This window comes from Muscardinus avellanarius (assembly GCF_963383645.1).
Source record: "Muscardinus avellanarius genome assembly, chromosome: 11".
NCBI classification, from domain to species: domain Eukaryota; kingdom Metazoa; phylum Chordata; class Mammalia; order Rodentia; family Gliridae; genus Muscardinus; species Muscardinus avellanarius.
The window spans coordinates 67,951,156-68,021,889 of record NC_137797.1 but is presented as its reverse complement, the minus strand read 5'-3'; the positions used below and the strand labels follow the sequence as shown (position 1 = coordinate 68,021,889).

Here is a 70,734-nt window from a genome sequence, read left to right as displayed (position 1 = left end):
TGAGGCCCTCTGCAATTTAGTGAGACCTGGTTTCAAAATAAATAATAAAAAATAAGACTGGGGGTATAGCTCGGAGGTAGAATGCCCTGGGTTCAACCCCCAATACAAAAAAAAAAAAAAAAAAGAATTAAGGGTTAAGATAGAGAGTCTGAAACACAGGTTCTCCGGGCAGGGACCAAAGTCAGCTGGTGTAGAGCCTTCCTGTTAGTGTGGCTAGAGGTCGGGGGTGAGAGAATACAGAGGGGCCTGGCGGGATTTCAGGCCCAGGGAGTGGAAGCATTGCTCCTCTGTCATTCTTGATTCTCACGGCCGCCCCCAGGAAATAGGAAGCTGGGGAAGCTGTGGACAGAAACCACACCAGGGCTTGTCACCTTTCTATCCCTAGCACTTAGCTCTGTGCTTAGCATAGGGAAAAGCTCAGTAAACGTTCAGCGAGTAAAAACACGGCCGACTGGCTGGAGGGACAGTGGGCTGTACCCTCGTTTTATCCTGTAGGCTGTCAAGACGCAATTGCTGGAGCAAGCAAAGGGCCAGCTGGCAGAGCTGCTGGACCAGGCCATGTGGGAGTCCATACACTCCTACCCGCTGCAAGACAGACCTCTGCCATCCACTCCCCCAGCGTCCTTGAGCAAGTGAGTCTGAGGATCCAGAAAACTGGAAATGGCAGGGTGCTCATCCACTGTAAAACTCATAAGCCACAGCCAGGCATGTTGACTCACACCTGTAATTCCAATACTTAGGAGGCTGAGATAGGAGGATTGCAGGTTCAAGGTCAGCCTCAGCACTTTAGCGAGAACTTGTTTCCAAATAAAAAACAAAAAAGGGCTGGGGGTGTAGCTCAGAGATACCCTGAGTTCAATCCCAGTACCAAGCCGGGCGTGGTGTTGCACGCTTGTAATCCCCACGCTTGGGAGACGGAGACAGGAGGATTGCTTAGGTTCGAAGCCAGCCGTCCTGGCTTAAGAGACCCTGTTTCCAAATTAAAAAAAAAATAAAATATAAAAAATAGGTCTGGGAGTGTAGCCCGGAGGTAGAAGGGTTTCCAGGAACCCCAGTACCACAAAAAAAAAAAAAAAAAAGAAAGAAAGAAAGAATCATGAGCCACAAACACATACGCTGACTTCAACCTCCCCTCTTAGCCCCTTATCGCCTTCTCCTGATGTTGACCTCTGTCTTCTGGGCTGCTCTGCCCTGGACCTGACCCTCCCCTGCTACTCCCCTGGGCTCCCAGGCGTTGACCCGTGTGCTCCTTCCCTCTGCATACTGCCTTCTTCCTTTGGGACTTGACCCTGCACACCTGTCTTAATTCAGGACCCGAGAGCCATCGCTCGGGAAACGGAAAGTTTTTATCATCCGCAAGTCCCTGCTTGAGTAAGTCAGGGGTGAGAACAGGAGACGGGGGTCCAGACACCTCATTTCTCACGGCTGGGCTTTGGGTGGTTTGTGGGTAAGGTCCAGAGAGGGTTTCTAAGCTTTTCCCCTGTTCGCCCTGGGCATGGCTGGGGGGAGGAGCGGTCTCGGCCACCTCCCAGCCTCAGTTGGAATTTCTGGGTCAGGAGACCCGGTGCCCTCACACGAGCAGTGTCTGGTCTAGGCTGCACCGGGACCCTCCCCTACTGACCTTCAGGCCCGTGTTCCTCCAGCGAGCTGATGGAGGTGCAGCATTTCCGCACCATCTACCACATGTTCATCGCCAGCTTGTGTGTCTTCATCATTAGCACCCTGGCCATCGACTTCATTGACAAGGGCAGGTAGGCCTCACTCCTGCCTGGGATACACATGCTGACCAGACCAGACGCCCCGGCTGCCACCTTCCCCTGGCTCCCAGAGGGCATACGGTTATTATACCAGGCCCTTTGGTTATTAGACACCCATCAGTATAGCTCCCAACAACCTTCTTCCTTAAAACACTCTTTTAGACTCCTTCCCTCTCTAGCCTTTGATGACCCTTGCTCTTTCCTCCCAGGGCCAGCCATTTTGGGGTCATCATGACCCTTCTCAAATACTTCTCAAAAGTAATCTTCCCTTGAGGCAGATGTAGGTATGTGCTCACACATGCACACCCAACATATTCCTTTCCAAGTTGAAAAAGCCACACCTTTGCCGGCCGGGTGTGGTGGCGCATGCTTGTAATCCCCGCGCTTGGGAGGCGGAGACAGGAGTAGCGCAGGTTCAAAGCCAGCTTTGCTGGCTTAAGAGACCCTGTTTCCAAAATAAAAATACAAAATAGGTCTGGGAGTGTAACCCAAAGAAGGGTTTCCAGGAACCCCAGTACCATCACACACACACACAAACAAGCCACACCTTCAGTTCCTAAACCATGCGATCTTTTTTTTTTTTTTTTTTTTTTGTGTGTGTGTGTGTATGTGTGTGTAGTACTGGGGTTTGAAGCCAGGGGCATTCACTCTGAGCTATACCCCCAGCCCTTTTTATTTTTATTTATTTATTTATTTATTTATTCTTTTTCTTTTCTTTTCTTTTCTTTCTTTTCTTTTTTTTTTTTTTTTTTTTGGTGGTACTGGGGATGGAACATTTCTACCTCCGGGCTACACTCCCAGACCTATTTTATACTTTTTTTTTTTTTAATTTGGAAACAGGATCTCTCAAGCCAGCGCGGCTGGCTTCGAACCTGCGTGATCCTCCTGTCTCCACCTCCCAAGCACTGGGATTACAAGCGCGCGCCACCACACCCAGCGCTATTTTTTGTTTTGAAACAGGATCTTGCTAAATTGCTGAGAATAAGCTGGGCGTGGTGGCACACGCCTGTAATCATGGCATTCTGGAGGCTGAGACGGGAGGATCACAGTTCTCCGACAGCCTCAGCTACTTACAGAGGCCCTCTGTCACTTAGTGAGACCCTCTTTCAAAATAAAGAGTAAAATACAGGGCAGGAGGTATAGCTCGGAGGTCGAATGCCCCTGAGTTCCATTCCCAGACCCACCAAAAAATAAATAAATAAATAAATTGCTGAGAATATTGATACTTGCTGAGACTGGCCTTGAACCTATGATCTTCCTGTCTTAGTTTTCCAAGTACTGGGATTATAGGCATGTGATGCCATCTCTGGCTCATCATACACTCTTTTTGTGGTGGGTACTGGGGATGAAACCCAGGGACATTCTACCTCTGAGCTACATCCCAAGCCTTATCTTTTATTCTTTGTTTGGAAACAGAATCTCACTGCGTTGCAAAGGGCTTTACTAAGCAGCTAAGGCTGTCCGCAAACCGTGATCCTCCAGTCTCAGCCTCCCAAATGCTGGGATTACAAGCTTGTGCCACCATATCTAATTAAATGCCCTGCACTTTAACACTTGTAGTATACTGAGTATTGAGCCCTTCTGGGACACAATAAAACTGAGAGGGCTCTAAACCCTTCCCATGGCTGGGTCTCCTCAGGTAATGAACTGGGCAACTGGATGTAGTGGTGCACGCTTGTAATCCCAGTACTTGGGAGGCTGAGACAGGAAGATAGAGGGTTCCTGCCAGCCTCAGCAACTTAGGTCATCTGCAACTTAGTGAGTCCCTGTTTCAAAATAAAAAATAGGAGAAGCCAGGAGTGGTGGCACACGCTTGTAATCCCAGCATTTGGGAGGCTGAGACCAGAGGATCATGGTTCGTGGCCAGCCTTGGATACTTAGTAAGGCCCTCTGCAACTCAGTGAGACCCTGTTTCGAAATAAAGAATAAAAAATAGGGCTGAAGCTGGGCATGGTGGTGCACACTTGTAATCCCAGTGTTTGGGAGGCTGAGACAGGAGGATTACACATGTTTAAAGCCAGCCTCAACTATTTAGTGAGGCTCTCAGCAACTTAGTGAGACCCTATTTCCAAATAAAGTATAAAATAGGTCTGGGAATATAGCCCGGAGGTAGAAAGCCCCTGGGTTCCACCCCCAGACCCCCCCCCCCCCGCCCACACACACACACAAAATAGGGCTGGGCTGGGAGTGTAGCTAGGAGGTAGAATGCCCCTGAGTTCCATCCCCAGTACCGCCAAAAAATAAAAAATAAAAATAAAAAATAGAAACTGGGCGTGGTGGTGCACGCTTATAATCCCAGCATTTGGGAGGCTGAGACTGGAAGATCATGGTTCATGGACAGCCTCAGCTACTTAGTGAGGCCCTTTGCAACTCAGTGAGACCCTGTTTCAAAATAAAGAATAAAAAATAGGGCAGGGGGTGTAGCTAGGAGGTCAAATGCCCCTGGGTTCCATCCCCAGACACTACCCCCCCCAAAAAAAAAGAATAAAAAATAGGGCTGGAGGTGTAGCTCAGAGGTAGAATGCCTCAGGGTTCCATCACCAGTACTGAAAAAAGTAATATATAAAATAATAAATGGGGATGTAATCCAATGGTAGACCCCCATTTAATCTCTAGTAAAAAAATAAATAAGTAAAAAGTATTAAAGGTGCCTTAGTTTATCTTCCGATAGCTCTGATGGAAGAGGAAGGGGCTGAGAGTGTTGCACTTTTGTCTGCTCTCTGTCTCCCCCACGCAAAGGCTGGTGCTGGAATTTGACCTACTAATCTTCAGCTTCGGACAGCTGCCCTTGGCGCTGGTGACCTGGGTCCCCATGTTCCTGTCCACTCTGCTGGCGCCCTACCAGGCCCTGCGGCTGTTGGCCAGGCCCCGCGCCCGGGGTGCCTGGTCACTGTGGGCGGCCCTGGGCTGCGCGCTGCTGGCAGCCCACGCGGCGGTGCTCGGTGTGCTCCCGGTCCACGTGGCCCTGGAGCATCAGCTCCAGCCAGCCTCCCGCTGCATCCTTGTCTTCGAGCAGGTGAGGGCAGGCACTGGGGCGGAGGCCACGAGAGGGAGGCTCTTGACATAGCATTGGGGGGTGGAGCTAATCACTAGGGGTGCAGGATTCCAGGGAACTCCAGGCCCAAAGAAGAGCAAAAGAAAGGGGGCGCTACTGAACAAGCAAGCTGAGCCTGCAGAGTCATAGGGGGTTGGTGGAGTGAAGGTCCTGGCCGGCCTCTTTTCTCTTCATTTCAGCAGCATGTCCGACAAAAAGAGAAAGTAAGGACTCCTACCAGACAGATCTTACATCTGCTGGCTTCTCTGTGGAGGGTGAGGGCGCAGAGAGTTAAGTGATTCGCTCTCAGCCACACAGCAACTTGGCCTCCCCTCCACCGCAGGTCAGGCTCCTGATGAAAAGCTACTCTTTCCTGAGGGAAGCTGTGCCTGCGACCCTACGTGCTGGAGGAGGAGGTGAGGCTGGCCCTGGCGTGGACTCAGCCAGCAGCTGCAGGTGCTCCTGAAAGCTCTGCCTTCCCAAGCCCACGTGCCCAGCAGGGAGGCTCTGGCCTCCCTCTGGGCTCTGCGGCCTTAGTCTTTAGGCTAAGAGGCCTCACCTCTGAGGTACCACACTCACACCCACAACTTCTGGTGCTTTCCTGTTCCCACACCCATCCTGGAAAAACCCAGAGGTGAGAACTTGACCTGAGGAGCCAGGATAGAAGGGGAAGGAGAATGTGTGGTGGAACTTGTGGTACCTGTCACATGAAGTTGTGGCCACAGCTGGTCCTGCAGGAGAAAATTAGCTGGGCGTGGTGGCACAGGCCTGTAATCCCAGCACTTGGGAGGCTGAGACAGGAGGACCTCGGGTTGGGGAACAACCTCAGCAGTGTGGCGAGATTCTCAGTAACTTAGTGAGACCCTGTTTCAAAAGAAGAAATGAAAATGGTGATGGAGGTGTAGCTCAGAAATAGAATGCTCCTGAGTTCAATCTTCAGAACAAAAACTAACAAAAACCCACAAAACAAGTTCAGTTTCTGCCCACCTGCCCATCCCCTCCCCACAGGAATCTAGACTGGTCCTATCTAAAGCTCCTCACCCATCCACCTCTGTCAGATCACCTCTCCATTCCCCAATCTCGCCCTCTCCCCCATTCACTCTGCTCTCTGCCCTCCCCCAGCTCACCCCCCTTTTTGTTCACCCCCAGGTGAGGGTGTGGCCCCCAGTTTCTCCAGTTACCTCTACTTCCTCTTCTGCCCCACACTCATCTACCGAGAGACTTACCCCAGGTAAGACCCAGCAACCAGCCCTCTGGGGGCCTTCCCTTTGACCCTTGTCTCCCCAGGGCCTTTATCACCCCAGGCACTGGCCACTTGCTCAAGAAGCATCCCATAATAAAGATGGGAAGTAAATGGAGGTAGGCTGCCACTCTACCTTGCGTAGCTATGGTAACACTTGGAGGATCAACTGTCCTAATTACCCAGCGTGGAACTGAAAATCCTACGAAGCCCAGGAAACTCCAGGTGGCTGGACACCTTAGTTAACAGCCAAGCTGCAGTCATTGTGGAAAGCCCCAAATATCCCAGACCCACCACCTCCCTAGACAGCCCACCCAGGCCAGGGCAGCTGAGGGAGCGGCGGGGAGGACCCAGGCCTGAGCAGGAATGGCATAAAGGAACGAGTCGCTTATTATCCTCATTGCTGCCACAGGACGTCCAACGTCAGGTGGAATTATGTGGCCAAGAACTTTGCCCAGGTAAGAAGACGGGGTAGAAGGGTGGCTAGCTGGGACTCGTGGCGGCTGGGGGGCATTCCTGGGAGCACAGTGGTGGGGGCCTGGGGAGGAGGGAGAGGGTAGAGGCCAGAGGTCCAGTTCTAGGTTGAGGAGTTCGCTGCCAGCACCCCCCCTCCAGGCCACGTGTCCCGCTCCTCGCAGGCCCTGGGCTGCGTGCTCTATGCCTGCTTCATCCTGGGCCGCCTCTGCATTCCTGCCTTTGCCAACATGAGCCGGGAGCCCTTCAGCACCCGGGCCCTGGTGCTCTCTGTTCTGCATGCCACATTGCCAGGTGAGTCCCGAGGAGGGCAGGAGAGGGCTGCGCCCTGAGGAAGGCTTTCCTCTGTACCTCTGTCACCTTCTCCCCCTAAATGTCCTCTCATCCTGCCTGTGCTCATTGCCACCGCCTTTGTTCAGCCTCCTAACCTCTCTCCCTGCCACTCAAACCCTTCCTTTCCCATCTGTGCCTGACACTGCTGCCCAGATGAACTTCCATCCTACAAAGTAATCATTCCCTACCCCGCCTCAGAACCCCAGTGGCTCCCCATTGCGGCATGCCCAGGTAAGACTAAGCCCTCCGTCTGGCATTCGAGGCCCCTTTCCATGTAACTCCAGTCCATCATCTCATCCCACCACACGCACAGCCGTTCCCTGAAAGACCTGCACCTCTGAGCCTCTGGGCCTTGCTCATTCTGGTCCCTCAGCTTGGAATGCCTTTTTCCCATGGAAACTAGTTCCTTCTAGGAGGCTGATGGCTGAGATGCTCCCTCTCAGGAAGGCCTTGCTTTTTTTTGGTGATGGGGGGGGCTTCTCTATGTTGTCCAGGCTGGCCTTGACCTGCTTGGCTCACGTGATGCTTCTGCCTCAGCCTCCTGGGTGGCTGGGACTAGAGGCGCCTTGCGCCGCTTGGCTGAGCCTTTCTTTTTTAGCCTTCAGTTAGTGACCCATCCCCTGCTCTGCACTCCCAGGCACATCGATGGCCACTATGCTTAGTGACTGTTGCATGTGACCTTGCTACTTGGTCAAACATGTCTCTGCCTCTCACTCTGTGTGTGTCCCAGAGGCCAGGGCTTGGCGGTTCATCCCTGGATTCCCACATCTGGCACAGAGTAAATGCTAAGAAAATATTCATGCCGGGCATGGTGGCGCATGCTTGTCATCCCAGTACTCGGGAAGCTGAGCCAGCCCCAGCTGCTTAGTGAGGCCCTTTGCAACTCAGTGAGACCCTGTTTCAAAATAAAGAATAAAAGAATGGGCTGGGGGTGTAGCTCAGAGATAGAGTACCCCTGGGTTCCATCCCCAGTACCCCCCCCACACACACAAAGAGTGCACGAGTATATAACTGACTAACGAATGCTCAGTAGGGTTGGGCCGACGCCCACCCTGGTCCCGCCTTACCGAGCGCTTGTCCCACTGCCAGGCATCTTCATGCTGCTGCTCATCTTCTTCGCCTTCCTGCACTGCTGGCTCAATGCCTTCGCGGAAATGCTCCGGTTTGGAGACAGGATGTTCTACCGGGTGGGACCTGGGCCTAAACCAGCTGGGAGCTGGGGCTGGGGGACTGGGAGGGGTCAGGGGAGATCATGTCAATGTAGGGTGTCCTCTTACGGTGAGCACTGTGGGCCTTTACGTGTAGGGGCAGTGCCACCCCTCCACTGCCCGGGCAGCCAGGGCTCAGTGCTTTGGTGTGGATGGTACTGTGGAATCTTCTTATCCTAGGGGAGCGTGTAGGAGAGAGAGCAAGGCCCGGTCATGAAGAGGGAGCTTGGAGAACAGGGCACAGGATGTGGGCAGGGGAGGAAGTGGGGAGAAGCCCGACCCTGTATGCTCACCTCCACCTGACTCCGCTCCCTCCCCAGGACTGGTGGAACTCGACATCCTTCTCCAACTACTACCGCACGTGGAACGTGGTGGTCCATGACTGGCTGTACAGCTACGTGTATCAGGATGGGCTGTGGGTATGGCTCTGCAGACCCTTTCAGCTCCTACTGTCCACAGAGGCTGTCCAGGGCACCCTCACCTTCCTTCCCTCTGTACCACCCACCTTGCCAGACCTAAGGGCCCTGGTTACGTAACCTGCCCCTACTCCCATTCTACCCAGTCCAGTGGACAAAAAGTCCTTCTTGTGAACTAATTTCCTTCTTTATTCCTAATTTCACCTCACATAGTATTTCTTGTATACCAGTCTATAAGGCATTTGTTTCTTTGCATCTTTGCTGTGTGTGTGTGTGTGTGTGTGTGTGTGTGTGTGTGTGTTTTATGGGGGATTGAACCCAGAGGCATTCTATTTCTAAGCTACACACCCAGCCTTGTTTTATTTATTATTTTTTTTTCTTCTTTTTTGCAGTTCTGGGGATGGAACCCAGGGGCATTCTACCTCTGAGTGACACCCCCAGCCCTATTTTTTATTCTTTATTTTGACACAGGGTCTCACTGAGTTGCGAAGGGCCTCACTAAGTCACTGAGGCTGTCGGCGAACCACAATCCTCTTGTTTCAGCCTTCCAAATGCTGGGATTACAAGTATGTGCCACCACATCTGGCTCTTATTTATTATTGTGAAACAGTGTTTAAGTTTCTGAGGTCTCTGCTAAATTGCTGAAGCTGGTTTCAATCCTACAATCCTTCCATCTCAACCTCCCAAGTACTGGGATTATGGGTGTGCACCACCACCAATGGCTGCCTCTGACTCTTTTTTTTTTTTTTTTTTTTGCTGGTCTGGGGATGGAACCCAGGGGCATTCAACCTCCGAACTACACCCCCTGCCCTATTTTTTTTTTATTCTTAAATTTTATTTTATTTTATTTGTGGTGATGCTAGAGATTGAACCCAGGGGCATTTTACCACCAATCTATACCTCTAGCCTTTTATATTTTTTTGTTTTGAAACAGGGTCTTGGTAGGTTGCTGAGAGTCTCTGTGTTGCTGAGGCTGTCCTCGATCCTGTGATCCTCCTGTCTCAGGCTTCCAATTACTGGCTTTAAAGGCATGCACCACTGTGCCTGGCTATAATGTTTTTAAGTAAAATTGATGTCAGCTCTTCTCACCCCAGATCCCATATTCATTTTGATAATGGAGATTGAACCCAGAAGAATTCTACCACCAAGCTGTACTCTCAGCCCATTTTTGCTTTATTTTTTTGTTTTGAAGCAGAGTCTCTCTAAATTGCAGAGGCTGGTCTCAAATCTGCTATCTTTCTGTCTCAGCCTCCCAAGTACTGGGATTCCAGGCCTGTGCCACCACACCAGAACAGAGGCTGTATTTTTTCATTATGCCACACTCTTTCCTGGCTTCCTTTAAAGGGCTCTTCGTGGAGGGTTTCGGGGACTCACTCGTCACTCCCCCTCTCCCCTTGCCAGCTCCTTGGTGGCCGGGCTCGAGGGGCGGCTATGCTGGGCGTGTTCCTGGTCTCTGCAGTGGTGCATGAGTACATCTTCTGCTTTGTTCTGGGTTTTTTCTACCCTGTCATGCTGATGCTCTTCCTTGTTATTGGAGGTGAGTTTGGCCTCTGTTTCACTGTAGAGGAGACCTGGGTCCTGCTCCTAGGGATCCCAGACAGATGGGAAGGCTGCTGGGCCTGATGGTGGGGGAAGGAGGGACTTGGGAGCAGGGGCATCCTGGGGAATGTAGGAGGTTTCTGGTTGGCAAGGAGCTCTGGAGCAGGGGACACAAGGATAGACAAAGGGAAGAAAGGGGAGCAGGGCATGGTGATGCACACTTGTAATCCCAGAGTTTGGGAGGCTGATACAAGAGGATCTCAGGTTCGTGGCCAGCCTCAGCTACTTGTGAGGCCCTCTGCAACTTAGTGAGACCCTGTTTCAAAATAAAGAATAAAAAATAGTACTGGGGTATATCTTGGAGGTAGAATGCCCCTGGCTTCAATCCTTAATACCGCAAAAAAAAAAAAAAAAAAAAAAAAAGGAAGAAAGGGCCATGTGGTTGTGAGATTCAGTGTGAGATGCAAGGTCCTGAGGTCTGAGCTGAGTGATCCTGATTTTTACATGAGCCCTGAGGCCTCCACAAGTTCCTGCAGCTGGCTTTAAGATCTTCCCTGGTGGGCCTTCCTGTTTCATCCCTCTCCAATACCCAGCCAGGGCCGAGGCTCAGCTGGGGCCGCCTTTCTCCCTGCCCCAGGGCTGCTGAACTTCGCCATGAGCGACCGGCACACAGGCCCAGCGTGGAATGTGCTAATGTGGACCCTGCTTTTCCTGGGCCAGGGCATCCAAGTCAGCCTGTATTGTCAGGAGTGGTACGCACGGAGGCACTGTCCCCTACCCCAGGTAAGAGAACACACCCTCACCCAGTGCCCTTCCAGGAGGACACACCAGCAGCCACCCCCGCCCAGCTCCCGTTCTGCAGTTCAGCATCCGTGGTCAGGGGCCTGGCCGTGTCTTTGATATACCAGGTGGGTCACAGGTCACCAGACTGACCTCATTCACAATCCACCCTTGTCTGGCCCAGGCAACCTTCTGGGGGCTGGTGACTCCTCGGTCCTGGTCCTGCTATACCTAGAGGTCAGGACACTTGTGCTGCCCAGATGATACCACCGTGCTCTTCTCTGCCTGCAAAACCTGAGACTGGAGCTCTTCTCTTCACTCCCAAGCCTGGCTTCCAGTAAGGGGGCCTGTATGGAGGTCCCCATCAGGGAAGTGAGGGACTTGGGCAGGCCTGTGGGCAGCTGAGCACAGACTCAGCATGGGGGGGCTCTTGAGCACCTCCTTCCATGGATTAGGCAGATCATCCTTCTACCCAATGGCTGTCCAGACCTGGGGAGACCCGAGGGGTCTTGCCGATTTGGTGAATGTGGGGGGATCCAGAGGAATGGAGACCACCACGGTTTGAGAAGGGTTTGGTTCTTGACCTTATACTCTTCCCAATATAACAATAAACTTTCTGTCTCCCTTTTTATTTATTCATGTGATCATTCGCTCATTATCATTTGTTGAAGGTCCATTTTGTGACAGGCACTACTGAGGAGTTGTGTCTGCAGTGGTAATACTCTGTGGCAGGAAGAGCCGAGAGTCTGAGGGGACACCCTGCCTTACCTCCCTCTGCCAGCCCCTCTCCCCAACCCTGACTCAAGCCCTCTGCAGCTCCACTCCTCCAGCTCACCTGTCCAAACACATTAACCTCTGCTCCTGGCCACCTCTGGCACCCTCTGAGAGGGCACATGGCAGGCCTCCTTTCCTTTGGCAGACCCGGGAGGGGACCCTGCTGTACAGACCTTTCATCTGGTGAACCTCAATTTCCACACCTATAAACTGAACTTTGAAATTGGGAGTGTCCTGATTGCATGAGCACAGAAAGTCAAAATATCTGCATACAAAACTGCTCCAGAAATCAGACCCACATCTGTCTTCCTTACATGGGTCCCTCACCTAACCTGGTTCTGGGGAGACATCTGACAAGGGGATGTTGACCTCAGGAAAATCAAGAGCCAAAAAGCAGGGTCCCTGAGAGAGAAATGGGTTACTTTTTTGTTTTGGTAGTACTAGGGATTGAACCCAGGGCATTATACCTCTGCACTACATCCCTAGCCGTATTTTATTGTTTGTTTGTTTGTTTGTTTGTTTGTTTATTGCAGTACTGGGTATGGAACCCAGGGGCATTCTACCTCTGAGCTACACCCCACCCAATTTTTAAAATTCTTTATTTTGAAACAGGTTCTCACTGAATTGCAAAGGATCTCAATAAGTAGCTGAGGCTGGCAGCGAACCACAATCCTCCTGTCTCAGTCTCCTGAATGCTGAGATTACGAGCATGTGCCACCATGCCCGGCTCTATTTATTTGTTTGCTTGTTTATTTTTGCGGTACTAGAGATGGAACCCAGGGGCGTTCTGCCTCCAAGCTACACCCTCAGTCTTATTTTTCATTCTTTATTTTGAAACAGGGTCTCACTAAGTTGGAGAAGGCCTCACTAAGTAGCTGAGGCTGGCCTTGAAACAGATTCTCCTGTCTTAGCCTCCCAAATGCTAGGATTACAAGTGTGTGTCATCACGCCCAGCTCTATTTTTTTTTTTTTAATTTTGAAACAGGGTCTTGCTAAGTCCCTGAGGCTGGCCTTGAACCTGTAATAATGCTGTCTCAGCCTCACAAATACAGGAATTATAATCCTGTGTCACCATGCTCAACTCCCATTGGTATGTATGTATGTATGTATGTATGTGTGTATGTATGTATGTATGTATTGGTGCTGGAAATGCAACTCAAAGGCATTTTACCTCTAAACTACCCTCCTAGCCCTATTTTATTTTTTATTTGAAAACAGGATCTTGCTGGTTGCTGAGAGCTTCACCAAGCTGCGATTTTAAGCCTGTAAATCCCCTGTCTCAACCTAACAAGTACTGAGATTACAGGCTTGTGCCACCACCCCAGGCTTGTTTTTGTTTTTTTGTAGTACTGGGGATGGAACTCAGGAGCATTCTACCTTTGAGCTCCACCCCAGCCCTGTTTTTTATTCTTTATTTTGAAACAGAGTCTCACTGAGTTGCAGAGGGCCTCACTAAGCTGAGGCTGTCCCCGAACCATGATCCTCCTGTCTCAGTCTCCCAAATGCTGGGATTACAAGCATGCGCCACCACACCCAGCTTGTTTTATTTATTTATTTATTTATTTATTTATTTATTTATTTATTTATTTATTTATTTATTTTGTGGTACCAGGGATGGAACCCAGGGGCATTGTACCTCTGAACTATACCCCCAGCCCTATTTTTTTTTTCAGGTCTGGGGATGGAACCCAGGGGCATTTGACCTCCAAGCTACATCTCTTGCCCTATTTTTTTTATTCTTTATTTTGAAACAGGGTCTCACTAAGTTGCGGAGGGCCTCACTAAGTAGCTGAGGCTGTCCGCAAATCGCCATCCTCCGGTCTCAGCCTCCCAAATGCTGGGATTACAAGGGTGCGCCACCACGCCCGGCTCCCAGCCCTATTTTTTAGTTAAGTTTTGTTTTGAAACAGGTTCTCATTGGGTTATGCAGAGCCTCACTAAGTAGCTGAGGCTGTCTGAGAACCGGGATCCTCCCATTTCAGCCTCCCGAATGCTGGGATTACAAGGGTGCATCACCAAGCCTGGCCTGTTTGTTTGTTTGTTTGTTTGTTTGTTTGTTTGCAGGTCTGGGGATGGAACCCAGGGGCATTTGACTTCTGTGCTACACCCCTGCCCTATTTTTTATTCTTTACTTTCTTTTTTGTGTGTATGAGGTGCACACAAGCCCAGGGGCTTGCCGAGCATGGTGGCCCACGCTTGTAATCCCCGTGCTTGGGAGGCAGAGACAGGAGGATCACGCAGGTTCGAAGCCAGCCATACTGGCTTACGAGACCCTGTTTCAAAATATGAAATAGGTCTGGGAGTGTAGCCTGGAGGTAGAAGGGCTTCCAGGAACCCCAGTACCACCACCAAAAAAAAGAAAAGAAACCCAGGGGCTTTCTACCTTTGAGCTATACCCCCAGCCCTATTTTATAATTTATTTGGAAACAGGGTCTCATTAAGTTGCTGGGAGCCTCACTAAGTAACTGAGGCTGGCTTCAAACCTGTGTGATCTTCCTGTCTCAGCCTCCCAAGCGTGGGGATTACAAGCATGTGCCACCACACCTGGCTTTTATTCTTTATTTTGAAACAGGGTTTCACTAAGTTACAGAGGGCCTCACTAAGTAGCTGAGTGCCACAGACTGCTCAATCGAAATTGCCGTGAGTCCACTCACAATCGAATAATCTCAGAAAAGATGGGCGAAGGATTAGGGTGTCGTTCTGCAGCCGCTTGTCTGCAGCGATTCTTTCCCCTCTAGGAAATAAATTTCTTTAAGTTCCTATTTACGGCGCTTCTGGAAAGAATCTGACATTGACAAAAGCTTTTTGAGCTACTGACACTTTATTACAAGAACCCAGAAAATTTATATCCTTCACCAGTGGGATTAATAGTAAAAAAAAGGAAAGGAGTGTAATCACCATAAATCAATAATCAAGGTAAAAAAACAAGTTAGTCCGGCATTCAAGAGATTAGCTCAGAATCTTCTCCGGATCTCACAGCAGATCCAGCTGTCCTTGCGAAGGGCAAATTCCAGAGGAAACGGCACGCCCAGGGCTTGGAGGCCTCTCATGGAATCTTCTTTAACTTTTTTGGAACTTTCCATCTTTAGGGCTTAGTCCATATGTCAGGCATGGGGAGATGTGGCAATCCAGGTGGATGTGATGGAATTCTCCCAGGTGTCGTCCTGCCTTGTCTTCTAAATTCTGAAAGCTTAAGCAAACTTACAACACAGTTTGGCAGATAAATACCAAAAACTACCATGAAGTTTTTAGATTTAGTTGTCAGATGTATTTCCTTAGCTGCTGAACACTTTTCCTCAAACGATAGGCTTATTAGAAACCTATTCCTCTTTTAATAATCCATTTCCACATCACAATCCTTCTGCAACCTGTTTTTAATCTTTCTAATTCCTTTCTTTCCCATTTGGGACAATCTTATGATAAGCTCTTCTTCATACAAGAATCCTTTCTTATTCTCACCATATTTCCTTTCTTTTACACATTTATTATATCTATCCTTTGTTCTGACATACTCGTTTCTTAGCCACGTGGAGCCTCCTTGTCTCGGGCAGCGCTCATACTGGGTGTAAAGGTTAAGAATCTTCCTAGCCTTCAGCTCTATTATATTGGGCAGTATTAGCTGCTCATAAAGTTTATCTTCTCCGTATCTAGGCAGGATCGCAAGGATAAACAGTTACTGGTTGCCTCCCATTTAGGGCTAATGGTTTCAGCTAACTTAATGTTTTTACTGTGTGTTAATGATTTAGAATGAAAGTCAGAGATAGAGGGGAAATCTGCGTTTGTAATTGCTGTTACGGGAATGCTGCCACTGCATCTGAATTCTAACTAGATTTTATTACCATTTGAACAAAGGCGAGGACATTTAGAGGCTTAGACAAATTACCAGAAAGTTTGTTTTCCACGGACTCAGTTTCTCTCACAGTCCTGATTTTACACCACCAGAGCAATTTGTGTGGAGAGTTAAAAGAATCATTACCAAAAGAATAATAGTTATGAAAGAATATCTAAAAGTGGGGGGAGTACTTTGGCCAGAGACGACACCCTCTCTCGGGGCTTTTTTTTTTTTTTTTTGCCAATTAGCTACGTGGGAGGTCATCGCTCACGCAGATGCCGAGAGGAAGCAGGTGGTCTCGGCAGCTGAGGCTGTCCTTGAACTGGGATCCTCCTGTCTCAGCCTCCCGAATGCTGGAATTACAAGGGTGTGCCACCATGCCAGCTTTTTTTTTTTTTTTTTTGGTGGTGGTACTGGGGGTGAAACCCAGGGGCTTTTCTACCTCCAGGCTATACTCCCAGACCTATTTTATATTTTATTTTGATACAGGGTCTCATTTAGTTGCTGAGAGCCTCACTAAGTAGCTGAGGCTGGCTTCAAACCTGTGTGATCCTCCTGTCTCAGCCTCCCAAGCGCTGGGATTACAAGTGTGTGCCACCATGCCCGGTTTATTTTTAAATCGCGTCTTTAGCCGGGCATGGTGGCACATGCCTGTAATCCCTGTGCTTGGGAGGTGGAGACAGGAGGATCACGCAGGTTCGGAGCCAGCCTTGCTGGCTTAAGAGACCCTGTTTCCAAATAAAAAAATATAAAATAGGGTAGCACGTCAGACCCCTGGAGAAGGTGGGCACAGTAAGACGCTGGGTTCTGGGCAGGGGGGGGGTGTGCGCGGGGCACGCCAACCGGGGCCTGGGTCGCGGGACTCTGGGCCCCGGGCCGGACTGCGTGTAGCATGCCAGACCCCTGGAGAAACTGGGCCCAGTAAGACCCTGAGTCCCGGGCAGGGGTCGGGTGGGGCACGCTGGACCCTGGAACAGCTGGGGCCCAGGTCACAGGACTCTGGGCCCCAGGCAAAGTAGTGCGGAGCACGCTGGACCCATGGGGAAACCGACCGGGTCACAGTGCTACTGAGTGCCTGATCCCACTACCTCCTCAAACCACATATACTGTCTTCTCTTATTAAAAAAAGAAAGAAAGAAAGAAAGAAAGAAAGAAAGAAAGAAAGAAAAAGAAAAAGGAAAAATATCGGAGAGGGGTTAAGAAGGCCGTGGCAGATGCCAGGACACTGGAGATGCAGATAAAACTTATCCAAATGCACTGGAACTTATAGAAAAATTCCCCGTGAAGGAGGACTGCTGTTTCTCTATATTGTTAAGAATCTTGGACATCACCTGTAAGGAGAGAGTTTAGCAGAGACCAAGGAGAAAGTCGGTGTTGAAAGCGGTCTCCGCGATGGCGGTGGAGACTTGTATTCAGGAGAAGCAGAAATCGTATCCTACCAACCTTATTTTTTTGGAGAAATTACACCAAATGTCGAATGCTACCGTTGCACATGCTTAGGAACACTGGACAACATTCAGAGTGGAAAAAGAGCTTGGGAAGGATTTGAAATGGTGGAGGCAGTGGCAATGGCAGTGGCCAGTACTCAGGGGAGGCAGAGATCTGATGCATTATACCTGGAACCTTTGAAATAATAACCCCAGAGGCAGAATGCTACCACCATGCACCCTCGAGAACGTGAGACAATTGGTTGGGCAAAGAGGGTGCTCGGATTGGAGCCTGCCGAGGGTTGAGGCCAGCGACGGACACAGCAAAGCTGCGATAGGAGCCTGCCGTGAGGCAAGGCCGGTGCTGGAGCCTCCAAGGCCGGGATTGGAGCCTGCCGAGGGGTTAGGCCGGTGCCGGGGCCAATGGCTGACATTGGAGCCTGCCGTGAGGCAAGGCTACTACTGGGGCCTCCGAGGCCGAGATCGGAGCCTGCCGAGGGGTTAGGCCAATGCTGGGGCCAGTGAGGCCGGGATCGGAGCCTGCCATGAGGCAAGGCCAGTGCTGGGGCCTTCGAGGCCAGGATTGGAGCCTGCCGAGGGGTTAGGCTGGTGTCAGGGCCAGCAAGGCCAGGAACAGAGCTCACCATGAGGAAAGGCCGGTGCTGGGGCCTCCAAGGCCTGGATTGGAGCCTGCTGAGGGGTTAGGCCAGTGCTGGGGCCAGCGGCCAGTATCAGAGCCTTCTGTGAGGCAAGGCCACTACTGAGGCCTCCGAGGCCAGGATTGGCGCCTGCCAAGGGGTTAGGCCAGTGCTGGAGCCAGCGAGGCTGGCATCGGAGTCTGCTATGAGGCAAGGCCGGTGCTGGGGTCTCCGAGGCCAGGATAAGAGCCTGCCAAGGGGTTAGGCCAGTGCTGGGGCCAATGGCCAGCAATGGAGCCTGCCATGAGGCAAGGCCGCTACTGGGGCCTCCGAGGCTGGGATTGGAGCCTGCCAAGGGGTTAGGTCGCTGCCAGGGCCAGCGGCCAGCATCGGAGCCTGCCGTGAGGCAAGGCTGGTGCTGGGGCCTCCGAGACCGGGATCGGAGCTTGCTGAGGGGTTAGGCCGGTGCCGGGACCGGCAGCCGGCATCAGAGCCTTCCATGAGGCAAGGCCTCTACTGAGGCCTCCGAGGTCGGATCAGAGCCTGCTGAGGGGTTAAACCGGGGCTGGAGCCAGCAAGGCCGTCATCGGAGCCTGCCGTGAGGCAAGGCCGGTGCTGGGGCCTCCAAGGATGGGATTGGAGGCTGCCGAGGAGTTAGGCCAGTGCCGGGGCCAGCAAGGCCGGGATTGGAGCTCACCATGAGGCAAGGCTGGTGCTGGGGCCTCTGGGGCCGGGATTGGAGCCTGCCGAGAGGTTAGGCCGATGCCAGGGCCAACGGCCGGCATCGGAGCCTGACAGGAGGCAAGGACACTACTGGGGCCTCCGAGGCTGGGATCGGGGCCTGCCGAGGGGTTAGACCAATGCTGGGGCCAGAGAGGCTGGGATCGGAGCCTGCCAAGGGGTTAGGCCGGTGCCAGGGCCAATGGCTGGAATCGGAGCCTCCTGTGAGGCAAGGCCACTACTGGGGCCTCCGAGGCTGGGATCGGAGCCAGCTGAGGGGTTAGGCTGGTGTCGGGGCCAGCGAGACCAGAATCGGGGCCTCCCATGAGACAAGGCTACTGCTTGAGCCAGCGAGGTCTGGATCAGTCCACCGGGTAGCCAGGCCACTACTGGGGCCGTCAAGAGTGGGATCAGTACTTGCAACGCGGCATGCACAGAGAAATATCTCAGAAAATAAAAATCAGATGCTTCCCCTAATCAGCAAAAACAGGAGGAAAGGGGCAACAGGAAGAGGTCGAGCTATAGAAAGGGCCCTATAGTGAAGCAACTAAGGTGACCAATCAGAGGGTATGGAATAGGGGAGGATGGAGCCTCTTTAAAACGCAGGAGGTACATAAACAAATGTATCAAAGTTAATCACCAAACAAGCATGGGATCAAGGGAGGGGGAGGGAATGGGATGGGGGCTGGATGAGGGCTAATTGGATGATGTGTGCTTGTATATCCTCTCAAGTCTTGTATTCCAATGTGATATATGATTACAATGCACCAATTAAAAAATAAATAAAAATATAAAATAGGTCTGGGAGTGTAGCCCGGAGGTAGAAGGGCTTCCAGGAACCCCAGTACCACCAAAAATAAAAAAATTAAAAAAAAATAAATCACGTCTTTATAGCCAGGCATGGTGATACATGCCTATAATCCCAGTACTTGGGAGGCTGAGACAGGAGGATCTTAGGTTCAAAAACAGCCTCAGCAAGTAGTGAAACTCTCATCAACCTAGGGAGACCTTGTTTCCAAATAAAAATAAAATAGGGCTAAGGGTGTAGTTTGGAGGTAGAATGCCCCTGGGTCAATCCCCAGTACCACAAATATTTTTGGTACCACCCAGTACCAAAAATAACAAACAAACAAACAAAGTGTGTCTTTATTTTTAAAGGCTTTTGTAGAATGAAGTGGTGCATGCTGTAATCCTAGTACTTATGAGGCTGAGATAGAAACATCACAGGTTCCTGAACAGCCTCAGCAAGTAGTGAGACTCTCATCAACCTAGCAAGACTCTGCTTCAAAAATAAAAATAAAGCAGGCGTGAGCCGGGCGTGGTGGTGCACGCTTGTAATCCCCGCACTTGGGGGGCTGAGACAGGAGGATCGCAGAGGTTCGAAGCAGTCTCAGCTACTTAGTGAAGCTCTCAGCAACTTAGTGAGACCCTGTTTCCAAATAAAATATTAAAAAAAAAAATAGGTCTTGAAGTATAGCCCGGAGGTAGAAAAGCCTCTGGGTTCTACCCCTCACCGTACCACAAAAACAAACAAACAAACAAACAAACAAACAACAACAACAAAAAAAACAGGCATGGTGGCTTATGGTTGTAAACCCAGCATTTGGGAGGCTGAGACAGGAGGATCTGGGTTCACAGCTACTTAGTGAGGCTCTTGGAAATTCAATGAGACCCCGTTTCAAAATAAAGAATAAAAAATAGGGCTAGGGGGTGTAGCTTGGAGGTAGAATGGCCCTGGGTTCCATCCCCAGTACTGCAAAAAAAAAAAAATAATAATAATGTTGGGTGTGGTGGGGCATGCTTATAATCCCAGCATTTGGGAAGTTGAAACAAGAGAATCTGAGTTCATGGTCAGCCTCAGCTACTTAGTGAGGCCCTCAGCAATTTAGTGAGGACCTGTTTCCACATAAAGGATTTAAAGCCAGGCTGGTGGTACACGCTTATAATCTCAGCATTCGGGAGACTGAGACAGGCGTATCGTGGTTCACGGACAGCCTCAGCTATTTACTGAGGCCATCCGCAACTTAGTGAGACCTTGTTTCAAAAAAAGAATAAAAAATAGGGTGGGGTGTAATTTGGAGGTCCAATGCCCCTGGGTTCCATCCTCAGATCCACAAAAAAAAAAATAAATAAATAAATAAAAAAGAAAGAAAGAAAGAAAGAATTAGTTGGGCGTGGTGGTGCATGCTTCTAATCCCAGCATTTGGGAGGCTGAGACAGGAGGATAGCAGTTCATGGACAGCCTCAGCTACTTAGTGAGGTCCTTTGCAACTCAGTGAGACCCTGTTTCAAATAAAGAATAAAAAATAGGGCTGGGGGTGTAGCTTTAAGGTAGAATACCCTTGGATTCCATCCCCAGTACTGCAAAACAAAAACAAAAACTCGGTCTGGAGGTGTAGCTCGGAGGTAGAATGTCCCTGGGTTCTATCCCCAGCACCACAAAAAAAAAAAAAAAAAAAATAGGGCTGTGACCCTTGGGAGGCTGAGACAGGAGGATCACAGGTTCACAGCCAGCCTCAGCTACTTAGTGAGGCCCTCTGCAACTCAGAGAAACTCTGTTCCAAAATAAAGAATAAAAAATAGGGCTGGGGCCGGGCATGGTGGCACGGACTTGTAATCCCAACATTCAGGAGGCAGAGACAGGAGGATCACACACAGTTTACTGACAGCCTCAGCTACTACTTAGTGAGGCCCTTTGCAAATCAGTGAAACCCTGTTTCAAACATAAAAAGGACTAAAAAATAGGGCTGTGGGTGTAGCTTGGAAGTAGAATGTCCTTAGGTTCCACCACCAGTACCGCAAAATAAAATAAAATAAAATAAATTAAAAAATAATAAAATTAAAGGGGCCGGACATGGTGACACACGCGTGGTGTAATCCGAGCATTCGGGAGGTAGAAAGCAGAGGATAGCGGTTCACAGATGGCCTCAGCTACTTAGTGAGGCCCTTCCCAAATCAGTGAGACCTTGTTTCAAAAATAAAAAAGACTAGCTGGGCGAGGTGGCTCATGCTTGTAATCCCAGAATTTGGGAGGCTGAAACAGGAGGAACCCGGTTCGCGGACAGTCTCAGATACTTAGAGAGGCTCTTTGCAACTCAATGATACCCTATTTCTAAATAAGGAATAAAAAATAGGGCTGGGGGTGCCTCTTGGAGGTAGAATACCCCTGGGTTCCATCCCCAGTACAAAAAAAAATCTTTCAAAAATAAAAAAGACTAAAAAATAGGACTGTGGATATAGCTTGGAGATAGAAACCCTCTGGGTTCCATCCTGAAAATAAATAAATACATAAATACATAAATAAAAGGGCTCTGCCAAGTGTGGTGGTGCAGGTTTGTAATCCCAGCATTTGGGAGGCTGAGATAGGTGAATCATGTTTCGCAGACAGCCTCAGCTACTTAGTGAGGTCCTTTGCAACTCAGTGAGACCCTGTTTCAAAAAATAAAAAAATAAAAAATAGGGCTGGAGGTGTACCTCAGAGGTAGAATGCCCCTGGGTTCCATTCCCAGTACCAAAAAAAAAAAGACTGGGGTGTAGTTCAGAAGTAGAATGCTCCTAGGTTGAAGCCCCAGTACCATAAACAAAGGAAAATAAGAACTAGGGTTGTATTTCCCTTTCTTACCCACTGGGAACTTCTCTGGATCCTTCAGGGAATCAATCTATCTCCTATAACAATACTGCAGATAAAAAATTCTATGCTTAGCCAGGCATGGTGGCACATGCTTGTAATCCCAGCATTTGGGAGGCTGAGACAGTCAGATTGCAGTTCTTTGCAACTCAGTGAAACCCTGTTTCAAAATAAATAATAAAAAATAGGGGTGTCGCTTGGAGGTAGAATGCCCTTGGGTTCCATCCCCAATACTGAAGAAAAAAAATTTCTATGCGTGACTGGGTATGGTGGTGCATGCTTGTATCCCAGTACTTGGGAGTAGAGACAGGAGGATGACAGGTTTGAGGACAGCTTCATCAAGTAATGAGACTTTTATCAATCTAGTGAGACCCTGTTTCAAATTAAAAAAAAAAAATCGAGCTGGGGGTGTAGCTCTGAGGTAGAATGCCCCTGGGTTCAATCTTCAATACTACAAAAAACAAAAACACAATAAAATAGGACTAGGGATGTAGCCCAGAAGTAGAATACCCAGTAATGCACCCCTCCACACACACAAGAATTTTATGCTAATCTGATCCATTTCCCTTCGTAGATAACTTGTTCTTTCTAGAAACTTGAAAGTGTTTTCTTTCATGCTGTCTGTGATTCAGACCTGCACGTTTGTCTTTTCCTGTGTCTTCCTTGTGCCCTTTCATGATGCAGCTCAGCTCTTTCTTGGTCAGCAAGACATTCTCCTGTTCTCTAATTGCTGTTTTTCCTGTATCTATTCCTTTCCCCCCTTTGGAACTCATGTAACCAAATGTTAGGACTACTGGGTCTATTCTCCAAGTCTCATGTCTGTCTTATTTCTTCCAACTCTTCATATTATTTACTTTGTGCTTTGAAATATTTTTCCACTTGTTCTTCCAAACCACTGAGTCTCAGCATCAACTATTCTTTATACATACTTTTTTGTTGTTGAAAATAATATTTTTAGTTCCAGAAAGTTGTGGGGTTTGGGGGGCTTGTTTTATACACTACTTGAATCTCTTTAAGTGCTTCTAATAGTTTCTTAAGTTTCTTAATACCACTTTCAGTGGTCCCTGTGCTTTCTGGTGGCCAGAAAACCAGCTCTTATAACCTCAGCTCTGCAGGGTCGAGACGTTGAGTCACACTCTCCCAGTATTCGCGTGGTCCTGACCTCTGCTCAGGGGCTCTCTGAAGCTGGTCTCCAAGCAGAGTGACAAAGCTCCTTGCCAGTCCTCTGCACCAAGCCTTCCCGCCATTGGCCCTAAGGTTGAACCTGCACTTGTGTACCCTCCCCGCTGGTCCCAGGAGCAACCAGGCTAAGGAGAGGCAGGTGCTTAGAGACAGAAGAGGAAAAGAGTAGAAAATTCCTTAAACCGGTAGTTTCCCCAGGTAGGGTGGCTCACACCTGTCATCTCAGTGACTCAGGAGCCCAAGGCAGGAGGGTAGCAAATCTGAAGGCAGCGTGGACAATTTAGCAAGAATCTGAGCCAGATATGGTGGTGTATGCCTTTAATCCCTGTACTTAGGAGGTTAAAATTGGAGGATCACAGGTTCCAGGCCAGCCTCAGCAACTTAGTGAGGCCATCAGCATTTTAGTGAAATCTTGTTTCAAAATAAAAAATAAAATAAGCCAGTGTGGTGGTGCATGCTTGTAATCCCAGTCTTGGGAGGCTAAGACAGGAGGATCACAGGTTTACAGACAGCCTTAGCTATTTAGTGAGGCTCTTCCCAACTTAGTGAGACCTTGTCTCAAAATAAGAACAAAAGCCAGGCATGGTGGCCCACACTCGTAATACTAGTATTTGGGAGGCTGAGACAGAAGGATCGCAGGTTAGTGACCATCCTCAACTACTTAGTGAGGCCCTCTGCAACTTAGTGAGATTCTGTTTCAAAGTAAAGGATAAACAAATAGGGCTTAGAGTGTAGCTCAGAGGTAGAATGTCCCTGGGTTCAATCCCCAGTACCGCAAAAAGAGAGAGAGGGAAAGAAAAAAAGAATAAAAGATAGGGTTGGGGGTGTAGCTTGGAGGGAGAATGCTCCTGGGTTCCATCCCCAGTACTGCAATAAATAAATAAAATAGAAGCTGGGAGTGGCAGCACATGTTTGCAATCCCAGTACTTGGGAGGTTGAGATAGGATGATCTTAGGTTCGCAGTTAGCCTTACTTATACCCTCTGAAATTTAGTGAGACCCTGTTTCAAAATAAAGAATAAAAAAATAGGAGCTGGGCATGGTGGCGCACGCTTGTAATCCCTGCGCATATAATGTCTGGGAGTGTAGCCCAGAGGTAGAAGGGCTTCCAGGAACCCCAGTACCACCAAAAAAATAAAAAAAGGAGCCAGGCGTGGTGATGCACGCTTGTAATCCCAGCATTTGGGAGGCTGAGACCAGGCTGGGGATCCAGCTCCGAGGTAGACTGCTCCTGGGTTCAATCCTTAGTACTACAAAAAATAAAATAAAATAGGGCAGGGGATATAGCCTAGAGGTAGAATGCCTATACGTTCAATCCCCAATACAACAACAGCAACAATAAAGAAACAAGGATTTGTCTAAAGAGTGAGGGTTTGGGAGCCAGGCATGGTGGTGCATGTTTGTAATCCCAGTACTTGGGAGGCTAAGATAGGAGGATTGTAGATTTGCAGCCAACCTCAGCTACTTACGAGGTCCTCTGCAATTTAGTGAGATCCTGTTTCAAAATAAAGAATAAAAAATAGGGCTGAGGGTGTAGCTCAGAAGTAGAATGCTTTTGGGTTCAATCCCTAGTACCACAAAAAAAGTAGGGTTGGGGGCATATTTAAATGGTAGAGAATTCCTGAGTTCAATCTATAGTAACTAACACACACACACACACACACACACACACACACACACACACACACAGTTATTGCCCAGTGTGGTGGCGCACGCTTGTAATCCCAGTGCTTGGGAGGCTGAGACAGGAGGATTGCAGTTTGCGGACAGCCTCAGCTACTTAGTGAGGCCCTTTGCAACTCAGTGAGACCCTGTTACAAAATAAAGAATAAAAAATAGGGCTGGAGGTGTAGCTTGAAGGTAGAATGGCCCTGGGTTCCATCCCCAGTACCACACACACACACACACACACACACACCCCTACCTCCCAGGATTTGTTCATCTAGATTGCTGAGCGCCACTCCATCCCACCCACCCCAGTGTTTCTGCTTCAGTAAGTCTGGAGAAGGGCCTGGACTCTGCATTTCTTTCCCTTTTTATCTCCCGTTTTTTTGTTATTTGGTCCTTCAAGTTGGTCACAGTGTGGAGGCCCCTCTTTAGGAGGCTCCGTGCAGCCGTTTCCTCAACAAAGTCTTTTTCGTTCTTAGGGCTGCCCAGGCAAGCTGCCCCTTAGTCTGACACGGGCACTGGCCGAGGGCCAGAGCACTCCGGGCAGGACTGAGTAGGCCCTGAGGACAATGAGTTGAGGTGGGAAGACCAGAAAGCGCCACCTTTGCACAACCTCAGGATCTCTTCCACCGCTTTGCACCTGTGAAGAATCACTCTGGGCGCAGAGAGCCATAGATCTGCTGCCCCCACCGCCCTCCCTTCAGGACAAGCAGGGGCAGGCGGGCTTGATGACCCACACCCCAACCCCAGGCTCTCCTGGAGGGATGTGGAGCTGGAGTGCAGTACCAGGCCGGGAGGGCTCTGGGGTCACCTCCCACCCAGCGGGAAAGCACCTCACCTTCCTGAACGGGGTCTGCAGGTATTGCGCTCTCTCCTTGCCCAGCCCATCAGTGTCCCCCAAACTGCTCTCTGCACCGTTATGGCCAGTCTTTTCTCCAGACCTCCCTGCCTGTGCTGGGCCCCATACCCCCTCCACTGCTGGGTGGCCCTGTCTGGATCCGGCCACGGTGGCCTGCGACTGCCCTAGCAGGTCCACACTCCATTTGGCGCCCTTCCTTTGCTCGACTGTTGGCAGTGTCCCCTCCATAACACACTCGGTTCAAGGACCCCACCCACCGGAGGGCTTCCTTCCCACTCTCCAGAACAACTTGTTCTTTTCTCCCCTCTTCTCCCAGCCTCCCTCTGGAGATTCACAGATCACCCAGCCAGGTCTCTACTCTGCTTCCTTCCTGTTAGCTGAAGGAATCAGCTCCCCCCTTTCCTCTGGCCATCTCCTGCAGGCCAATGGCAGCTCCAGCTACTGGCACCCCTTCCCTTTTTTTTTTTTTTTTTTTTTGGTGTGTGTGTGTGTCTCGCACGGTGTGATACTGGGGACTGAACCCGGAGGCATTCTATCTCGGAGCTACACTCCCAGATGGGTTTTATTTTTTATTTGGAAACAGGATCTCACTAGGTTGCTGAGAGCCTCACTAATTGCTGAGTCTGGTCTTGAACCTCGGGCGATCCTCCCGTCTCAGTCTCCTAAGCACAGGATTACAGGAGTGCGCCCCTGCCGGCTTCCCCTCTGCTTTCTACCAATGGGCTCCCAACAGCACCCTGCTCCTGTCCTAGCGCTCATCTCTAACTTGCCCTCGCCTCTCCTCTCCTCACCACCATCATGGTCAGACTGCTGTTCACTCCTCAGTTCCTATCATAGCCAAACCAGGGGAAGTCTACCTCCAAACTACACCCCCAGCCCCATTTTTTAGTCCTTTTAATGTTTGAAACAGGGTCTCACTGAGTTGCGAAAGGCCTCACTAAGTAGTAGTAGAAACCTCACTGAGGTTTCTACAAACCATGATTCTCCCGTCTCTGCCTCCTGAATGCTGGGATTACAAGCATGTGCCACCATGGCGAGACCCTATTTTTCTTTTTCTTTTCTTTCATTCTCTCTCTCTTTCTTTCTTTCTTTTCTTCCTTTCTTCTTCTTTTTTTTTTTTTTTTTTTTTTTTGGCAGATCTGGAGATGGAACCCAGGGGCATTCAACCTCTGAGCTACATCCCCCGCCCTATTTTTATTTTTTTATTTTGGTGGTACTGGGGTTCCTGGAAACCCTTCTACCCTCCGGGTTTCACTCCCAGACCTATTTTATATTTTTATTTGGAAACAGGGTCTCTTAAACCAGCTGGCTTCAAACCAGCGCGATCCTCCTGTCTCCGCCTTCCAAGCACAGGATTACAAGCGTATGCCACCACGCCCCGCTTATTCTTTATTTTGAAACAGTCTCTCTAGTTGTGAAGGACTTCACTAAGTAGCTGAGGTTGTCCGTGAACCATGATCTCCTGTCTCAGCCTCCCAAATGCTGGGATTACAAGTATGCACCACCAATGCGCCATGGTACACCCCTGGCCCTATTTCTTATTCTTTATTTTGAAACAAGTTCTCACTGAGTTGCAGAGGGTCTAAGTAGCTGAGGCTGTCCGCGAACCTGGATCCTCCTGTCTCAGTCTCCTAAATGCTGGGATTACAAGTATGCGCCACCATGCCCAGCTTAGACTGACTTTTTTATTATTTGGAAACAGGATCTCACTAAATTGCTGAGGCTGGCTATGAATCTGTGATCTTCCTACCTCAGTTTCCCAAGTATTAGCACTGGGATTACAGGTGTTCCCTGACACACCTGGTATGTATGTATGTATTTTTGTATGTATGTATGATTTATTTATTGTGGTACTGGGGATTGAACCCAGGGGCCTTCTACCTTCAAGCTACACCCCCAGCCCTATTTTTTATTCTTTATTTTGAAACAGGGTCTCACTAAATTTCAGAGAGGGCCTCAGTAAAAAGCTGAGGGTGCCTATGAGCTTGTGATCCTCCTGCCTTAGCCTCCCAAGTACTGGGATTATAAGCATGTGATATCAAACCTGGTTTATTTTATTTATTTATTTATTTATTGGTGATGAGGATTGAACCCAAAGGCATTTATTTATTGGTGATGAGGATTGAACTCCAAGCTACATTCCCAGCCCTATATATTTATTTATTTATTTATTTATTTATTTATTTATTTATTTATTTATTTATTGCGGTACTGGAGATAGAACTCAGGGGCATTCTACCTCTCTGCTACACCCCCAGCCCGATTTTTTTATTTTGAAACAGGGTCTCACTGAGTTGCAAAGGGCCTCACTAAGTAGCTGAGGCTGTTCCCAAACTGCGAACCTCCCATCTCAGCCTCCCAAATGCTGGGATGATGAGCATGCGCCAACCCAGCTCCCCCAGCCCTATTTTATTTTTTTATTTTGAAACAGGGTCTCATTAGGTTGATGAGAGTCTCACTACTTGCTGAGAATTATCCTTGAAACTGTGATCCTCCTTTCTCAGCTCCCCAAGTACTGGGATTTTAGAAATGCAACAGCATGCCGGGCGCGGTGGCGCACGCTTGTCATCCCCGCGCTTGGGAGGCAGAGACAGGAGGATCGTGCAGGTTCCAAGTCAGCTGCGCTGGCTTAAGAGACCCTGTTTCTGGCTTAAGAGACCCTGTTTCCAAATAAAAATATAAAAATAGGTCTGGGAGTGTAACCCTGTTTCTGGCTTAAGAGACCCTGTTTCCAAATAAAAATATAAAAATAGGTCTGGGAGTGTAACCCAGAAGTAGAAGGGCTTCCAGGAACCCCAGTACCACCAAAAAAAAAAAAAAAAAAAAAAAGCAACAGCATGGCCAGCTCCGATTTTACTTATTATTATTTGTCTTTTGTGGTACTGGGGATGGAAACCAAGGGTATTATAACTCTGAGCTATACCTCCAGTCCTATTTTCTTAAATTTTTTTATTTGGAAACAGGGTCTCTTGAGCCAGCAAGGCTGGCTTCGAACCTGCGCAATCCTCCTGTCTCTGTCTCCCAAGTGCGGGGATTACAAGCGTGCACCACCACGCCTGGCCTTATTCTTTTTATTTTTGAAAAAGGGTCTCACTGAGTTGCAAAGGGCCACCAAGGGTGTGCCACCTCACCCAGTTTGTTTGTTTGTTTGTTTGTTTTTGTGGTACTGGGGATGGAACCCAGGGACCTTCTACCTCCAGGCTACACTCCCGAACCTATTTTATATTTTATTTGGAAACAGGGTCTCCCTAAGTTACTGAGAGTCTCACCTGAGCATCTGAGGCTTGCTTCTTTTTTTTTTTTTTTTTTTTTTTTTTTTGGTGGTATTGGGGGTGGAACCCAGGGGCTTTCTACCTCCAGGCTATACTCCCAGACCTATTTTTTGGAAACAGGGTCTCACTAAGTTGCTGAGAGCCTCGCTAAGTAGCTGAGGCTGGCTTCGAACCTGCACAATCCTGCCAAGTACTGGGATTACATGGTGTGTCATTAGGCCCAGATTCTTATTTTTATTTATTTTTATTTTTTATTTTTTTGTGATACTGGGAATGGAGCCCAGGGGCATTCTACCTCTGAGCTACACCCCCAGCCCTATTTTTTAATTCTTTTTATTTTAAAACAGGATCTTACTGAATTGCAAAGAGCCTAAGTAGTAGCTAAGGCTGTCCTCGAACCACCCTCCTCCTGTCTCAGCCTCCCAAATGCTGGGATTACAAGCATGAGCCACTACACCGGCTTATTTTTATTTTTGAAACAGGGTCTCACTAGGTTGATGAGTCTCACTACTTGCCAAGGCTATCTTAGAGCCTGTGAGCCTCCTGTCTCAGCCTCCCAAATACTGGGATTACAGGTGAGTGCCATTATGCTGGGCTTTACAATATTTTTCTATTGGTTTCTCTCTTTGGCAGGAGGATTGTGGTTCGAGGACAGCCTTGAACTACTACTACTTAGGCTACTTCTTAGGCTCTTTGCAATTCAGTGAGATCCTGTTTTAAAATAAAAAGAATAAAAAATAGGGCTGGGGGTGTAGCTCAGATAAATGAAATCATACTATATGTTTCTTCTTAGATGAACTTATACTTTTGTGTGTGTGGTCCTGGGGGTGGAACCCAGGGGCATTTCTACCTCCAGGCTATACTCCCAGACCTATTTTTTAAATACTTTATTTGGAAACAGGGTCTCACTAAGTTGCTGAGAGCCTCACTAAGTAGCTGAGGCTGGTTTCGAACCTGTACAATCCTCCTGTCTCAGCCCCCCAAGTGCTGGGATTACAAGTGTCCGCCACCATGCCTGTTGAGCTTATTATTTTTGTGTGTATATTTGGTACTAGGGATTGAACCTCCAGACCTTTTTATTTTGAAACTAGGTTTCAACTGGGCATGGTGGCAAATACCTGTAATCTTAGTACTTGAGAGGCTGAGACAGGAGGATCACGGGTTCAAGGACAGCCTCAGCAAGTAGTGAGACTCATCAATGTAGTAAGCCTCTGTTTCAAAATAAAAATAAAATAGGGCTGGGGGTGTAGCTCCAAGGTAGAATCTCCTGGATTCAGTCCCCAGTGATGGGAATTGGACCTATATTTATTGCTAGTAGGTATTAAGTGCTAATAATAGGAATAAATTCTCACACTTAGGCAGCACAATAAAATCTTTTTTCTCTGTCTCTAAGCTGTCAGCCAAGAGCTGCAGCCAAGGTTGACCTTGGTCAGCTAAAAGTTGGCTGTTAGCCCAGCTGAACACTGAATGTTAAAAACACAGATATCTACACTTAGAAAAAGAATTATATAGACTTTCACTTTAGTTTAGACTAAAGTTAAAAGCTGACAAAGCAAGCTATATTAACCCAATATTATTAATAACAAAATAGTTATAGCCCTCAAACCTCTACACTTTAAAATACTATATTCTAGCTGGGTGTTTGCAATCCTAGTACTTGGGAGGCTGAGACAGGAGGCTCCCAGGTTCTTGGACAGCCTCAGCTGCTTAGTGAGGCTCTCAGCAACTTAGTGAGACTGTTTCAAAATAAAGAATAAAAAATAGAACTGGGGGTGTAGCTTGGAGGTAGAATGCCCCTGGGTTAAATCCTTAGCAACACACACACACACACACACACACACACACACACACACACACTATATTTGTGTGTCTTTCTTTTCTTTATTATTAAACAAGTTTTCAACATAATAAATAACTTCTAGCAAACAGAGATAAGGAAAAGCTGAGAATTCACCAAGGACACAGGTAAACAATATGTGCTTTAAATTTTAAAAATAAAAGTAAAAAAACAAAGTGGGTTTCTTTTTTTGTGTATGTGTGGTACTGGGGATGGAAGCCAGGGGCCTTCTACCTCCAAGCTTCACTCCCAGACCTATTTTATATTTTATTTGGAAACAGGGTCTCACTAAATTTCTGAGGCTGGCTTTGAACCTGAGCGATCCTCCTATCTCTGGCCTCCCAAGTACTGGGATTACAAGTGTGCATCGCCACACCTGGCTACAAACTGGGTTCCTACCATGCAGGTCCTTGACCTTGGTAACCAAGTAACACATTTTGATCAGTGATGTCAGACCTGTCTGTCCCTGTGAGGATGAACAAAGAAAGCTAACAGAAAAGGCTTATCCGCAGAGATAACGGATGGGCCTGCATCTGCTTTTGGTGGCAAAAGAAGACTATTAGCTAGACAGTATGGGGAAAAGGACACAGTATTTTTGTGTGTGTGGTTCTGGGGGTGGAGCCCAGGGGCACTCTACCTCCGAGCTGCATCCCCTGCCCTGTTTTCTTATTCTTTATTTGGAAACGGGGTCTCTCTGAGTTGTAAAGGGTCTAAGTAGCTGAGGCTGTCTTCAAACTGTGATCCTCCATTCTCAGCCTTCCGAATGCTGGGATTACAAGTGTGTGCCACCATGCCTGGCAACAATAATTTTTTATTTATTACAAATGTATGTATTGGCCAGGCGTGATGGTGCACGCTTGTAATCCCTGCGTTTGGGAGGCGAAGACAGGAAGATCGCACAGGTTTGAAGCCAGCCTTGCTGGCTTAAGAGACCCTGTTTCCAAATTTAAAAAAAAAAAATATATATATATATATATATATAATAATTTAAAATAATATATATTTATTTTAAATAATATATATTATTTAAAAATATTATATATATATATATATGTAAGGTCTGGGAGTGTAGCCCTGAGGTAGAAGGGTTTCCAGGAACCCTAGTACCACCAAATGTATGTATTGAAGCCGGGCATAGTGGTGCATATTTGTAATCCCAGCATTTGGGAGGCTGAGATAGGAGGATCACAGTTCGAGGACAGCCTCAGCTACTTAGTAAGGCCCTTTGCAACTCAGTGAAACCCTGTTAAAAACAAAGAGTAAGCCAGGCGTGGAGGCACATCCTTGTAATTCCTGCACTTGGGAGGCTGAGACAGGAGGATCACACAGGTTTTTGAAGCCTCAGCTACTTAGTGAGAATCTCAGCAATTTAGTGAGACCCTGTTTCCAAATAAAGTATAAAAATAGGTGTGGGAAGCTGGGCGTGGTGGCGCACACTTGTAATCCCTGCTCTTGGGAGGCTGAGACAGGAGGATTGTTCAAAGCCAGCTTCAGCTACTTAGTGAGGCTCTCAGCAACTCAGTGAGACCCTGTTTCCAAATAAAATATAAAATAGGTCTGGGAGGATACCACTGAGGTAGAAAGCCTCTGGGTTTCACACCCAGTACCACCAAAAAAAAATTAAAAAATTGGTGTGGGAGTATAGCCCGGAGGTAGAAAAGCCCTGGGTTCCACCCTCAGTACCACCAAAACAAACAAACAAACAAATAAATAAATAGTAAAAAAAATAATAATAAAGCGGGAGTGTAGCTCAGGAGTGGAATACCCTTGGGTTCCATCCCCAGTACCGCATATTTGAGCCAGGTATGGTGACGCACGCTTGTAATCCCAGTGCTTGGGAGGCTGAGACAGAAGGATTGCAGATTCAAAATCAAACACAGCAACTTAGTGAGATCCTGTTTCCAAATAAAAAGTAAAATAGGGCCGGGGGTATAACTCTGAGGTAGAGTGCCCCAGCTTCAATTCCCGGTAACATAACACACACACACACACACACACACACACACACACACACACACACACACACCAGTAAATATAATAATGGGCTGAGGTGTAGCCTGGAGACAGAATACCCCTGGGTTTTTTCCCTGGTAACAAAACAAAATATAAACCTCAAAAAAGAAAACATTCCAACATTGTGACCCACCCAGGTGTTCTCAATGTCTTTGTTTTCCTGTGTGGTGGAAATTCAACTTCCCTTGGCCAAGGCCGGGATGGGTAATTCAACCTTAGAATGGCTCACTCCTTCTGTAAGGAGTAGATCCACAGCATATGGTTAATAAAACAGTCCTGGCCGGGCGTGGTGGTGCACGCTTGTAATTCCAGCCAGCATTTGGGAGCCTGAGACAGAGGATCGCAGTTCGCGGACAGCCTCAGCTACTTAGTGAGACCCTTTGCAACTCAGTGAGACCCTGTTTCAAAATAAAGAATAAAAAATAGGGCTGGGGATGTAGCTCGGATGTAGAATGCCCCCAGATTCCATCCCCAATACTGCAAAATAAATAAACAAATAAACAAACAAATAAATAATATATAACCTGCCAGATGTGGTGGCACACGCCTGTAATCCCAGTACTTGGGAGGCTGAGACAGGAGGATTGCAGGTTCCAGGACAGACTCAGTAAATAGTGAGACTCTTTATCAACCTAGCAAGATCCTGTTTCCAAATAAGAAATAAAGTCGGAGCCGGGCGTGGTGGCGCACGCTTGTAATCCCAGCATTTGGGAGGCTGAAACCGGAGGATCGCAGTTTGAGGACAGCTTCAGCTACTACTTAGTGAGGACCTATGCAACTCAGTGAGTCCCTGTTTCAAAATAAAGAATAAAAAATAGGGCTGGGGGTGTGGGGGTATAGCTGGGAAGTAGAATGTCCCTGGGTTCCATCCCCATTACTGAAAAAAAAAAAATTTCAGGGAAGAGCCAAGAGTGAAGGCATGATGGCGCACACTTGTAATCCCAGCATTTGGGAGGCTGAGACAGGAGGATTGCGGTTCACAGACAGCCTTAGCTACTTGAAACTCAGTGAGACCCTGTTTCAAAAATAAAGAATAAGGAGCCGGGATGTAGCTCAGTGGCAAAGCACCTGCTTTGCAGGTGCGGCGCTCTGGGTTCTATCCCTGGTTCCAAAAAGAAAATAGAAGGAAAAAAAACCCTTTAAAAAAATAAAGAATAAGGCTGGGCGTGGTGGCACACACTTGTAATCCCAGCATTTGGGAGGCTAAGTCAAGAGACTTGTGGTTCGAGGACAACCTCAGCTACTATTTAGTGAGGACCTCTGCAACTCAGTGAGACCCTGTTTCAAATAAGGAATAAAAATAGGGCTGGGGGTGTAGGTCGGAGGTAGAATGCCCCTGGGTTCCACCACTAGTACCACACCAAAAAAATAAATAAATAAAATAAAGAATAAAAAATAGGGCTGGGGGCATAGTTCCATCCCCAGTAGTCCCCCCCAAAAACCAGAAGTACCAGTACCATAAAGTTAAAAAAATAGGTGATTAACTGAATTTATGTCCTGTTCTTCTGGTCTTCTCTTAAAAATATTTCTCAAATGGACATGATTCAAGGAATTTGAAGATTTCGTTTTTGTTTTTGCATTCTGGCTTCACTTTGAATAGAAAAATAGAATTTTTGAGGCTGAGACAAGGAGAATCACAGGTTTGAAAAAGAGATTTTTTTTTTTTTACTGCATCTGAAGTACTTTGCAGATATTCAGAATCCTTAATTATTAGGGTTTATTAGAGACATGTGTTGGTGTGCACACTTGTAATTCCAATACTTGAGAGGCTGAAACAGGAGGATCACAGGTTCAAGTACAGCCCTGGCAACTTAGCAAGACCCTTACAACTTAGTGAGACCCTGTTCCAAAATAAAAAATAAACTGAATGTGGTGGCTCACGCCTGTAATCCTAGTACTTGGGAGGATGAGACAGGAAAATTTCAGGTTCAAGGACAGCCTCAGCAAGTAGCTAGCCTCTATTCAACCTAGTGAGACTCTGTTTCAAGATAAAAGCAAAATAGAGGTGGGGGTGTAGCTCAGGGGTAGAATGCCTTGGGGTTCATTCCTCAATACCACACACACCCCGAAAAGAATGCTAAAAAATTTTTAAAAATAGGCCTGGGGGTATAGATCAGAGGTAGAATACCAGAACACCCCTGGGTTCAGTACTTGGTATTATATATGCACCTGCACATGTGTGCGCACGCACACACACACACACACACACACACACACACACACACACACAGAGGTGTGGAGGTGCATGCTTGTAATTCCAGTACTTGGTAGGCTGAGACAGGATGATCACAGGTTCAAGGCCAGTCTCAGCAAATAATGAGACTCTCATCAACCTAGTGAGACTTTCTTTCTTTTTTTTTTCGGGGCTGGGGATGGAACCCAGGGCATTTGACCTCCAAGGTACACCCCCTGCCCTATTTTTTATTCTTCTTCTTTTTTTTTTTTTGGTGGTAATGTGGTTCCTGGAAACCCTTCTATCTCCAGACTACACTCCCAGACACCAACAGGGTCTCCTAAGCCAGCGAGGCTGGCTTCGAACCTGTGAGATCCTCCTGTCTCCACTTCCCAAGTGTGGGGATTACAAGAGTGCGTCACCACGCCCAGCTTTTTATTTTTTATTTTGAAACAGGGTTTCACTAAGTTGATGAGGGCCTCACTAAGTAGCTGAGGCTGTTTGCGAACTGTGATCCTCTGGTCTTAGCCTCCCATATGCTGGGATTACAAGCGTGCGCCACCACGACCAGTTTGCCTGCCTGCCTGCTTGCCTGCCTTCTTTCCTTCCTTCCTGTTTTGCAGTACTAGAGATGAAACCCAGGGGCATTTTACCTCCGAGCTATAACCCCAGCCCTATTTTTTATTCCTTATTTTGAAACAGGGTCTCACTGAGTTGCAGAGGGCCTAAGTAGCTGAGGCTGTCTGCAAACCGCGATCCTCCTGTCTCAGCCTCCCGAATGTTGGGATTACAAGCGTGAGCCACCATGCCCGGCTTTATTTCTTTATTTAGTTTTTGGTACTAGGGAGTGGAATGCAGGGGCCTCCTATTTTTGAGCTATACTCCAGCCCTATTTTATTTTTTACTTGAAAACAGGGATTTGCTAAATTGCTGAGGCTGACTTCAAACCTGCAATCATTCTGTCTCAGCCTCCCAAGTACTGGGATTACAAGCAGGAGCCACCATGCCCAGCAAAAATCACAGTTTCAAGGCCAGTCTCAGCAATTTAGTGAGGCCCTCAGCAACTGGAGACCCTGTTTATTTATTTATTTATTTATTTATTTATTTATTTATTTGGTGGTACTGGGGTTCCTGGAAACCCTTCTACTTCCGGGCTATACTCCCAGACCTATTTTTATACTTTTTATTTGGAAACAGGGTCTCTTAAACCAGCGCGGTGCAATCCTCCTGTCTTGCCTCCCAAGCGCGGGGATTACAAACATGTGCCACTGCGCCTGGCTCCCTGTTTAAATTTTTTTTTTTTTTTTTTTTTTTTTTTTGTGGTACTGGGGTTCCTGGAAGCCCTTCTACCTCCGGGCTACACTCCCAGACCTATTTTTTATTTTTGGAAACAGGGTCTCTTAAGCCAGCGCGGCTGACTTCGAACCTGCGCGATCCTCCTGTCTCCGCCTCCCAAGCGCGGGGATTACAAGCGTGCGCCACCACGCCCGGCTCCCTGTTTAAATTTTAAATTTAAATTTTATTTTATTTGTGTTGGGGATTGAACACATGGGCATTCTACCTCTGAGCTACACTTCCAGCCCTATTTTTATTTTATTTATTTATTTATTTATTTTATTTATTTATTTATTTTGCGGGCTTGGGGATGAAACCCAGAGACATTTGACCTCCGAGCTACATCCCCTGCCCAATTTTTTTTATTCTTTATTTTGAAATAGGGCCTGAGTTGCAGAGGGCCTCACTAAGTAGCTAAGGATGTCCGCGAACCGCGATCCTCCAGTCTCAGCCTCCCAATTGCTGGGATTACAAGTGTGAGCCACCACGTCTGGCTTATTTTTTATTTATTTGTATTTTTTATTTTATTTAATTTAATTTATTTATTTATTTATTTTTTTTTTTTTTTTGTGTGTGTGTGTGGGTCTGAGGATGGAACCCAGAGGCATTTGACCTCAGAGATACACCCCCTGTCCTATTTTTTATTCTTTATTTTGAAACCAGGTCTCACTAAGTTGCAGAGGGCCTCACTAAGTAGCTGGGGCTGTCCGTGAACCACGATCCTCCAGTCTCAGCCTCCCTAATGCTGGGATTAAAATCATGTGCGCCACCACGCCCGGCTTATTTTTTATTTTTGAAGAGTCTCACTAAATTGCAGAGGGCCTAAATTGCTGAGGTTAGCCCTGAACCTGCATCCTCTTGTCTCAGCCTACCAAGTACTGGGATTGCAAGTGTGTGCCACCATGCCTGACTCTAAAAAAAAAAAAGCCAGGCTTGTAATCTGAGACTGGAAGATTTCAGTTTGTGGACAGCCTCAGCTACTTAGTGAGGCTCTTTGCAACGCAGTGAGATCTTGTTTCAAAATAAAGAATAATAATTAAAAAAAAAAAAAAAAGCTGGGCATGGTGGCACAGGCTTGTAATCCCCGGGCTTGGGAGGCTGAGTCAGGAGGACTGCACAGTTGTGAAGCCAGCCTCAGCTACTTAGTGAGGCTCTCAGCAACTTAGTGAGATGCTGTTTCCAAATAAATTATAAAATAGGGTTGAGGGTATAGCCCGGAGGTAGAAAGCACCTGGGTTCCACCCCCCAGTACCACAAAAATAAAAAAATTAAAAAAAAAATAGGGCTGAGGGTGTAGCTTGGAGGTAGAATGCCCCTGGGTTCCAAACCCAGTACCGAAAAAGAAAAAAAAAAAAAAAAGGTTAGGGTTTGGAGTTCACATCAATAGTCTCAAAACAATTTTATTATTTGGAAGAAAGCAAAATACCACTTATATCAAGAATGACAAGTTGATAGGGGAATTACTAGTAATATATTAATAGAAAGGCTTTTTTCTCCAAATGGTCCAGAGAATTGGATCTCAGATTTGGAGGCTTTCGCTATGGTTTGTTCAGTCTGTATTTGCCTCTTCAAGTAACTCTGGATGACTTTGCCATGAACATATTATTGTTTTCATAAATTATATTTTTAGGAATTGGAAATAACAAAAAGTTCTGGTAGACATGCCATTTGTTCTTAATAATTTGTGTAATTAAATTCCTCTTTCCCCAAAAGTGGGAAAGTAACACCGGCCAGGATTTAAGTGCAAACTGCAGGGATGCTCCTCTCCTCTTTCCCATCCTCTCCTCCCCCTCCCCTCTACTCCCATCAAACCTCGGGCACCATGCATGCCAGGCTTTACCCGCTACATCCCCTGCCCTTAGCTAGATCTATTTATGCAAATAGTAGCAACCCCAGAGGACAGAACAGCAGTTTGGTTTCTGGCTTATAGTTACTGTTATTGTTGTTCTTGTATTTGCTTCCTAGCTGGGTGTAGTGACGCAGGCTGGGTGTGGTGACGCATGCCTATAATCCCAGTACTTGGGAGGCTGAGACAGGAGGATCACACAGGTTCAAAGCCAGCCTCAGCTACTTAGTGAGACCCTGTTTCCAAAAATAGATCTGAGAGGATAGCCCGGAGGCAGAAAGCCTCTGGGTTCCACCCCCAGTATCACACATACACACAAAAATTAATTCTCAGCCGGGCATGGTGGCACAGGCTTGGGAGGCGGAGACAGGAGGATCACGCTGGTTCGGAGCCAGCCTCACTGGCTTAAGAGACCCTGTTTCCAAATTTTAAAAAAATATAAAATAGGTCTGGGAGTGTAGCCCGGAGGTAGAAGGGCTTCCAGGAATCCCAGTACCACCAAAAAAAAAAAAAAATTAATTCTCTACTTATCCTTTCTTAACTGTCCTTTGTTTAGCTAAAGTTCTTCGTTATTTGGTTAGAATAACTTCAAAACATACCAAAATGATACTCTTGAAATTTTAAATTTATTATTTTTGATTACATAAGTAATTCATATTCATGACATAATAAGAGAGAGCACAAAAGGTATAAAGGAGTCAACTTAGAAATTCCCTGTTATCCCATCCCAGAAAAAACTGATACCATCTTGTAACAGTTCATTCATCTGTATTTTCCTATGTATTTTGAACATATCACTAAATATAATCTTTTTTTTTTCTTCAGTACTGAGGATGGAACCCAGGAGCATTCTACCTTTGAGCTACACCACTGGTCCTTTTTTTTTTTTTTTTTTTGGTAGTACTAGGAGTAGAACCCAGAGGCTTTCTGCCTCCAGGCTATACTCCCAGACCTATTTTATATTTTACTTGGAAACAGGGTCTCACCAAGTTGCTGAGAGCCTCACTAAATAGCTGAGGCTGGCTTCGAACCTGTGCGATCCTCCAGTCTCAGCCTCCCAAGCGCCACCACGCCCAGCTTTATTCTTTATTTTAAAACAGGGTCTCACTAAAGTAGTAAGAGTCTCACTTTTACTACTCTTTTGCAAAGAGTCTCACTAAGTAGCTGAGGCTATCTGTGAACCATAATTCTCCTGTCTCAGCCTCCCAAGAATTGGGATTACAAGCATGTGCCACCATGCCCGGCACATCACTATATATAATCTTATATCCATCTTTTTTTTTTTTTTTTTTTGGTACTGAGGATTAAACCCAGAGGCATTTTACCACCCACCAAGTTATATGCCCAGTCTGATCTTTCTTTCTTTCTTTCTTTCTTTCTTTCTTTCTTTCTTTCTTTCTTCCCTTCTTCCTTCTTTCTTTCATGGTACTGGGGGTGGAACCCAGGGGCTTTCTACCTCCAGGCTACACTCCCAGACCTATTTAATATTTTATTTGGAAACAGAGTCTCACTAAGTTGCTGGGAACCTAAGTAGCTGAGGCTGGCTTCAAACCCACATGATTCTCCTGTCTCAGCCTCCCAAGTACTGGGATTACAAGTGTGCGCTACCATGCCCAGCCTGATTTTATTTCTTATTTGGAAACAGGGTCTAAGTTGCTGAAAGCCTCACTAAGTAGTTGAAGCTGGCTTGGAACCTACGATTTTCCTGTCTCAGCCACCCAAATACTGAGATTACAAGTGTGTACCACCTCGCCTGGCTTTCCAGCTTTTTTCAATATAACATGTTTTTCATATCAATAAAAACTACCTTTGTAAACATAATTTTAATGAAAGACTAACATATCATATGGATATATAATAGCTTACTTAAATTTTATCCTAATGGCAAACTTTTAGCTGGGACAGTTAGCAGATCAAAGCAGACACAAAATTAAGGCCACTTTGCTTCCTAGAAAGGCCGTTTCTGAGAATACATGAGGTGATGCAGAGATACTCAGAGGATAAAGAGGTTGCATCCAGGCATCGGTGAGAGGCAAAAGGCTCACAGGTCCTGGCCGAGCCGCTCCAGCTCGTTGAGGAGGAAGTCTATATCGGCACAGCTCAGAGTGGGGTTAGCTACCACCATGCGGAAGAAGTTGCCCCGGGTCCCATGGGGCTGGTAGCCAATCATCATGGAACCTTCCTTCACCATGCGCTCCTTGAGTACAGGGGCCACCTGTGGGAGCAGTGGAGAGAGAGCTGCAGCCTGGGCTCAGGAGGAGGTGGGCTGGCTGCCTGGCCCGGGCTCCCACCCAGCATCATCTGGGAGCACGCCTCACTGCTCAGACCCCGACCTTGGCCCGTGGCTTTCTCCCACATCCCGCTTACTTGGTTTCTCTGCCTTCTGCTCACTTCCTCATTTCTCCTCTCTCCAAGAAAGCTGTAGCCAGGGCCATCTTCTGCCAAATCCCAACTTTTCTTTTATTCCCAGCATTGCTACAGTCTAACATCAAGCCTTAGTTATCCTGAACACCTTCTTTCCTAATTCCTGTAATATTTTTTTATCCCTGCCATGTAATCCAGCACATAATTTACAAAATTGCCTTGAACACACTGGTTTCAAACAGGTAAGTCTAATTTTTTTGTGTGGTCCCTGGGATGGAACCCAGGGGCCTTTTACCTCTCTTCAGTATTTTTTTTTTTAGACAATGTCTTGATACGTAGCTAAGGCTGGCCTTGAACCTGAAATCTTCCTGTCTCTGCCTCCTAAGTACTGGGATCACCACAACTGAGTCAGTAACATGTTTCCTACAGTAACACCTCTGTGAGTGAGGGTTTTGCCCTTCTGATCATCTCTATTCCAAGGACCAGGACACAACACAGCTGCCCTAGGAGGCAGGCCTGGCTGGCCTCTCCAGGTTCCTGTTCCCAGCATCAGTGACAAGTCTCTTCCATATCTTTTTCTCACATCTCTGTCCTGAGCTGCAGTTTCCAGCACAACTCCCCACACAGGATCTGTTTGCTACACAGTGACTTCTGAGTTCTTCTGGAACATACTCTTCTGTCTTCTTTTTAAACATTTATTTTTCCTCTTACTTCCCAAAAACATACCTTGCATTTCATCCCCACCCCCACAAAAAGGAGGAGCACAAGCTGGAGCAAGAGACCGGCAGAGGGACCTGCCACACCAGGCACAGCCGGCAGGGGGCAGAAGCGTGCCAACGCACCAGGAGAACCTTACCAGGGACAGCCTTTGGCCGTAATCCAGACTCTCCCGCTTCCCCCGGAGGCTGGGGGGCACGAACCAGAAGCACACGTTGAGAAACTCAGGCTGAGGAGACAAGGAAGGGGAAGGTGTGCACTGAGGAAGGGCCCGCGTTCCCTCTCACTGCCCCTTCCTCCATCAGGGCTTGGAGTGTGAGGACAGGGGAGGCAGAAGATTCTGGGGTCATACCTCCATAACCAACTCAAACCCTTCACGCTTCTTTATTTCCTCCACCAGATACCTGGGAAGGGAGGATGAGAAATCAAGCTGGAGGAAAAAGGCAGGGGCCCAGAAACAGACCTACAGAAACACTGAGAGGAGGTAAACCCACGATCAGGAAAGGAATGAGGGCGCACCCCAGGCAGGGGACTGGGCCCAGGGCCTACCGCGCCAGGGCGAAGGCCTGGTTGATGCGCTGCTCCAGCCCCTGCCCGCCCTGAGCCTTCCACATGAGCCACAGCTTCAGACAGTCCACTCGGCGGCCACACTGCACCACCTTGTCTCCCGTGTCCAGAGTCACATCGTAGAATTTGTCCTGCTGGAAAAGGTAGCTGGCCTGGGACCCATGGCAGCGCTTGAGCAGGTTCTGTGTGGAGAGTGGACCGTCAGCCCCTGGCTCTCTGCGGAGGCTCCTCTAGGGCTGCCCTGCAGCGTGCTCAGCCCTCCCGTCCCTTCCCGGGAACCAGGCAGTGGTGCAGGGATGGCTGCCAGCTGACTCCGGCCCTTTTCTCTAGTTTCCTCTGGGCACCCAGAGTTCTTCCCAAACTTCCCAGGATCACTGTGACGACAACTTCAAGCTGGAAACCTTTTCCTTTGCCTGAAAATGTCCATTAGGGGAGTGAGGGAGCCCAGTGCCAGGGTCAGAGTGGTCACAGTCTCCTGGCTTCAGATGGGATGGTAAAGGGAGCATGGTAAGCTTTGGACCCCCTCTAAGGTGGGGCAGAGAAGACAAGGCTCCAGAAAAGAGGAGGGCTGGGGCCAGGCCAGGGCTGGGGCAGACCCACCGAGGTGTCCCGGAGAAGGAGAGCGGAGCACTGCAGGCCTGCGGCAAGAAGCTTATGGGGGTTCCAGGCCACGGAGTCAGCCCTGGGTGAGGCAGAGCAAGACTAGGTCAGCAGCTCCTCCCCAAACTGCCCAGTAGAGCCCTCCCCCTTTTTCACATCCCCAGTAGTGGGGTCTCCCACTTGCTCCCACAGTCAGGAAGAAATCCCATGTCTGATTTCCCAGCCCCAGTCACCCTCCTTCCAGCCCGTATCCCAGGAACTCCTTCCTCTACCCGTAGCCTAAGCCCCCTGGTCCATGACTATTCTCAGGATCAAGGATTTAAAGGGTGGGATTCAGGAAGAAAGGAGCTGTATGCACCTCTGGATCCCATTCAGGAGATGCCTGTGTGTCTGTGACAGCAGGACGCTCCCACCCCAGGCAGCCTATGAAGAGGAGGAAGAATGTGGCCGTGGCCTCGGTGCAGCTCACCCCACCCCTGAGACCCAAGTCTCACTCACATCCACGTGTAACCACAGTCCGTGCCGCTGGCACACATCTGCAATTGCTTCCAGGGGATCAAAGGCCCCCAGCACGGTGGTCCCAGAGGTGGCATTGACCAGGAATGGAACAGCGCCCTGTGGAAGAAGGAGGCTGCAGAGTCACCTTAAAAGCTACCCACAACGTGATGCAGAAACCCAGCACTAAACTTTCTGACTCTGTACACCTGACCTGACCCATGTCAGCTTTACAACAGCTTATTACTGTCCTTTTTTTTCCCCCAGTACTGGGGATGGAACCCAGGGGCATTCTACCTCCAAGTGACACCCCAACCCTGTTTTTGATTCTTTATTTTGAAACAGGGTCTCACTGAGTTGCAAAGGACCTAACTAAGTAGCTGAGGCTGACCGTGAACAGTGATCCTCCTGTCTCAGCCTCCCAAATGCTGGGATTAAAAGCATGTGTCACCACACTTGACTTACTGTCCTCTTTAATTTGCAGGCAGGCAAGAATGCCTTTCTCATCTTATGCCCCCAAATTAATGCATAACACTAGAAAACTATTATTATTATTATTATTATTATTATTATTATTACTACTACTACTACTACTACTACTACTACTACTACTATTACTATTATTACTATTATTGCAGTACTGGAAATGAAACCCAGGGGCATTCTACCTCCAAGTGACATTCCCAGCCCTGTTTTTGTTTTGGGGTTTTTTTTGTTTTTGTTTTTTTGTTTTTTTGCAGGTCTGGGTATGGAACCCAGAGGCAGTCTACCTCCGAGCTACACCCCCTGCCCTATTTTTTTATTCTTTATTTTGAAACAGGGTCTCACTGAATTGCAAAGAGCCTCACTAAGTAGCTGAGGCTGTCCACGGATTTCCGCGAACCATGATCCTCTGGTCTCAGCCTCCTAAATGCTGGGATTACAAGCGTGCGCCACCATGCCCGGCTCCCAGCCCTGTTTTTTATTCTTTATTCTGGAACAGGGTCTCGCTGAGTTGCAAAGGGACTAAGTAGTAGCTGAGGCTGACCGCGAACCCAGATCCTCCTGTCTCAGCCTCCCAAATGTTGGGATTACAAGTGTACATCACCACGCCCAGTTTATTTATTTTTTTACAGTACTGAGTTTGAACCCAGAGGTATTCCATCTCCAAGAGACACTCTCAGCCCTATTTTTTATTCTTTATTTTGAAACAAGGTCTCACTGAGTTGTAAAGGACCTCACTAAGTATCTGAGGCTGGCCGCAAATCATGATCCTCCTGTTTTTTGTTTTTTATTTTTTTCCTTTTTTATTTTTTTATTTATTTTTTTGGCAGGTCTGAGGATGGAACCCAGGAGCATTCGACCTCCGAGCTACACCCCTGCCCTATTTTTTTATTCTTTATTTTGAAACAGGGTCTCACTAAGTTACGGAGGGCCTCACTAAGTAGCTGAGGCTGTCCGCGAACCACAATCCTCCAGTCTCAGCCTTGTAATGCTGGGATTACAAGCGTGTGCCACCACGCCTGGCTGATCCTCCTGTTTTAGCCTCCCAAATGTTGGGATTACAAGTGTGTGTCACCACTCCTGGCTTGAAAAACTTTTAGAAGAAAATATAGGAGTGATCTTTGTGAGCATGAATTAGGTTAACTATGACACCAACAGTACATATAACCAATGCCAGACATGGTGGAAGCTGCCTGTAATCCCAGTACTTGGGAGGCTGAGACAGGAAGATCGCAGGTTTGCAGCCAACCTCAGCAAATTAGTGAAGCCTTCCACAACTTAGTGAGACCCTGTTTCAAAATTAAAAATAAATCTGGGAGTGTAGAGGTAGAATGCCCTGGGTTCTATCCCCAGTACCAACAACAACAGAAAAGTACAAGCAAGCAAAGATAAAAATTAGACAATCTAGCGGGGCGTGGTGGTGCACACTCGAAATCCCAGCATTTGGGAGGCTAAGACAGGAGGACCACGGTTCTTGGATGACTTCAGCTACTTAGTGAGGCCCTTTGAAACTCAGTGTTTCAAAATAAAGAATAAAAAATAGGGCTGGGGGTATAGCTTGGAGGTAAAATCCCCCTGGGTTCCATTCCCAAAACCAATAAAATAAAAAAATTAAAAATTAAAAAACAGATAATCTAGATTTCACCAAAATTTAAAGCTTTTGAGCTGGGCATGGTGGTGCACACTTGTAATCACAGGAGGGTCAGGGTTCAAGGATAGCCCAGCTACTTGATGAGGCCCTTTGCAACTCATTGGGACCCTGTTTCAAAATAAAGAAGAAAGGCCGGGCGTGGTGGCGCACGCTTGTAATCCCCCGCGCTTGGGAGGCGGAGACAGGAGGATCGGGCAGGTTCGAAGCCAGTTGCGCCTGGCTTAAGAGACCCTGTTTCAAGAATATAAAATAGGTCTGGGAGTGTAGCCCAGAGGTAGAAGGGCTTCCAGGAACCCCAGTACCACCAAAAAGAAAAAAAAAAAACAAAAAAAATAAAATAAAGAATAAAAAAAAAATTAGGCTGAGACAGGAAGATCGCACAGTTTCAAAGCCAGCCTCAGCTTAGTGAGGCTCTCAGCAATTTAGTGAGACCTTAAATAAAGTGTAAAATAGGTCTGGGAATATAGCCTGGAGGTAGAAAAGCCCCTGGGTTCCACCCCCAGTACCACGCACATACACACACAAATTAGGGCTGAGGGTGTAGCTCAGAGGTAGAATGCCCCTGGGTTCTAACCCCAGTAATAAACAAGCAAACAAATAAGTAAATAAATAAATACAAATAAAACTTTTGGCCTGGGCTTGGTGGCACATGCCTGCAATCCCAGTAATTTAGGAGGCTGAAGCAAGAGGATCACAAGTTCAAAGCCAGCCTCTGCAACTTAGTGAGACCCTGCCTCAAAATAAAGAATTTAAAAGGCTGGAGATAACTCAGAGATGGAGAACCCCAAGGTTCAGTCTCCAGTATTGCCAAAAAAGAGGGTGGAAACGTCATCTGACTGGTGTTTAGAGGTGGGGCCCTTGGGAATGGTTAGGATTAAAGTCACTGGGGTGGAGCCCCGTGACTGAACTCTGGTATTTATAAGCAAGATAGACCAGAAGAAACACACACACATCCCTGTCTCTCACCACATGATGCTCTGTACAGCTTTCACATGCTGCCAGCAAGAAAGTCAACACCAGATTTGAGCCTTGAACCTTGCACAAGCACTGTGAGCCAAAATAAACCTCTTTTCTTTATTAAGTTAATGAGCTTCAGGTATTTCATTATACTAATGAAAAATGGACTAATATACAGGACTTTTAAAGAGATATTTGTACACCTATGTTCATAGCAGCATTACTCACAAGAGGTAAAAGCTGGAAGCAACCCAAGCATCTATTGCTGGATAAGCACATAAGCAAAATGTGGTAAATACATACAAAAGGAATTAAATTTCAACTCATGAGCCCTTGGGGGACACACTTAAATCATATCCAAACCACAGTAACTTGGCTCCTTTTCCATAAATGTAGTCCAGCCAGCTGTGGTGGTGCACACTTGTAATCCCAGTAGTTGGGAGGCTGACAGCAGGATAGCAGTTCAAGGACAGCCTTAGCTACTTAGTGAGGCCCTCTGCAACTTAGTGAGACCTTGTTTCAAAAATAAAAAGTAAAAAAAGCTGGGTGTGGTGGTACACACTTGTAATCCTAGCATTTGGGAGGCTGAGACAAGAGGATCATGATTCGAGGACAGCCTCAGCTACTATTTAGTGAGGCTCTTAGCAACTCAGTGAGACCCTGTTTCAAAATAAAGAATACAAAATAGGGCAGGGAGGGGGTAGCTCGGAGGTCAAATGCCCCTGGGTTCCATCCCTAGTACCGCAAAAAAAAAAAAAAAAGAATAAAAAATAGGTACTGGGGGCATAGCTCAGAGTTAGAATGTCCTTGGGTTCCATACCCAGTACTTAAAATATATATATAAATTTAAAAAAAATAAAAAAATGTAGTCCTACTTTCTGGCCACTGTCACAGAACCAAGCAAAATGAGACACCTTTACACACTTCCAAATGCCTCCCTGATGCCTGGGAGTAGCGATGGATGACAGCACCAGCCCCATCCAAGGACCCCTGATGGAGAGGCTCCAGGTAGGTAGTGAAAACATTCCAAGTAAAAAGAGGAAGTTGTCTAGGCTCCAGTCTCCAATTCTAGACACAGCCATGGCTTCAGCACAAACACAGAATGTTCTTGTCCATCCACTATACCCACCATCCCATTAATTCCTCTTCTCCCTTCTAGTCTCAGCTCAATTATCACCTTCAAGGAAAGCCTCCCCTGACTCCCACACCTCCTGATTCTGTCACCTCTCCTCTATTAAACCTTCAAAGAACACCAGGCACCTTGCCTTCACAGCACATGTGCAGGTGTTTTACATGTTTATGAATGCCAGTTTTCCCTGCTGGAATAAAAGTTTTATGAAAATAAATGGCCAAAAGATCTGAATAGACATCTCTCCAAAGAAGATCTGCAAATGCCCAATAAGCACATGACAAGATTCTCAGTTGAGAGCGGGGTGTGGTGGCGCATGCTTGTAATCTCGTAATCCCAGCATGTGGGAGACTGAGACAGGAGGATCACGGTTTGCAGATGGCCTCAGCTACTTAGCGAGGCCCTCTGTAACTCAAGGAGACCCTGTTTCAAAATAATGGGGAAAAAATAGGGCCGTGGGTGTCACTGGGAGGTAGAATGTTCCTGGGTTCCATCCTCAGTACCGCAAAATAAATAAATAAATAAATAAATTCTCAACTTGATTAATCATCAAGAAAATGCAAATCAAAGCTGGGCATGGTGGTGCACGCTTGTAATCCCAGCATTCTGGACGCTGAGACTAGAGGATCATGGTTTGTGGACAGCCTCAGCTACTTAGTGAGGCACTCCGCAACTTAGTGAGACCCTGTTTCAAAATAAGGAATAAAACTCTGGGTATGGGTTCCATACCCAGACCCACAAAAATAAATAAATAAATAAATAAATAAATAAATAAATAAATAAATAAGAAAATGCAAATCAAAACCACAGTGAGCCAGGCATGGCGGTGCACACTTATAAACCCAATAATTGGGAAGCTGAGATAGGAAGATCACAGGTTCACAGCCAGTCTTAGCTTAATGAGGTTCTCTGCAACTTAATGATACCCAGTTTGAAAATAGAGAATAGCCAGGCGTGGTGGCGCACACTTGTAATCCCAGAGCTTGGGAGGCTGAGACAGGAGGCTCGCACAGGTTTGAAGCCAGCCTCAGCTGCTTAGTGAGGCTCTCAGCAACTTAGTGAGACCCTGTTTTCAAATAAAGTACAAAAATAGGTCTGGGAGTATAGCTTGGAGATAGAAAGGCCCTGGGTTCCACACCCAGTACCACAAAAAATAAATAAAAATACATAAATATAGAGAATAAAGTAGGGCAGGGGTATAGCTTGGAAGTAGAATGCCCCTGCCCCTGGGTTCCATCCCAAGTACAAAAAAAAAAAAAAAAAAAAGGTGGAACCGTACAATTCTAGTTGCTGCCCATGTTGCCACTCAGAGGTAACAGCTATAAATCAATCAATACAGCCAGGTGTGGGGCACACTGATTTGCTGAGGGTCTCACTGCGTGTCTAAGGCTGTCCTCAAACCTGCAATCTTCCTGTCTCAGCCTACCAAGTGCTGGGATTACAGGTGTACAGGTGAGTGCCATAATATCTGGCTAGGCTTTTTTTTTTTTTTTTTTTTTGGTACTGGGGATGGAACTCAGGGGCATTTCACCTCTGAGCTATCCCCAGGCCCTACTTTATTTTTTAATTTTTTATTTTATTTTATTTTATTTTTTTGTGGTACTGAGGATAGAACCCAGAGGCTTTCTACCTCCAGGCTATACTCCCAGCCCTATTTTATATTTTATTTAGAAACAGGGTCTCACTAAGTTGTTGAAAGCCTCACTAAGTAGCTGAGGGTGGCTTCGAACCTGTGTGATCCTCCTGTCTCAGCCTCCCAAGCTCGTGCGCCACCACGCCCGGCTTTTTATTCTTTTATTTTGGGAACAGGGTCTCACTGAGTTGTGGAGAGTAGCTGCAGGCCTGCTATCTCCTGTCTCTGCCTCTCAAGTACTGGGATTACAAGCATGCTCTACCACTCCAGACTCTGATTTGATTTGATTTTATACTGTGTTCCAGGAAAAATTCTCATACACAGAATTCCACACACTTGTGATGATTTACAACAGAAAATTCCATTACAAGAACCCCGAATCAGCGTATAGACACCTTTAAAAATTATATAGATCATACACAAATGCTCTCCCAGATGCCTGTGGCTCAGGTACATAGCTCCTACCCAGCCGGTACCCCACCGCTGCCGCCCCAGTCCTCAGCTTCTCCCTGCACTGACCTTCCCCTCGCCTTCCCTCCACAGAACTTGGACCACTGCACTTCAGGCCTCTGGGTCTCCCCACCCACACACAGGGACTCCCTGCTCTGTCCTACCTGTAAGAAGCCAGCCCTGTCTACAGAGGCAGTGTCCTAGCAGAGCCCCCAATAGCAACATAGTATCCTCGCCCCTCAGACTTCACCCCTGCAGTACAGGCATGGAGACACAGGTGTCTTGAGCAGGGACAGCGCAACCCCTCCACAGAAGGGACAGAGCAGCCCCTCCCCACTGCCCCGGTGCCCCTTACTGTTTACCTCAGCTTCTGCCAGATTGATCTGCCTCTCTAGATCCTCAGGAATCATTTTCCCTCTGAAAAAAGAAATTGGATCAAATAGTGAAGTTGTAGGTCCTCAAGGGCAGAAGGTGTTACCCTGTGGGAAGCGAGGTGAAGGAGGCTGGCAGAGCAGAGGCTGTAGAGACACTTTCCGCCTAAGAGGTGAAACAGACCTCAGGGCATGGGGCACTGGGCAGGGGGAGCAGTAAATCTGTGGGAAGGATAGAGAAGCCACCAGGGCACAGGCCTGAGCCAGAGCTCCTGGCAGCAGGAGGGCACGCTGTGCCAAGCTGGGTCAGGGCCATGTCAGCAGAAGGACCTTCACCTCTCATCAGCCTTGACCACCCGGACACTGTCAGTGCCAAGTCCCAGAAAAGCAGCTCCCTTGTTGATGGAGTAGTGACACTGTGGAGAAACACAGAAGGCAGGGTTAGCACAACCTGGGCAAGGGCCAGAATGCAGGGAGATGGGGAGGAGAGAGGCTGGCAAAAGCCAAGTGTGAGCTGCAACAGCTGGGACCCGGCAGGACCGGGCTCCTCAAACATGCACACGCATGAGTTGCCTGAGTATTGGTAAAATTGTTCAGATTCAGTAGGTCTGGGTGGGACCTGAGAGTCTGCACTCAAATAAGCTCCCAGGTGATATCAACGCTGCTGGTCCATGGACCCCACTCTGAGTAGGGAGAGCGGGCACTGGCTCCTGCCCTAACCCCACAGAAGGCAAAATGACAGGAGGGTGTACTTAGCCTCCTAGGCTGAAGGAAGCACATCTGCTTAGGGCAGGGTGGAGCAGGAAGAGGGCCTGAAGGGCTTCTGAGCTGGCTAGAGAGTAGAGGCAGGAGCCCAGGGTTGGGCTTTTTTCCCTACCTCCTTGTGCCTTTTCCCTACCTCCTGGGATGTGAAGAGGGCCAAGGGAGGCAGTGCCCGGAGGCCCCTCTGCTTGCAGTCTGGGTAGCGCTGATAGCGGGCCAAGTTTATGGCATACATGTTGGAGATGGAACCACCTGTCATAGGGAAGGAATGGTGGCCAGAAGGAAGGGTTGTGGATCAGGCTGGAACCCGCTTCCCCCGACCTGCCCACCCAGAAGGACTGACTGAGAACCAGGCATGGTTGGCTCCCAGGCTATGGATTCCCAGGGCTCTACAAATAGAAGAACCCGGAACAGCCTGAGATCAGCAGATCCTTCTGCTCACCCTCTCCACGCCCTTGGCTGCCCCCAGAAGACAGCACTAGAGCACACCCACCCCACTGGAGCACTGGGGCCCAGGGACTGCTGGCAAACACCAGGATAAAGGGGACTTGGCAGCCTCCTCCTTGGTCTGGCCCTGGCCCAGATGGAGAAGAAACAAAGAAAAATCACCCCTCTGGTCAGAGAGTCAGAGAATCACAGCTCTGAGCAAGAGAGCGGTGGGGGAGCAGGAACCCTTCAAAGACCTAAGAAAGGCCCCTCCTCTCACATACCAGGGCAGAAAACCCCATCTCCAGAGCTCCAGCCCACCAAGCTCCGGAGCTTCTTCAGCACCTCCTCTTCCATGAGGACAAACACAGGAGCAATCTCATACGTGTACCTGCCAAAGAGCCATGATGAGAAAGGGGAAGAGATGGGAAGGCTGCCGGGCCAGGAGTCAGTGAGGGGAGGTGGAGGGATGAGGGAGGAAGGGTCCCAAGAGAGAAAGGATGGCAACAAAGAACCAGGGAAGCACTGATGAGAGAGAATGGGGTTCAGGGGGTGTGCAAGAGCTAGAGAGAGCAGGAGGGGGCCCGCCAGCAGGCCTCCCCAGAAAACCAGAGAGCCGCAAAACCCATCCTTCTCCCCTGTCCCTAAGACACCTCCCCAAAGACTAAGTCCTTTGTGGGATGGAGGGAGGGGGCCTTGGGATGGCTCACTGGCTGGTGTTGAGGCTCTCAGTGATAATGCGCCCGGCCAGAGCATGGGGATCCAACCCTGAGAAGAGCTGGTTGAAGAACCGGGGATGACCTGGAGAAGGGGGAGCAGGGTGGGGGCTCAGTGTGGAGCCGGGTGTACACGGTGTACACGCCAGATGCTCCTCCCACCTGACCCCAGGCACACCTGTCTTGACACTATAGCGAATCACAGCCCGGCAGCGCTCCAGGATCTGCTCCTGCGACTCGCCCTGGCTCTGCAGCTCCAAATCCAGCAGCTGCTTGAGCTCCTCCGGCTCCTTCCACTCACAGACCTAGGAAGAGAAGCCAGGAATGCAATGACCTCAGACTTCGTGGACTGGCTGACCCAGCTGCAGCTCAGCAGGCACAAGATAGCAGGGCATGGCGGTGCATGCCTGTGATCCTAGTACTTGGGAGATTGAGACAGGAGGATTGCAGGTTTACAGCCAACCCCAGCAACTTAATGAGGCCCGCAACAATTTAGTGAGATCCTGCTTCCAAATAAACAATAAAATCGGCTGGGGTATAGCCCAGAGGTAGAAAGTTCCTGGGTTCTACCCCTACTACCACACACACAAAAAAAAGTAAAATAAAGCTGGGCAAGGTGGGGCACACTTGCAATTCCAGTACTAGGGAGGCTGAGACAGGAGCATCATAGGTTCACAACCAGCCTCAGCTACTTAGTGAGACTCTGTTTCAAAAAAAAGAATAAAAAATAAGCCAGGCGTAGTGGTGCACGCTTGTAATCCTGGCATTCTAGAGGCTGAGACCGGAGGATAGCAGTTCACGGACAGCCTCAGCTACTTAGTGAGGCCTTCCACAACTCAGTTAGACCCAGTTTCAAAATAAAGAGTAAAAATTAGGGTAGGGGGTGTAGCTCGGAGGTCAAATGCCCCTGGGTTCCATCCCCAGACCCAAAAAAAAAAAAAAAAAAAAAAAGGAGAAGAAAAAATAGCCAAGCCAGGTGTGGTGGCGCACGCTTGTAATCCAGGCATTTGGGAGGCTGAGATGGGAGGATTACATTTTGTGGACAGCCTCAGCTACTCAGTGAGTTCCTTTGCGACTCAGTGAGATCGTTTAAAAAAAAAATAGACCTAGGGGTAGGGCGTAGCTCAGAGGTAGAATGCTCCTGGGTTCCATTCCCAGTACCAGAAAAAAAAAAAAAAATAGAGAGCCAGACTTGGTGGCACACGCTTGTAATCACAGCATTTGGGGAGCTAGACAGGACGACTGAGGCTCACAGACAGCCTCAGCTACTTAGTGAGGCCCTTTACAACTCAGTGAGACCCTGTTTCAAGATAAAGAATAAAAATAGGGCTGGAGGTGGAGCTCAGAGGTAGAATGCCCTTGGGCTCAATCCCCAGTACTGCTAAATAAATAAATAAATAAATAAATAAATAAACAAACAAACAAACGAATGACACAAGGCATCACCAACCCTCACTTGAAACAATTTAAGAACATTTTCAAAGTGACACATGAACAAAGGTAAACAGATTCCTGAGGCATTCAGGGCCAGTGATTAATTCTGACCCAGAGCCGACCCTCAGGAGGAAGTCTAGAGTAACGCATGGGAAGAGAAGGGAAGGCAGGCTGACAGGCATGGAGGAGGGAGAAAGCACCCACCTTCTCAGAGGCACTGGTCCCTTTCCGGATGGCCTCATCCACAACGATCCCAAACACGTCCCGGAGCAAGGCTTCCATAGCCACGCGGTCCCCATCATGGGAAGGGAGTGGTTTTGAGTCAGCCATCAGGATAGTCTGTGAGCAGAGCAGGAGTTACGCCCCACTCAGCCTGTGCACCTGCCTGGACCTCATCAGCGAGGCCCGCGCCCTGCGATGGGGCCACGGCCTCGGGCCCCCAGGGCACACAGGAGGCAAGTGACAGCACCAGGGAGAGAGCTGGTGGATTCGGGTGGAGAAGAAAGGCAGGTAACAGTAGGCAGGTGGAGTCCATGGACACCGTGCACCACAGCAAAGCCCCGAGGCTCACCTGCTTGGAGCTCTGCTCAGGGAGCTGGAGGCAAGGCACAGTTAACTTTTCAGAATAGTAGGACCAAGACAGCAGAGGGAGTGAGGTGAAGCCAGCAGTCACATGCCATGGCATAACTCTCATGACCCTTGCCCCAAAGAGAACTTTCAGAGATTTGGGACAGGGACAGCAGTTAAGTTCCCTGAATAATCATTACCTGACAGAAGAAAAGGGGGTGGGGTGAGCTGAGAAGAAAAGTAAAAAACAGGTGGCACATTAACCTCAGAACTGAAAGGCACAAACAGCCTGCTCCCATGGAAGGGAGCTTCCCCATGGGAACCCAAGCACCCAGAGCAGGGGTGTGTTGGGAGGTCTGAAAGGGTGGGCCCCGGAGGCTGAGGGGAAGGAAGACACGGAGGTAAATAGTTTAGGTGGGCCTTATAGGCCAGTCTCCTTCACATCCCAACTCCGTGTCTTTCCTGAACACTCCTGAACACAAAAGGTTATACTGAGGAAGCACTTGGTTACACACGTGTCACCCTGGGCCATCCAGGCTGGGACTAAAAGAGCCTCTGTCTCTCTGAAGGATACAGACACACATGCAAGTTTCAGCTCAGGGGACAGTGCTGACCCTAAGTGTCCTAAGAATTCAAGAAAGGAAATCTGGGCGTGGTGGCGCACGCTTGTAATCCCAGTACTTGGGAGGCTGAGACAGGAGTTGGTGGTCAGCCTCAGCTGCTTATTAGTAAGGCCCTCCACAACTTAATGAGACCCTGTTTCAAAATAAATAATAAAAAATAGGGCTGGTGTGTAGCTTGAAAATAGAATGCCCATGGGTTTAATCCCCAGTACCACAAAAAATAAAATAAAAATAAATAAAATAGGGCTAAAGAAACTGGATGGAAACTGAAAGTGATTTATTGGAAATAGTCATCCAAGTGGATGCTTTCTCAGACTACACGACTCACATATGGAAGGGAGACCTAGAGTTCAGGTGAGATGCTAGAACTGAAGGCAGATTTGGGAGTCAGGAGATAGATGAAGCCTTGTGATAGGTTCTATTCCCCAAGGAAGAGAAGCCTCAGAGAGATGGATGGGGAGAGAGAGGCAAACACTGAAGTTTGTAGGATCCCTGAGATGAGAGGACAGAGGGACAGGAGAATCTAGAATGGGGACAATTCCTCAAGGTGGGATGCTCTGACATAACCCACTGCCAAGAGCACAGGACCTCACACTGGTTGGAAATACAGATTCAGGGAGCCTGGTGGTCCAACCCTTAGACATCTCCTGAGTAGACTGGGTTTGAGGAAAATCAGAGCACTAGCCCAGGCCTGCAGAATGGAGGACTCAGCCCTTTACCAGCACTCTTTCCAGCTCCCCTGACAGTGGCAGAGTGAAGTGTGGAGGTTGAAAGGCTAATAAAAATAGGCCCTGTGGACTGGGGCTTGGTGGTAAAACGCTTGCCTAACATGTGCAGAAACTTGGGTTCAATCCCTAGCACCTCAAAAACAAACAACAAAAGGTGCCTTTTTTTTTTTTTTTTTTTGGTACTGGGGATAGAACCCAAGGACATTCTACCTCAGAGCCTCCGAGCTACACATCCAGCCCTATTCTTCGGGGTTTCAGAGTTGGAAAGGGCCTCACTACGTAGCTGAGGCTGTCTGCCAACCACAATCCCCCTGTCTCAGCCTCTTAAGTACTGGGATTATAGCACATACCACCATGCCCAGCTGCTCTCCATATTTCACCTTGTGTCCTCCTGCCTCCCCAGACAGCCAGTGCTTTCACTGCTCAGCCTCTCTGGGCTCTTGCCCAAAACCCAGCTTGATTTTCATTGGGCCTGTGCAGAGGTACTGGCTTTCTGTTGTTGGCTACCACTTCTCCTCTACTTTCTCTCTCTTTTTTTTTTTTTTTTCAGTACTGGGCATGAAACCCAGGGGCATTCTATCTCTGAGTGACACCCTGGCCCTATTTTTTTATTATTTATTTTGAAACAGGGTCTCACTGAATTGCAAAGGGCCTCACTAAGTAGCTGAGGCTGTCTGTTAACCACAACCCTCCTGTCTCAGCCTCCCAAATGCTAGGATTATAAGTATGCACCACCACGCCCAACACCTTCTCTCTTCTAAGCATTGACAGCTTTCATCTCCAGTTTATTTGCTTTGTTTTTCTAGACTTAAAAGTCTGCTGATTAAGCCAGGCAGGGTGGTGTACATCTGTAAATCCTAATACTTGGGAGGCTAAAACAGAATATCACAAGTTCAAGATCAGCCCTAGCCATGTAGTGAGACTTTCAACACCCTAGTAAGACCCTGTTTCAAAACAAAAATAAAAATGGCCAGGGGTATACTGAAAGTAGAATACCTCTAGGTTTAACCCTAGTACCACAAAAAAACAAAAAAGTCAGCTGATGTAATTTTAGTGGGATTTCACAAATGTATTGTCTAATCTGCAATTTGTAGCAAAACCAGTTTGAAGCACTGTGTGTTTTTGTTTCTTTGTGGTACTGGATAGTGAATCTAATTCTACCTCTGAGATACACTGCCAGACCTATTTTATTTATTTATTTTAGTTTGAACAGAATCTCACTAAGTTGTGAAGGGTCTCACTAAGTTGCTGAGACTGGTCATGAACCTGTGATCCTCCTATCTCAGCCTCCCAAGCACTGGAAATACAACCATGTGCCATCTTGCCAGCTGCACTGTGCGGTTTTGAGTAGTAGAATCCAGTAAGCCTGGTAGTTTTGATGACAGGACAGGACAAATGGATTGGGGTTTTGCCAGGTGGATTTGGTGAAAAGACAGTGCTGAGGAACTGAGGATATTGGAAAGAGAGTAGTTAAAACTAGGTTGGAAATGTGAGGTCAGAAAAGGCAGAATCTGGTAATTGCAGAATTTATATACAATTTATCTCATGAAGTCAGAGAAAGAATGTGTTCATTTTTTAAGCAAACCCTGCTTAGTCCTACCAGTATGCTCTCAGCCAGAGGCCAGAGGGCTGGTTGTAACTCTATTTATGTTTCTCTGCTAATCTCTCTATCTTGTGGAGAATAAATGAAAATTTGTATATGGACAATTCGAACCTCACTCTCTTCCCCCTGCCCTAGCGCCAGCAATTCCCTTTTCCAAAGAGAAGAAGAGTTGTTCTTTGGAGACAGAGAGCCCAGAGCTGAAAGACAGCAGAGGTGTGGATGAGATACTATTGTGAACACAGGATTAAGAGGAAGCTACACATCAAATCAAACTCTTTCCCCAGTCAGCTCTCATAATTGGTTACCAGGTCAACTCTCTGGGGTCAGAGACTGGAGGAGTCCTCTCTAAAACCCTGAAAACACAACCTAAAGAATAGGCCTATTAAGCTGGGCGTGGTGGCACAAACTTGTAATCCCGGAGCTTGGGAGGCGGAGACAGGAGGATCACTTAGGTTTGAAGCCAGCCTCTCTGGCTTAAAAGACACTGTTTCCAAATAAAAATATAAAAAAATAGGTCTGGGAGTGTAGCCTGGAGGTAGAAAGGTTTCCAGGAACCCCAGTACCACAAAAAAAAAAAAAATATATATATATATATATATATATATATATATATATATAGGCCTATTGATTTATCTCAGTTCTAATCCAATCACTGTCAGTGATGCCCACCAGACCACAGCCTGCTCATGCACTTGAACCTTCCCATGCGCTTTAGTGCCTTGCTTCTCGTGCATGTGTGTGTGTGTGTGTGTGTGTGTGTGTGTGTGTGTGTGTGTTTCTAGAAACTGAGGCCCAGGGGCATTCTATTCCTGAGCTAAACCTTTATGTTTTTGTTTGGAAACAGGGTCGCTCCCTAAGTTGCTGAGCGTCTCACTATGTTGCTAAGGCTCGGCAGTGCCCTGTGAGCAGTTGGCCAAAGATGACCAACACTTGTAAAAGGTCTCAAATAAGAAGTAAAGTTCCAAACAGAAGAAAATAAACCATATAAAACTATATACAAGCTATATAAAAGGCAGATGGTGGAAGCACAGAAATATAGAGAGTAAAGCCAGGCATGGTGGCGCATGTCTGTAATCCCAGTGCATGGGAGGTGAGACAAGAGGATCACAGACTCCAGGACAGCCTTGGCAACTTAGCAACCTAGCAAGATCCCATTTCAAAATAAAAAATAAAATAGGCTGGAGGTAGAATGCCCCTGGGTTTGATCCCCAGTATCAAAAATAAAATAAGATGCTGGAAGTGGTGGCATATACCTATAATCCCAGTACTTGGGAGTCTGAGATAGGAAAATGACAGGTTTTGCAGCCAGCCTCCGCTACTTAGTGAGGCCCTTCACAATTTAATGAGACCCTATTTCAAAATAAAAAATAAACTGGGTGGGGTGGCGCATACTTGTAATCCCAGCATTTGGGAAGTTGAGACAGGAAGATCCTGATTCATGGACAGCTTCAGCTACTTAGTGAGGCCCTTTGCAACTCAGTGAGACCGTGTTTCAAAATAAAAAATTTTTAAAAATAGGGCTGGGGTGTAGCTTGGAGGTAGAATGCCCTTGGGTTCCATCCCCAGTGCCACAATATAAACAAACAAACAAACAAATAATACAGCTGGGAAGCCAGGCGTGGTGGTGCACACTTATAATCCCAGCATTTGGGAGGCTGAGACAGGAAGATCGCTGTGTTCGAGGTCAGCCTCAGCTACTACTTAGTAAGGCCCCTGCAACTCAGTGAGACCCTGTTTGCCCCTGGGTTCTATCCCCAGTACCACACATACAAAAAAAAAAAAAAAAAAAAATAGGGGTGGGGATGTAGCTCAGAGGTAGAAAGCCCCTAGGTTCAATCCCTCAAAAGCAAAACAAAATCCAAAAATACTAATATAGTGAATAAACTAATTCCCATCCCATTCTATATGCCCTATTTGCACTTCTACCCACCCAGGTAACTATTTTTATTACTTTCTTAGGTATCTTTTCAGAATTTTTTCAAAACAGTTTTACTGAGAGATAACTTATATACCACAAAGCATATTCCTTTATTTTTTGCATATTCCTTTAAAAAGTATACAATTCAGTGGTTTTTCATATATTCCCAAACTTGCGCAAACCTCATCACTATCAACTCCAGAACATTTTCTTTACTCCAATAAGAAACTCACCAGCCTGCTCCTCCTCCCTCAAACTCTGGCAAACATTAATCTACCTTCCATCTCTATGATTTGCTGCGTCTGGATATTTTACATAAAAGGAATAAGGTACTATGTGGTCTTTTGTGACTGGCTTCTTTTACTTAGCATAATGTTTTCAAGGTTCATCTACATTATGGTATGTATCAGTATTTCATTCCTTATGACTGAATCACATCCAGTGAACAGATATACTACATTTTATTTATCTATTTATCAGTTCACAGGGATTTCAATTGTACACAAGTTTTTGTGTGGCCATCTATTTAAAATTCTCCCGAGTATAAACCTGGTGGCGCAACTGCTGAGTCATGTGGTAACTCTATGTTTAACCTTTTGAGGAATTGCCAAACAAGGTGATTATCACATTTGACATTCCTACCAGCAATGTATGAGGGTTCCGTTATCGTCTGTCCTTTTTTTTTTTTTTTTTTTTTAGTGGTACTGGGGTTCCTGGAAACCCTTCTACTTTTTTATTTGGAAACAGGGTCTCTTAAGCCAGCGTGGCTGGCTTCGAACCTGCACGATCCTGTCTCGGCCTCCCAAGCGCGGGGATTACAAGCATGCACAACCATGCCTGGCACATTGTCTGTCATTTTAATCATAGCCATCTGCATGGCTAAATTTGATAGGAATTGCCAGCATCTATAAGGATTGTATTCATATATGAAAATACCTGTGAAGATGGGCATGGTGGCGCATGCTTATAACCCCAGTATTTGGGAGGCTGAGACAGGAGGATCTTAGTTTGAGGACACCCTCAGCTAACTTAGTGGGCTCTTTGCAACTCAATGAGACACTGTTTAAAAAAAAAAAAAAGAGCGGGAAGATGGCAACCGAGAAAAGCGGGGCTTAAGAGCCCCACTAACAACCAATCTCCATTACCACAAAATCAGTGCCTTTCATAGCCAGAAAACACCATCACCAGAGAAACAAAAAAATCACCAGGCTCCAGAGAGAAAGTGGACTGAGAAGAGAGCTCAGAGCCACAGAGGAGATACACCGGCCTCACGCCCGAGGACGCGGCAGCAGCGCCATACTGCCGGCGGCAGTGGCAAGTTCACCGGATGGCTACAGCAAGCCGAGGTGAGCTGCTGCGGAACAGCCAGGCGGGATTTTTCAGCGCAGGGAGCATCTAAAGCTCCCAGTGGCTGAGCTCAGCACACGCTGCAGGGACTCAGAGTGGAACTCAAAACCAAGAAGAAATAAGCCAGCCTCACGACCGAAGGCATAACAACAGCACCATATTGCCACTGGCAGAAGCAGCAGCGAATTCACCGAGTCCAGTACAGCTACATCTGCGAACTCAAGAACAGTGAGTCAAATTGTGGGCCCCAGAGGAGAAATCCCAGTACTGTACTCCCTGGGACTTGACCCAGTGGGGGAGTGGCGCTGGCAGAGATATCACACCATAGGAAAACGCGCAACCTGGCACCCCCCCATAGTTTAAAGCAGCCTCTATAGACTCCCTGGGTCTGAAACTCTGTGATACAACCCAGTAAAGGAGTAGTGGGGTCTGAGATACTACAGACTCGAGATCCAGAGAACTCAAGTGAAGTCATAGTGACTCAAGGGAAGAACCCAGAGAAGGCACAAACTTCCGAAATCATGGCAAAGAGGAATAACAATGGAGCAATGAATGCCCACAACCCCACAACATCAGAACCCGATAAAACAGAAAATCAGAGATTTCTAGAAGATCAAATCAGGAAAATAACTGTAGAAATAATAGAGGTGCTTCGAAAAGAACTCAGAGAGAGCCAAAAAGAAATAAAGGATGCAATTAATGAAGTAAAGGCCTCAATTCAAAACAACCGATTAGACCACATGGAGAACAGAATCTTGCTCTTAGAAGATGATCATTCCAAAAATGAACACATAGTTTCTAATCTAGAAAAAAATATCCAACAGCAGGAATCTGACATTGAAGAAATATGGGCCCATTTTAAGAGAGCTAACCTAATAATTGGAATAGAGGAGGGAAAAGAAAGTGAAAACAAAGGGATCAACAATCTCTTCAAGGAAGTAATAGCAGAAAATTTTCCAAATGTAGAGCAAGAGGTTGATACACAGGTCCAGGAAACTTATAGAACTCCCTTTAGACAGGATCAGAGAAGAGGATCCCCACGCCACATAATTGTCAAAATGACCAATGTGGAAGCCAAGCAGAGAATCTTAAAGGTAACAAAAACAAAGGGCCAAGTGACATTCAGAGGCAAACCAATTAGAATCACTCCAGACTTCCCAAACCAAGTCATGAGAGCCAGAAGGGCTTGGAGTAACATATTCCAAACTCTGAAAGAAAACAACTTCCAGCCAAAAATTTCCTACCCAGCAAAACTTTCTACCAAATTAGATAGAAAAACAAGAAGCTTCCATGACAAACAGAAACTGAAGGAATTTATGTCTTCAAAAGCAGCACTAGAGAAAATACTCAAAGAGATTAACTACAAAGAAGAAATAGGTAACACACACCAGAACCAGAGAAACAAGATTTTCCATCCAACAGACAACTTAGATTGGTTATCTGTGGAGATTCATTGTTTATGTTAGTCTTTTACCTATCTCTAAATTGTATTGTTTGCCTTTATTGTTGCTAATTTTTAGGATTTCTAGTTGGAATATTAATATGCCTTCAGATATAGCATTTGGAAATATTTTATCCAATTCTATTAGTAACTTTTAACTCTGTTTACATTGTCTTTGGATATACAATGTTTTTTTATATTTTTTAGGGAGTTTGTATACTCTTCTGTTGCCTGTGCCATTGAAATCATATCCAAGAAATCACTGCCAATTTCAATGTTGTGAGGTTTTATGACCCAGATTTTCTTCTAAAAGTTTATAGTCTTAAGATTTATATTTAGGTCTTTTATCTATTTTGAGTTAATACTTGTATATGGGATTAGGTAAGGGTCCAATTTTATTCTTTTCCATGTAATTATTATTTTCCAACAATATTTAGATAAAAGATTATTATTTCCACCACCAAATGTTCGTGGAAACCTTGTCAAAAATAACTTGACAATATAGGGAGGAATTTAGCTCTAGGCTTGTATTTAACTCCAATGGTTTATATATCTGCCTTTATAACAGTACTACACTGTTTCAATTATTGTAGCTTTATATGGTTTGAAATCAGAAAATATATATCTTCTAGCTTTGTTCTTTTTCGAGATCATTTTGGGTATCTAGAATCCATATTCCATATTAGGATAGATTTTTTTCTGAAAAATAAATATATAAATATATGATAGTTTCACCTAAAAAAATAGAAGAAAAATATTCTCTGGTAAGAAAGAAAGCAAAAAGAAATATTGAAATGTTATCTTTAAGTCATCAAAAGCTTGGTATCTGCCGGGCGTGGTGGCGCACGCTTGTAATCCCCGCGCTTGGGAGGCGGAGACAGGAGGATCGCGCAGGTTCGAAGCCAGCCGCGCGTGCTGGTCTAGGAGACCCTGTTTCCAAATAAAAATGTAAAAATAGGTCTGGGAGTGTAGCCCGGAGGTAGAAGGGCTTCCAGGAACCCCAGTACCACCAAAAAAAAAAAAAAAAAATCTTGGTATCAGACAAATGAAACTGTTATGTGAGATTATTATTTTTAATTTTGGATAAATTGCTCTAATACTAGATGTCAACCACTAAGCCAAGCATGGGAAGGAGGAATGGGGAGAGAATGGGGTGGGGATCGGGTGGGGGCTGACTGGGTGATGTGTGCAGGTATGTCTACAAAAGTTCGTATCCCACTATGATGTATGAATACAGTGCACCAATAAAAAATTTTAAAAAATTATGAAAAAAATGAATACAAAATAGGGCTGGAGGTATAGTTTGGAGATAGAATACCCCTGTGTTCCATCCCCAGGATCTCCCCCAAAAAAAGAAAATACCTGTGGCTGAGCATGGTGGCACATGCTTGTAATCCCAGTATTTGGTAGGCTGAGACAGGAGAATCACAGGTTGTGGCCAGCCTCAGCTACTTGGTGAGGTACTCCGCAACTTAGTGAGACCCTGTTTCAAAATAAAGAATAAAAAATCAGGCTGAGGGTATAGCTTGGAGGTAGAATACTCCTGGGTTCAGCCGGGCATGGTGGCGCATGCTTGTAATCCCCGCGCTTGGGAGGCTGAGACAGGAGGATCGCACAGGTTCGAAGCCAGCCTCAGCTACTTGGTGAGGCTCTCAGTAACTTAGTGAGACCCTGTTTCCAAATAAAATAGAAAATATGTCTAGGAGTATAGCCCGGAGGTAGAAAGCCTCTGGGTTCCACCCCTAGTACCACCAAAAAAAAAAAAAAAAAGGTTAAATCCCCAGCACCATTAAAAAGAAGAAGAAGAAGAAAATACCTGTGTCCTCAGTCTCAGCAAGAGAGTATGCTGCTGAGCTTTTAAAACTGAGGAATAAGCTGGGCGTGGTGGCACAGGCCTGTAATTTCAGTACTTTGGAGGCTGAGACAGGAGGATCACAGGTTTGTGGCAAGCCTCAGTTTCTTAGTGAGGCCCTCCACAACTTAGTGAGACCCTGTTTCCAAATAAAGAATAAAAAAAATAGGCTGGGCGTGGTGGCGCACGCTTGTAATCCCCCCGCTTGGGAAGCAGAGACAGGAGGATCACACAGGTTCGAAGCCAGCCTTGCTGGCTTAAGAGACCCTGTTTCCAAATAAAAATATAAAATAGGTCTGGGAGTGTAGCCCGGAGAAGGGTTTCCAGGAACCCCAGTACCACCAAAAAAAGAATAAAAAAACAGGGTTGGGGGTATAACTCAGAGGAACAATACTCCTAGATTGAAGCCCTAGAATTGCAAAAATAAATAAATAAATAAATAGAATAAAAAATAGTATCTCACTTAGGCGTGGCAGCACACACCTGTAATCCAAGCTACTCAGGAGGCTGAGGCAGGAGAGCTGCAAGTTTGAGGCTAGGATAGGCAATTTAGCAAGACCCTATCTCAAAATGAAAAGGGCTGGAACTTGGATCAGTGGTAGAGTGCTTATCTCGCAGGTACTGGGCCCTGGGTTCAATTCCTAGTAACACACACACACACACACACACACACACACACACACACTTCTCAGTTCTTTTTTTTTCTTCTTTTTTCTGGTGGTACTGGGGTTCCTGGAAACCCTTCTACCTCCGGGCTACACTCCCAGACCTGTTTTTATATTTTTATTTGGAAACAGGGTCTCTTAAGCCAGCAAGGCTGGCTTCAAACGTGTGCAATTCTGTCTCCACCTCCCAAACGCAGTGATTGCAAGAGTGCACCATCACACCTGGCTCAGTTCAGTTTTAACTTAGTTGAATATATTAGTTTTGCTGCAGTAACAAAGGGCTTCAAAATCCACTGGCCCATGACAATATATTTTTATGTCTTATTTTGATTTAAGACAGGGTCTTCCTGTGTTTCCCAAACTGATATTAAACTCTGCGATCCAGTGATCCTTCTCCTTTAGCCTCCCAAAAGCATGTGGCTTAATAAGAAAGAGTTCAAGAGAGCCGGGCATGGTGGCGCATGCTTGTAATCCCAGCATTCGGGAGGATCACGGTTTGCGGACAGCCTCAGCTACTTAGTGAGGCACCCCGTAACTTAGTGAGACCCTGTTTCAAAAATAAAGAAAACACTATGGGGAAGATGGCAACAGAGAAAAGCGGGACTTACAAGCCCCGCTAACAACCAATCTCTATTACCACAAAATCAGCGCCTTTCATTGCCAGAAAACACCATCAGCAGAGAAACAAAAAAATGTAATTACAAGGGACAGAGAAAAAGAGGGCTGGAAAAACAAGACACCAGAAAGAAACCAGACCGCAGTGCTGCGGCTGGAGCCACGGTGCAGAGCAGCAGGGGCGCCATCTTCTCTTGCAGCACCAGGCTCCAGAGAGGAGGGGGACTCAGAACAGAGCTCAGAGCCAGAGAGGAGATACGCCAGCCTCACAGCCAAGGACGCAGCAGCAAAGCCATACTGCTGGCGGCAGTGGCGAAATCACCAGATGGCTCGAGACCAATGCACTCAACAGTCCACCAGGCTCCAGAGAGGAGTGGCAGACAGCGAGCTGAGGTGAGCCGCTGCGGATCAGCCAGGAGGAATTCAGCAGATTTCTCGGCGCAGGGAGCATCTGAAGCTCCCAGGGGCTGGGCTCAGTACACCCTGCAGGGACTCAGAGTGGAGCTCAAAACCAGAGAAGAAATACACCAGCCTTATGGCTGAGGGCGTGGCAGCAGCGCCATATTGCCACCGGCGGCAGCAGCAGTGAATTCACCGAGTCAACTACAGCTCCATCAGTGCACTCAATAACAGTGAGTCAAACTGCAGCCCCTAGAGGAGAAATCCCAGTACTGCACTCCCAGGGACTTGACCCAGTGGGGAGTGGCGGTGGCATAGATATCACACCATAGGAGAACGCCCAACCTGGCACCCCACCATGGTCTAAAGCAGCCTCAATTGACTTCCTGGGTCTGAGACTCTGCGATACAACCCAGTAAAGGAGTAGTGGGAACTGAGATACTACAGACTCGAGATCCAGAGCACCTTAAGTGAAGTTGTAGTGACCCAAAGGAAGAACCCAGAGAAGGCACAAACTACTGAAATCATGGGAAAGAGGAATAACAATGGAGCAATGAATGCCAACAAATCCACAACATCAGAACCCGATAAAACAGAAATTCAGAGATTTCTAGAAGATCAAATCAGGAAAATAACTGTAGAAATAATAGAGGTGCTTTGAAAAGAACTCAGAGAGAGCCAAAAAGAGATAAAGGATGCAATTAATGAAGTAAAGGCCTCAATTCAAAGCACAAACAACCGATTAGACCACATGGAGAACAGAATCTTGCTCTTAGAAGATGATCATTCCAAAAATGAACGCATAGTTTCTAATTTAGGAAAAAAAATCTGACAGCAGGAATCTGACATTGAAGAAATATGGGCCCATTTTAAGAGAGCTAACCTAAGAATAATTGGAATAGAGGAGGGAAAAGAAAGTGAAAACAAAGGGATCAACAATCTCTTCAAGGAAGTAATAGCAGAAAATTTTCCAAACATAGAGCAAGAGGTTGATACACAGGTCCAGGAAACTTATAGAACTCCCTTTAGACAGGATCAGAGAAGAGGATCCCCACGCCACATAATTGTCAAAATGACCAATGTGGAAGCCAAGCAGAGAATCTTAAAGGCAACAAAAACAAAGGGCCAAGTGACATTCAGAGGCAAACCAATTAGAATCACTCCAGACTTCCCAAACCAAGTCATGAGAGCCAGAAGGGCTTGGAGTAACATATTCCAAACTCTGAAAGAAAACAACTTCCAGCCAAAAATTTCCTACCCAGTACAACTATCTATCAAATTAGATGGAAAAATAAGAAGCTTCCATGACAAACAGAAACTCAAGGAATTTATGTCTCAAAAGCAGCGCTAGAGAAAATACTCAAAGAGATTAACTACAAAGAAGAAATAGATAACACATACCAGAACCAGAGAAATAAGATTTTCCATCCAACAGACAACTAAGATTGGTTATCTTTGGAGATTCATTATTTATGTTAGTCTTTTACCTATATCTAAATTGTATTGTTTGCTTTTATTGTTGCTAATTTTTAGGATTTCTATTTGGAATATTAATATACCTTCAGATATAGCATTTTGAAATATTTTATCCCATTCTATCAATAACTTTTAACTGTTTACATTGTCTTTGGATATACAATATTTTTTATTTTTTAGGGAGTTTGTTTATTCTTCTGTTGCCTGTGCCATTGAAATCATATCCAAGAAATCACTGCCAATTTCAATGTTGTAAGGTTTTATGACCCAGATTTTCTTCTAAAAGTTTAAAGTCTTAAGATTTATATTTAGGTCTTTTATCCATTTTGAGTTAATATTTGTATATGGTGTTAGATAAGGGTCCACTTTTATTCTTTTTCATGTAATTATTTTTCAATAATATTTAGTTAAAAGATTATTATTTCCTCCACCAAATGTTCGTGGAAACCTTGTCAAAAATAACTTGACAATATATGGAAGAATTTAGCTCTAGGCTTGTATTTAACGCCAATGGTTTATATATCTGCCTTTATAACAGTACTACACTGTTTCAATTATTGTAGCTTTATATGGTTTGAAATCAGAAAATAGACATCTTCTAGCTTTGTTCTTTTTTGAGATCGTTTTGGGTATCTAGAGTCCATATTCCATATTAGGATAGATTTTTTCTGAAAAATAAGTAAATAAATGTATGATAGTTTCACCTAAAAAAAAAGAAAAAAATATTCTCTGGTAAGAAAGAAAGCAAAAAGAAATATTGAAATGTTATCTTTAAGTCATCAAAAGCTTGGTATCAGACAAATGAAACTGTTATGTGAGATTATCATTGTTAATTTTGGATAAATTGCTATAATACTAGATATCAACCACTAAGCCAAGCATGGGAAGGAGGGATGGGGAGGGAATGGGGTGGGGATTGGGTAGGGGCTAACTGGGCGATGTGTGCATTTACGTCTACAAAAATTTTTTTTTTATATATCCCATTATGATGTATGAACACAGTGCACCAATTTAAAAAAATTTCAAAAAAAAAAAAAGAATAAAAAATAGGGCAGGAGGTGTAGCTCGGAGATCGAATGCCCCTGGGTTCCATCCCCAGACCCGCAAAAAAAAAAAAAAAGAGTTCAAGAGGCAGGTGTAGTGGTGCACATTGGTAATCCCCGTACATGGGAGGCTAAATAGGAGGATTACAGGTTAGTGGCCAGCCTCAGCAATTTAGTGAAGCCCTTTACAACTTAGTGAGACTGTTTCAAAATTAAAATTAAAAAATAAAAATAGGGCTGGGGGTATAGCTCAGCAATGGAATGCTCTCCCTCGGTTCAATCCTAAGTACAAAAATAAAAAAACAAAAAAAAGCTGGGCATGGCAGCACCCTTTTGTATTCCCAGTACTTGGAAGACTGAGACAGGAGAATCAGAGATTCAGGGCCTGCCTCCACTATTAGTGAGGCCTTCTACAATTTAGTGAGACTCTGTTTCAAAAGAAAGAATAAAAAATAGGGTAGGGGTATGGTTTGGAGGTAGAATACCTTAGTCTTCTTCAATATGGAACAGGTCCTCTGACTTTTATTTTAATGACACCACTGAGCTGGAGATGGAACTCAGGGCCTCACATATGCTAATCAAGTATTCTTGATTCTCCGTCCTCCCTACACTTTTTTTTTTTCCTTTGTGATACTGGGGATTGAGCCCAGGAGCATTCTACCTCCAAGCTACACCCTCAGCCCTATTTTGTTTTCTTTTGCCTTTTTTTTGTGTATGTGGTACTGAGCATTGAATCTAGGGGCAAGCTACCCCCTGCCTAATTTCTTTTTTTTTCTTTCTTTCTTTATTCCTTTCTCTCTCTCTTTTCTTTCTTTCTTTCTTTCTTTCTTTCTTTCTTTCTTTCTTTCTTTCTTTCTTTCTTTCTTTCTTTCTTTCATACTGGGGTGGAACCCAGTGGCTTTTCTACCTCCGGGCTATACTCCCAGACCTATTTTATACTTTTGGAAACAAGGTCTCTCTAAGTTGCTGAGGGCCTCACTAAGTAGCTGAGGCTGGCTTCGAACCTGTGTCTGTCTCAGCCTCCCAAGTGCTGGGATTATTAGCATGCGCACCACGCCTGGCTTTTTTTTTTTAAACAGTCTGAATTGCAAAGGGCCTCACTAAGTAGCTGAGGCTGTCCTCGAACCATGATTCTTCTGTCTCAGCCTCCCAAATGCTGGGATTACAAGCGTGTGCCACTACACCCGGCTCCTATTTATTTATTTATTTATTTATTTTGGTGGTACTGGGGTTCCTGGAAACCCTCTACCTCCGGGCTACGCTCCCAGACCTATTTTTGTACGTTTTTTAAATTTGGAAACAGGGTCTCTTAAGCCAGTTAGTTCGGCTGGCTTCAAACCTGCGGGATCCTCCTGTCTCTGCCTCCTAAGCGCAGGGATTACAAGCATGTGCCACCACCCCTCGCTTGGCTCAAATTTTTGTTATTCTTACTTTTTAAACTTATTTATTTATTTATTTATTTATTTATTTATTTATTTATTTATTTTTGTGGTTCTGGGGATGGAACCCAGGGGCATTCTACCTCCGACCTACATCCTGGCCTTGTTTTGTTTTGTTTTGCTTTTGTGGTACTGGGTGTGGAACCCAGGGGTTTTTCTACCTCCAGGCTATACTCCCAGACCTTTTTTATACTTTATTTGGAAGCAGGGTTTTACTAAGTTGCTGAGAGACTCACTAAGTAGCTGAGGCTGGCTTCGAACCTGTGCAATCATCCTGTCTCAGCCTCCTAAGTGCAGGGGTTACAAGTGTGTACCATCGTGTCCAGCTCCCCAGCCCTGTTTTTTATCCTTTATTTCGAAACAGGGTCTCAGTAAGTTGTAAGGGGCCTCACTAACTGCTGTCCTCCTGTCTCGGCCTCCCAAATGCTGGGATTACAAGCAAGTGCCACCACGCCTGGTTTTTATTCTTTTTTTTTTTTTTTTTTTGGTGGTACTGGGTTTCCTGGAAGCCCTTCTACCTCCGGGATACACTCCCAGACCCATTTTTATATTATTATTGGGAAACAGGGTCTCTTAAGCCAGCAAGGCTGACTTCCAACCTGTGCAATCCTCCTGTCTCCGCCTCCCAAGCGCGGGGATTACAAACATGCGCCACCATGCCTGGCTTATTCTTCATTTTGAAACAGGGTCTCACTGAGTTCTAAAGGGCCTCACTAAGTAGCTGAGAGTGGCTGTGAACCTGTGATTCTTCTATCTCAGCCTCCCAAATACTGAGATTACAAACTTGTGCCACCACACCTGGCTTCTATTTATTTGTTTGTTTATTGTGGTACTGGGGCTTGAACCCAGGGGCAGTCTACCTCCAAGTTACATGCCCGGCCCTATTTTTTTTATTTTGAAACAGGGTCTCACTAAATTGCAGAGGGCCTCACTAAGTAACGGGCTGGCCGCAAACCTTCGATTTTCCTTTCTCAGCCTCCTACGTACGGGATTACAAATGTGTGCCATCACACCAGCTTCTTTTTATTTTTGAAACATGGTTTCTCTAGGTTGATGAGGACCTTCCTGGTTGCTGAGTCTGTCCTTGAACCTGTTATCCTCCTGTCACCCAAGTACTGGGATTAACAGAATGCTCCACCATGCCCAGTTTAGAATTTTATTTTCAATTTTCAAACTTACTATAAGTAACATTAATTCAAAAATATTCTATCAGCCAGGCGTGGTAGCGCACGCTTGTATACCCAGCATTTGGGAAGCTGAGACAGGAGGACAGTGGTTTGAGGACAGCCCCAGCTACTACTTAGAGAGGCCCTTTGCAACTCAGTGAAACCCTGTTTCAAAAATAAAGAATAAAAAATAAGGCTGGGGCATAGCTTGGAGGAAGAATGCCCCTGGGTTCCATCCCCAGTACTGAAAAGGAAAAAAAAAAAAAAAAAAAGAGTTGATGTGTGGGTTTTTTTTTTTTTTCTTCTGCTTTTTGTTCTTTTCTCTCTGCAATGAGAACAGCTTGTCCCAGATAATTATTTCAGTCCAGGTCTTGGAATAAAGACACATGAATCAAAGTTAAAGCCATTACCACCAGCAGTGTAAACCGCAGGAATAGACCTTTTTTGTGTGTATGTGTGTGGTATTGGGAATGGAACCCAGGGGCATTCTATCTCAGAGCTACACTCCCAGCCCAATTTTTTTATTCTTTATTTTGAAACAGGGTCTCTCTCACTAAGTTGCAGAGGGCCTCACTAAGTAGCTGAGGCTGGCCACGAACCTGGATCCTCCTATCTCAGCCTCCCAAGTACTGGGATTACAAGCATGTGCCACCAAGCCCAGATTTTTGTTTATTTATTTTTTCTGTACTAGGGATTAAAATAAAAATTAGGGATGGGCATGTAGTTTGGAGGTAGAATGCCCCTGGGTGGTTCAATCCCTAGTACCATAAATAAATAAATAAATAAATAAATAAATAAATAAATAACATTACTGAGGAATGAAACTGACTAAATTATGTGCATGTACAAATATGTAAGAACAAATCTCACTATTTTTTGTAATCATAATGCATCAATAAATTTTTTTCATTAACACCAAAAAAGGGGGAAAAAAAAGAATACTATTGGGAAGTACTGTAGTTACAGCACTTGGAAGGCTCAAGTGGGAAGATCCCCGAGTCCACACATTTACAACCAGTTTGGAAAACTGGTATAATCTGATATGGATAGTATCATAAATATCATAGGTATTAGAGCAGGGTATGATGATGCATATTTTGTAATCTCAGCACT

The 70,734-nt window shown here is 46.5% G+C and overlaps 2 protein-coding genes across 6 annotated transcripts in view; one reads left to right on the top strand and one right to left on the bottom strand.

Annotated features, from left to right (window-relative positions):
- The window catches only part of SOAT2 (sterol O-acyltransferase 2), a gene marked incomplete at both ends in the record, with an annotated part of 11,861 nt that extends 845 nt beyond the window's left edge, over positions 1-11,016 (top strand). The window contains 13 exons of the mRNA XM_080706372.1: positions 496-632; positions 1,312-1,371; positions 1,644-1,751; positions 4,497-4,773; positions 5,135-5,207; positions 5,941-6,022; positions 6,444-6,489; positions 6,670-6,799; positions 7,928-8,025; positions 8,367-8,465; positions 9,864-9,999; positions 10,639-10,784; positions 10,966-11,016. Coding sequence (XP_080562498.1) covers positions 496-632; positions 1,312-1,371; positions 1,644-1,751; positions 4,497-4,773; positions 5,135-5,207; positions 5,941-6,022; positions 6,444-6,489; positions 6,670-6,799; positions 7,928-8,025; positions 8,367-8,465; positions 9,864-9,999; positions 10,639-10,784; positions 10,966-11,016 — 1,443 coding nt within the window. The remainder of the gene's footprint in view (positions 1-495; positions 633-1,311; positions 1,372-1,643; positions 1,752-4,496; positions 4,774-5,134; positions 5,208-5,940; positions 6,023-6,443; positions 6,490-6,669; positions 6,800-7,927; positions 8,026-8,366; positions 8,466-9,863; positions 10,000-10,638; positions 10,785-10,965) is intronic.
- Positions 11,017-40,025: 29,009 nt separating this feature from the next.
- CSAD (cysteine sulfinic acid decarboxylase) lies at positions 40,026-53,069 on the bottom strand (the record flags this gene model as incomplete). 5 transcript variants are annotated; one of them, XM_080705105.1, is made up of 14 exons in its annotated part: positions 40,026-40,199; positions 41,205-41,294; positions 41,418-41,469; positions 41,615-41,814; positions 42,233-42,314; positions 42,591-42,655; positions 42,731-42,847; positions 49,393-49,447; positions 49,738-49,817; positions 50,300-50,415; positions 50,874-50,980; positions 51,300-51,390; positions 51,484-51,610; positions 52,944-53,069. In XM_080705105.1, the coding sequence occupies 14 exons, from the start codon at positions 53,067-53,069 to the stop codon at positions 40,026-40,028; spliced, it is 1,482 nt and encodes a 493-aa protein (XP_080561231.1). The 5 variants fall into 5 exon arrangements, with proteins under 5 accessions (XP_080561231.1, XP_080561232.1, XP_080561233.1 ...); XM_080705106.1 differs by lacking the exon at positions 41,205-41,294; XM_080705107.1 differs by lacking the exons at positions 42,233-42,314; positions 42,591-42,655.
- Between the last annotated feature and the right edge of the window lie 17,665 nt (positions 53,070-70,734).